We start from the raw sequence: 72,089 nt of genomic DNA, 5'->3' as shown, positions 1-72,089 counted from the left end.
AGACCGACTTAACATTTTGAAGATTTGGCTCTGATTCTGGTCTCTTTCCTGACGTCTTTGGGATTGATGTTGCTATCTACCATTTTTCTAGGCTTTTTTATTCCTTAGTCACCTCATAATGACATCCACGTATGGTAGTCTTATTCCAGTACTACAAGACTAGAAATTACATAATGTGTACCTACCTTTAGAATAGTCGCGATAAGAGACATTGTCATGCAGGTTGTAATTAAATATACAGTAACCGCAGCAATAGTTGGGAAAACGTAATGACACTTTTTACAATGAACTCTCAAAAAATAACTTTAACGGTATTATTTAATTGGAATGCGGTAATACGATGACTAATCGAGTATTAGCCCAAATATAGGTATGATGCTTTTAAAGTTATAGCGATATTTAAGTGATGTTGTAGGTTAATCAGCTGCATAAAAGTCAATTGAGTGTGTTTTTGTATATTATGTGAACGCATATTACAATATTTTATTTCGTTTCACCTGTCCCGATGTTTGCTTGTCCGTTTGTAATCAAATCTTGCATGTTAGATGTCTCTCTGTAATTATAGATTCTCCTACTTCCAGTTGTCGTACAGTATTGAAATTTCCCACGTCCTTTCAGTTTCCATGGCAATGCATTATTATGATAAGCATGACCTGATGGTGCCCAGATCGGCTCCAAATGAGAGAACTACTATTATAACACAGACTATTGTCTGTCAAATAAGAATGGTGAAGAGTGTGTGAAATGAGGAAGAAAAACGGACTCTGGGCTCCGACGCTGCGTAAGTAATTGAGCTTAAAGAGTGCTTAGATGAGATAAACATATACAAAAAATACAAATAGCGCTACATCTCTATGTATTTTTTGTTCGTGTGGAGAAATAAGCCCTATCGATATATCGGCGAGCTGCGTCCAAAAATGTCCATTTTCCGGTCAGCGCTCCTTACGCGCTGGGCTCCCCTTATCGCTTCTAGTAAAAAGTAATGCGTCCGCCTTTATAGCAGCCCCGAGACACGCTCTTTATTACAGAGGGCCGCGCAGGGCGGGGCTGCACTGGGAGATTGTGATAAACATTGTAATTACTTCTTTTCTGTAATTCAACATTCATATAAATTATTTTTAAATTGAATAGTTTTTGACATTTAGATAACAATTAGCTTTAGCCCGCGCCTTCGTCCGCATATATTTTCTAGGATGAAAGGTATCCCATTTTTTTCTCCATATTTCAAACTACATGTATGCCAAATTTCAAGAAGATTGCTTAAGTAGATAGAACGTGAAGAGGTATCAAACAAACAAACTTTATAATATTAGTTTGGAAGTTAGGATTAGGATTTTGACATATTTGGAAAATTTTACTAGAATACTATTTTGTAAATATGGAGCGAGTGCCATTTTGCGCAAACTTAGAATAAGGTTGATGAGTACGGATGACGTTATGATGTCAATGTGTCGTGTAATCGAGTAAGACTGTAATGTCCAAGATGAGAAGGAATCTTTCGTAATTTCATTAACATGAGATAACTCGATTCATAACAGAGTTTACACGTTCATAAACGTTTATTCTACTTTTATAAATATTTTAGATTATATTAGACAATTTTATTGATTTAGGTATGATGCTGGATAGGCATGGACTAACAGTTAATAGGACTAACATTAAAATCAATATATTTTTTTCCTAGTGTGTCCCGACCCGCTGGACATTATATCCCCTCGCATAAAAAATGATTGTACCTTCAAATCTATCCGGGAGGGCCGCTCCCTCAGCCCTCCGAGCCCTCCCTGCCCCCCACACGGATGACTTGAATTTAGTATAAAATGGTGACTGCTTTTACTTAGATGTGTTAAGTAGTGAGAAATAGATGAAGAAACTTCAGAGAAATATATTAACAAGTGTTTACCTATGAGTTTTGAGATTAGTCGATTTTTTACTCAACTACAGTAAAAAGGAAGGAATAAAAAATATTTTATGCCAGAAATATAGTTTTTTTTTTTAAATATAAAAATATTCAAGATAAAAGTCGAATGTCGAATAACTTAATTTAAATTTTATTTTAAAATGTAATCATTATTAAACTTCATTTTATCGTATTTTTTTAATGTTTGATATAAATTATACATTATCGTACGTTTTGTGGTTTCCTATTCTCACTGATAAAACAATCGTGAACTTGTAGATTTCTATTTAGGCTATTTAAAGATAAAAACCACAAAACATTGTAATTTTTTTGTTCAAAAATAATATTTGTGGAAAATCAATTGTAATAATATGACACAGTTCATTTTCAACGTATGAATGTCCGTATGGACAGAATCATGTATCATGCAAAAATGCTATGTGTCTATCTATATAGTTATAAGTTAGTATATCATAAAAAAAAAAACAAAGAACATTAAATAACCGAAATCCAACGCCAATATTATGTTATTAACATTACCCAGCGAGATAATAAGCGGCGCCGCGTCGCGGATGAGTGTATGGATAGCGTTTCAACAGATTTACGAACTATAGTTAGGGAGGAGTTACTAAAACTGATTGCTCCCCTTCAACTCCAACAGTCTGAATCACAGAATTGTACATTACAAGAAATAAAAGAAATTAAAGAGACAAACAAACACATTCAAAATTCTATGGATTTCCTGGTGGAACAAAACAAGGAATATCGGACAAAGATCAATGAGCTTGAAGTCGAATCTAAGAAAAACAGAGATTATATCAACATATTGGAAAGCAAACTCGAAGATGCTCAAATATCTTATCGAAAAACCAATTTTGAACTAAAAAACGTACCGAAATTGAAACTTGAGACTAAACAGGATCTCGTAGAAATTGTCACAGACCTGTCCAAGACTGTTGACTGCGCTATAAGTAAAAATGATATTAAAGATATTTATCGAGTTAGAGGAAATAATCCTGAAAAAAAGAATACTCCAATTGTTGTTGAGACCAACTCTGCTATTTTAAAAGCCGAATTTCTTAAGAAGGTGAAATCCTTTAATACGCAACGTCAAAATAAGTTATGTGCCAAGCACCTAGGCTTTAAAACGCAAGAGGATACACCAATATTTGTATCAGAACACCTCACCGCAAAAGGAACACGCCTCCATTTTCTAGCCCGTGACCTCACCAAATCGAAGGGCTATAAATTCTGTTGGACTGCGTACGGCAGGGTATTCGTCAGAAAGGATGAAAATTCTCCAATAATAAACATCAAGACCGAAGAGCAAATACAACGTTTATTCCAAGATATATGACTATTTTTGCAGCCTATTATTAATATAAAAAAAGGTGAAATATGTATAATTTTATGGGTTATCTTTCAAATATTTTTAATTTTTTTGGTTTTATTAATAAGTTTAATATTAACTTACCAGTCACGAACTTTCTTTAGAACTAGCTCAACTTGTGTCGTTTGTCCGTTTATATTTATTTATCTATACATATATTTATTTAATTTTTGTTTATTGATTACCTTATATAAACAAGTACTTATAAATTTCAAACACGTACTAACAGTAGTCGTACGAGTATATATACACTCAAATGTTTATAATAAAATGAAATCAAAACAATTATGCTATTTATATGAAATATATTCATGTTTACCTTCAAATAATGATGTGATGGACATTTTACCTAATATATTGTTAATCTCAAACATATATGTCATTTGCGACAGACCTGACGGTTTCTTACATATATATAAAACATTGATTAAATACCTAATTAAACGAATAACTTATTTAGCATTGTCTGACCATAATTGTTTATTAATAAATAATTTGAGATTTATTTACTATGTTCACTACACACATCACGGCTTCTGGATTCGACCAACATATATAAAGTTAAGCTATTATTACAATAAAAACAAATTTAATAAATACACAATTTTTAGGTTTTATATTATTTGTGTCATATGTTTATATTCTTTAAATACATGTAGGAGGTTGATTAAACACCAAAGTAAAGTAAAACTGAACAAACGACAAACACAACAATTAATTGACACATTAATATTCATGTTATACGTACATCACACTTTCCATATTTTGACTAGTATTTCCCTTAATTATATTCCCAATGGATAATCGATTAGCAACGTTAAATGACATAGATAATATTGAGATAGCTTCATCCGTTGTCTGTAGCCTTAGTGAATTTAGTTCGACATTAAAGGTAGATAGAAGGGACCTTACTATCATAACACAAAACATAAGAAGTATTGATCACAATTTTGATGACTTTACCCTTACTTTAGCTTCTCTAAAAACTGATATAGACCTTATAATATTAACAGAATGTCGAATAAATGATAATAAAACCATACCACAAATGATAGGCTATAGCATGTATCATAGTACTTGTCATCAAAACCAAAATGATGGTGTCGTTCTGTACATAAAAAACATACTGAAACATGAAGTGAAGGAAATCAAACTCACTCATGCTTCTTGTGTTCAAGTGGATGTACTGGATACAGTCATCTTAGGAATCTATAGGTCTCCATCACAACAGAATGCCGAACTTTTCATTAATTCTTTAGAGTCACATTTAACTACTTTAACTTCTAGGAATAATATAGTTGTTGCGGGTGACATAAATATAAATATTAAACTCAAATCTGAAGAAAAATCGTATGAACGTAAAAATAGAATATTATATCAAAATATGTTGTCTAGTTTTGGAATACTTGCAGGACACACTTTTAAAACTAATGACAAAAACTGCATAGATCACGTAATGCTTAAATTAAATAAAAATAAATACAATGCACATATAGTTATTCTAGAAACTAGTGTAACTGACCACAAAACAGTTTTTCTTTCTATTTCTAAAGTATCGCGTCACCCACAACTAATCAAATATAAAACCAAGATTGACTTTGAAAGTGCTCTAATAGCGTTGGAAAAAAGCCAGATTAATGAACTTATGTTCTGCGATGACCCCACCTTAGTAACCGAGAAATTGACTAAACTAATAAAAGATAGTTTAGACCAACATTCTGCAACTACTAAAATACCTAAGTCTAAAATAATAATTAAACCCTGGATCACTCCGGGAATACTGCGTTGTATAAAAAACCGAAACAAACTACAGAAAGAATATAAAAATGATCCGGGAAATGAAATTACTAAAGTTATATATATTAGATATAGAAACTATTGCAATAATCTGATAAAAAAATTAAAACGGAACTATGAAAAAGAGCTACTAACAAAATCTTTAAAGAATAATAAAGTACTTTGGAAAAATATTAGAAACATTACTTATACCAACAAAAGTAATAGTCAATGTACTGAATTGTTACATATTAAACCCTCAAACAGAGAATCTGTAGATTATATTAATAAAGTATTTGCAAATGTTGGAAAACAATTAGCTACACAGATTCAAAAAAATTCTGACACCGAAGTTAATACCATGATAAATAACATCCCACAACAGTCCAATACACTTGTTTTATTACCAACAGACTGTGATGAAGTAAACAGTGTTCTTATGAGTCTCAAATCGGATAGTGCTGATGGATGGGACAACATATCCACTCATTTCCTAAAACTATCTAAAAACCTAATCATTCCAATTATAACTCACCTAGTAAATTTTTGTTTTTTGAAGGGTAAATTTCCGTTACCTCTAAAAAAGTCCATTATCACACCTATACATAAAAAGGGTAATAGAGACGAAGTCAGCAATTATCGACCGATATCTGTTTTACCTGCCCTATCTAAAATTCTGGAAAAATTGATTAATATCCGACTAATAAAATTCTTAGATAAATATAAAATTCTCTCATCACAACAATTCGGCTTTAGACGAGGAAAATCGGCTGAAGACGCGGTAATTGAACTAAGCACCTTGGTTGCTCAGAATTTGGATAAAGGCGTTAAATGCGCAGCAGTATTCCTTGACCTGAAAAGTGCTTTTGACACCGTTTCTATCCCCATTCTCTTACGCAAATTAGAGCGAATAGTAATCAGAGATGTGGCACTTGCTTTGCTTAAAGATTATTTGAGTGATAGACAGCAAACTGTTAAAATTGAAAATTGTGTGAGTGGAGTTGAGAACGTTACATATGGGGTTCCTCAGGGGAGTGTCCTGGGTCCTACTCTGTTTTTAACGTATATAAATGATCTCTGCGAAATGAGTATCCCAAATGCTAAAATCTTCTCCTATGCGGATGATACCGCCATTGTGTTCAATGGCACTACATGGGATGATACTCGAACACACACTGACGCAGGGTTGGCCCGGGTAGCATGTTGGCTAAAAAGTAACCTACTCACACTAAACACTACAAAAACGAACTACATCTGTTTTGGTATTGATTCACGAAATCAACCTAATCTTGGCTACCAAGTAAAAATTCATTCTTGTAACCAAATTACTGATAGCCCAAACTGCAGTTGTCCAATCATTGATAGGGTAGATAAGGTTAAATACTTGGGTGTATTGGTTGATCAAAGGTTGTCATGGTACCCACATCTAGATCACGTAATAAATAGAGTTAGAAAATTATCCTGGATTTTTAAATCTTTACGTCACGTCGTTCCTGGAGGTCTGGAGGTGCAATGCTCATCCAAAAGCCTATTGAATTGTATATATATATCCCTCGTGCAGTCTGTTCTCATCTATTGTATTTCGGTGTGGGGAAATGCTGCTAAGACCCACTTTCTAGGATTAGAAAGAGCTCAGAGATTCCTTATCAAAATTATGTATTTTAAGAAAAAACAATATTCAACTGAATTATTATACAAAGAGTGTAATTTGCTTACGGTTAGACAACTATATATTTTAAATTGTGTGCTAAATAAGCATAAGGTTACAGTATATGATCCCCAAGCAGAAACTAGGAGAAGAAGAAACATAGTGGCTAAAGTACCACAAACTAAAACAAGATTTGCAAAAAGGCAATTCTATGTAATATCAACCAATTTATATAATAAAATAAACAAAGAAATTAACATATATAGTAAACTATACAAGGAATGTAAAACTATTATTACTAGATGGCTTAAAACGAAAGGATATGAACAGACCGAAGCTTTACTAAGTATAGGATAATTATATGTATTATATATGTATGGTTGTATATGTATGTTTATATCTATTTATATATGTATATATGTGTGTGTATATATGTATGTTTATATCTATTTGTATATGTATATATGTGTGTGTATATATGTATATGTATGTATGTGTATGTATGTGTGTATGTATGTAAATTTAAACTAAAGTTTGATATATCGAACACATTTTTGAAACGCATTTGTACACTTGCTAATTACCCACCTACACTTAAGTACCTACCTAATTATATAAAGCGCTTTTATGAAAGAGCGGAGTCTCCTGGCACAGGCTTGCACGCTTAAAAGGAGATTCCAATCACATTCTAACTGTATCATGTGTTTTGAGTAATAAAGAATTTTTCATTTTCATTTTTTTCATTTTTCATTTTCAATAGAGGTTTGAAGTTATAAGGGGCCTTAAAAACCTTCTTCTTCTTCTTGACCACTTTCCTCCTCATGTGGGATCCATCCATCCATCTCAACATTCGCATCTCTGTCGCATGCAGTTTTCTTTCATCCATCGAAATGTAATATTTTAAAAAATTATCTGCATCACTATGTTTCGGTGTTACGACATTCTTTACAAATACGTGGATTCTATAATTAAACCTGTTATTTGTTCAAATACTACTTAAAGAACAATACGCGGATAGCCATCTGTGTCTACACGTACATTTTGTCAATAGCGCGCACATTATCACGTAAAAAACAAATGGAGTCGTTACGTCACGGAAAAAAGTGTGTGAAACGAACCAAAAATAAGTTTAGACAAAAGGCCTGAAACATCTGAACACACCTTTCCACGAAGCCAGAAGTAGGTACAGTCAAAAACATATTTTACTCAATTTTTTATCGCAAATTCGCCGCCTCATACATGTTCTTTGTCCATGCTGGGTAATGTAAAATAATATGTGATATGGTTGATTGTATTGTTATGTTTTCGTAACTTGAAATATTTTTTTGCATTTTGTTTTAGATACATTTATTTATTTACTAATTTCATTAATATAATCTACTACAGGAAACATATATTGTCTCCTGTAGTACAGAGTGCTATATACAGTGATCAAGTTTACTCCTCGAACGAGTCTTAAGATAGTAAAAATACAGAATTAGAGTGTTTTATTTTTCTTTTAATATTACCTGTGCTCTACTTTCTCAGAAAAATCATGAGATTATTATACTTGTAGGTATCTAGCAATATACTTGTAGGCCTTCGTAGCCTCGTAGCTGTTTGTAGCCGATAAACTAGACAGGCGCATTTTTATACACAGAAAGAACATCACATTTGTTTTTTTATAGCAATACTGGAAAGAAAATTCTTTCATTTTCCTCATATATTGCACCGCAAAAAACCGATTGTTTCTGGTTTGGTTGTAGTGTATGTAGTGCAAAATGAATAGTTAAGAAACATTTTATTGAATAAAAGACTGATTGTGTGTGAGTTGACATTTATATAAATAATGTCTGTGCAAATAACTCATGTATAGAATTACGTTTAAGACTCTGTAACTAATATAATATATAAATGTGATTGTATTGTCTTCAATTCCTTTACATGCATGAAACATCACATTATTTGGCCATATTATAATAAGGAATGTGTTTGGGCTAATCTTGACTTGCCTTACAAAAAATATGCCTTTTATTTCCGCTTACAAATGAAGCGTATAAAACGGCGTCTAAAAAGTTTCAATCAACCGTGGACGTCTAATAACTGCCACGTGTCGTTTTCTTACAAAATCCTGGCCCTTAAAAACTGGCAAAAAAGCGAGAGTGCAATATTGTTTTGTACTGGCATAATTTATTGCGGGCCTACCGATTCGCAATTGTTTTGGCTCCACTGTGGGACGCTCCGGACTATTTTCAGTGTGCAAAACCATTGTCCGAATGGCTACCTATTTTTAATAGATGGTACAGGATGTTTACAGCTAAATCTTGGAAATATGTATGTTTTAATTTTACAAAATCGGGAATAGCATAGTATGAAGTTAGTTAGGTCATAGTGCATCGCGTTTTACGCGTGGGTTTGTTTGAATTGATATTTTTTTTTAATATAAAATATGTGCCAGTAATTAAATAAAATTAAAATATTTTTTAATTTACATTTTATTAGGATTTAATACTGAATTATTTTCAAATCAATTTGAAATAGTGAAATTTTAAAAATATATTTAGTCTATTTTACAATATTATGCATCCTGTATTTAACTCTCGACAGACCTATGAAAACGAAAGTTTTTTTAGACATTTTGACTATGTCCTCAGCTGTCACTTCTCGTAAATCATTCCGTATTCACAAATTGCATGTATTTGTGGCTAACTTTAGTGTAGCTGAGAATTAAATGTTAGATATAATGTTATTGTTAGTACTAACTCAGAAGTTATTATTATTCTGTTATGTATCATATTTGTTCGTTTGTAATAACTTTATCACGACAATTAGTAAGTAGGTACATCAATTAAAATTAATACAAGAAAGATACATGTACAACGACGGACTTATCCCATATGGGGATCTCTTGCAGTCAACCGACGATAGATTATAATAGGTCGATCTTTTTGTATTTTGAAGGATGCGGTGAAATTTTGGTATTTACAATCCGATGGGGAAGTGATTGGATTTAATTGGTTTCTTAAATCTTTTCTATTGAGATGATTAAGTAATGAAATATAAATGAAATTGAAGAATGAATTTTGTTTTATTTTAGGTAATCAGTGCAGCAGTAAATTTAATTTAAGAGTAACTATAGTCATTAAGCATCTAAGTAGCGCAATATCCTGCTCTGCCATTTTATTGAGACATATGTGTTTATTTCAGAACTTTTTCGATTGTAACGTCTTTTAAACAAAAAGTTTTAGAAAAAAAAAAGCGCCTGTTAGTTGAGCGTGCAAAAACGTCGCAGGCGCACGTCGTCGGCGCGGGCGAGACGCAGCTGCTTCGTTTCCTCTTCCGAAAAGAGAAAAAAAAAAAGAAAATATCGATATCCAACAGAAGCTGTCGCTAACAAAATGTTAAAAAAACCACATTCTGCAAGTTTTAGCGTTCACTAAATAAACATGTTAGTTTGTAACTTTAGGCCGACGAAAAAATCGACTCATCCTAAAACTATGCAGCAACATATTTTGCATAATGAAAAGTAAAAAGCATGAGATTATGTCTTTCATTCAGTTTTTGTTTAAGTCTATTCTAGGACCGGTAACTACAGTAGCGATTATTTTGCGTTCCGAGAAGGACTTTGCACAAGACAATGCAGAAAGTGAATGTCAATGGATTTTTTTTAACTGTATTGTAACGAAACGGAAAGTTTCTAAAATTAGACTAAATTTAAGAAAAGACGTGCAATTAGTAGTCTTTGAAGGTCATCTAAAACATTTGTTAAAAATTAAAAATAGATATTTAATTTAAAAAGTAAACATTTAGTGAGGAGAACATGCGCAGGTAAAGTCAGGTTCATAAAAAAGGTGGCAGGTTTTTTCCAATCTCTTTATGTCGTTAAAACGATTTGCCGCGAGGTGCTCGGGGCGTTTTTTACCTAACACGTTATTTTGGGGGACTTTTTGCCGCGATACTGATCTCTCTCACGTTTTTTAAAAGGTTTTTATCCGTGTGTTGTATTAATTCCACTTGATTAGGGTATGTTTACGCGTGTAAGTTTTTTATTTGGCACCATTTAGCATTTATTTTATTTGTATCTATACAAAGAGGCGATCTTTTTACGTTGAAAGTTAAAATAATTTTGCACGAATGAAATGAAGATTTATGAGATGTGGCGCGTTACAATTGAAAATGGTAATTTATAATTTATGTCATCTCAATAAGTAGTATAATTGGTGCTATTATTTGGGGTCATATGCTCTAAGACGTGACTGCGCTTTGTCCGGACCCTGTCAGGTCAAAATGGTCAGGGGGTCAACGATTTATTGCATTTTGAGAAAAATTGAATCCGTGACATTGTTGTAAAATTGTTATACTGTTGCCCTTGATTCGTGATTTTCTACGCACTTAATCAAATATTTTGTTACATAAACGGATATGCATCTACATACATACGTATATGCCATTAAAATTGTGTTTGTTTTTTACTTATTTGTTATTACTGTAAAACTTATTACAAAAAAAAACTAAAACTACTCAACTCCAAATCAATATATACCTTGATTTGAAGTAGTTTTCTTTTTTTGTCATCGGTTACAAGTTTTACAATAATAAAGTTAACGGTATTTTAATACAAATGAAAATTCCTAACGCACCTAATCACCTTACCCGTATTAACGGGTTAGATAACTCGCCTAATGAGTAATGTCGATATCTTGTAGAATACTTGGACATCATACTTTAAGTACGGCAATTGTTTCAATTGTGTTAATTACAATAACGTTATAATTAATTTGATTACAATTAATTAATGTGTGTGTAAATGTAAAGTTAATAATTGAGTATAAATAATCTACACATTACTTTATCTTGTCATAATGTATGAATACTGAAAAAGTTAATAAGGAGAAATTTCCATAATAAAATATTATTTGAGAGAAAGCAATAAAAACGTAATTCATTTCTTAAGACGACCGTTAACCTATGATCCTGACGTGTGTGACCTTCTGGCTGTCGATTTATAATCTCAACACAATCGAATCTATTGACCCGTAACCTATAAACATCTTCCCATCCCTACGTTCCAATTTCAAATTAAAAATCGCAGTTTCCAACATAAATCAATATTCGAACACAAGAAGTTCCACGTTCGAAAATGCATCAATATCAAAGCAACGGTCTATCGGACAATGGCGTCCGAACGTATTCGGTTACATTTTATTTTATTTTCGACAAAAATGTAACAATGTTCAATTGTTATCATGGAAAAAGGGTAGATTTTAGTAATCTTCTTAATGGCGTGTGTGAAAAGATTATAAATTAAGTTCTGCAACAAATAAAAGTGACCCCTGGCTATTGTCGGAGTGTCAATATGTGTGACCGTTGCATTGTTCGTGACCCCTGCAGGCTTAGCTGCAATTTGCGACCGCTCCGTTTCACAGCCGTGATCGCCCGAGTACTGCAAGGATTTTGGACGATTTACAATCCGATGTCATTACAATAATGGAATGCTAGAAAAATGTTTTTTTTTTTAGTTTATATAACAGATGGCCAGTAACGGTATGTGTTACTCGTGATCGTAAATAATGTAGTTCCATGTTTCCTGTTATACTATGTTTCATATTATCTTTTATATTTGTTCTGAAGTTAAACCAAATGGAATAAGTAAGAGTTTTTACGTCATATTATTCGACGAAGTATTTATCATTTGTGTATTTAGAAGTTAGTCATTTTTTAATTTGAACTTGAAGAAAAACACTTGAACAAACAGATTTTATTAAATAAATTTTGATTTCACTGAACACGTAATAATTTTAGGCATTATATATAAATTTATTTTTATAAAACAAATATATACTTGCTCAATAGCAAGTATATATTATATATAAAAATACATGAAATATGTATAATATCGGTATTACATATAATAGTGTTCGTATATATAACTTCAACATGAATTGCAAAAATAGTCAAGGGGTCATAAAACGCACTCAGTTTTGAAACAGAACAATGCATTGGAAGCATGTGCATGTGACCCCTCGGTTGAAAATAATGGCCGGTGCCAGATAAATTAAAAATGTTTCAAAATACCCCTTGACGGTTGGATTTATAGAGCAATTTCCCGCACTGACCATTTAAACCATAAAAGGGCGGGAAAAGTTTTTGGCTTTTGTTCACAACGAACATGACATCAGACCATAAATATTATGAAATATTTTAATTACTTTTACTGTTATTATAAGGTTTCGACAACAGACTTGTCTGTTTTAAAATTTGTGTTTTTACCTTACCTACCCATTGGCTTAGCTTTGATCTTGTTTTTTGTTTTAATTTTCAAAGAATTTTTTTAAAAGTTTTCACTACCCAAAGGGATTTAGATTGATAAAACGAGTAACGCAAGCAAAGCAGGTAACTTAAATACCTCAGGTACTTGCGCAGCACGTAGGAACGACACTGAATCTTTTTGACAATGACGTAAGATCGATGCGTTTTTTTCTTTAGCGCGCAGATTTTTTAGCTTACAAGTGTTACTCAATTTGCCAACAAAAAGCATGCAATTTTAAACCCAAACCTCAAGTAATACGGATTATGTAAACTGAGTTTTAAAAATGGATATTTGGTTTTGAAATTCGAAGAAATGTATTTTTTTAAATGTCTTTTGTCGCCCGTTAAAAAGGACAAGCGATTAGGGATGTCCATTTTGTGGAGTTTTATCGTGCGTTGTTGAATGCGGTAGTAAATGCCATCTTGATCGATGAGCTTGATTTGCACCTGCACTTTCTTGTATTCGGAATCAAATTGTTCGTAGGTATTTGATGAGTCATTCCATTGTATCAAAATAAGATAGAAACTACGTACCTATGTATGAACTTACTGTACGCATATATATACGCAGATATAATATATATTGTAATAGTGATTACCTACGTAAGTATTCTACAATAAATATACTACATTTATGTTACATAACACAACAAGAAAGCATTATTATGTATTGTGTTTTATTTGCCTTTACCTTTTTAATAAGTCATGTAAAAACTTTTTTGGGAAAATCTGATGACTCTTCTCAACAAATAGGTCGTGTTTGTTTAACAACACATATGGAATGAAAATAAACTAGATCTTATGAATGTAATCAAAACTATGTATAGTAACAAAACTATTGTGGTGAATCAGTCCAAAGTGTGCCTTCGAATTACAATTCGAATATTTTTATTTATGTATTCGAATACACAAAGATATATTTGCAGCTACAAAAAAACTTATAGCAGTTTAACATAGAATGGGAGACTCAAAAAAATTCAATCAAGAATATAAGTTTGATGCGTAGTGAATCTGTCTATACGCGACGTGAATAAAACATGTTTGCTAGGGGACGGGGTGGGCAACCCTTTCTCTAGCCCGCCCCTCAACGTCACCCTGCTTTTTTGCTAGTTGAGTAAAAGGGGTGTAAGTGTTGGTACCTATTGATTTTCTTTTTTTCGTAGTTTAAGTGCCAGTATATAAAGGCTATGTATGATGTCATTTTCTGAAAAAGAAAATTCTGCATAATATTTGCAGTATTAAAAAAAAATGATTGCTTTCAATTTGAAAAAAGGTATAATCTCTCTGTGTAATATTATTCAGTCACTCCTTATGAAATAGCGTAGCATGAATACTAATTACTTTTACTATTAATGGAGACGAATCTCTATTCATCTCAGCAACAGGAAGTCCACTACTAATGATTTCAAGCTGCTTATCATTCAATTGTTTTCAATTTTTCATAGTTATTTACACATTATGTGAAAAATTTAGAATTATTATGTTCTGTTAAGACACAATGATTGTAATATATTTTGGCAAATATACAAATTATGTGAAAGTTATAATAATTTTATAATGAATCAGAAACTTATTATATATAATTCTGATGTATATATATTATATACCTACCGAATAATATGCCATACGATCACTAACTAAGTAAGTAACGATACGACAACTAAATAAATAGAATACATATGTATAATTTTGTTATGAAAAAGGGTACTTAGGTATAGTGCGTTATTCCAGCCACTCCCTTTTTCGTAATAAAATATCGCAGATATTGACAATCGAGCGTGGTGATTTGACAAAAGGGGTGAGTAACAAAAGAATAATATTTTGCAACCCTTCATTGACGTGACACTAGAAGTATCGTGAGAATACAGTAAAGGATCATGTTTTAATCAAATGATAGTTTATCGTATATAGCTGTAAATGAATGAAAATGTAGGGGTTCTAACGTTAAATTTATCATCAGTATTTTGATGCGGTTAGCGTATGCTGGGTTTCTGCGCTTTACGGCTTAGAGAAAGATACCATCATACATACAATATTTATTTATTTGAACTCTATTAAAGAGAAATACTAAAATTTACAGCCAGTTTCCATTTTTGTTGTAATGTCGGCACTATATCGCGCATTTGTCTGAGAACATGCGCAGTTTGTATGAGAGCATTTATTTACCGCGCAATGAAAAACCAGCAATGTATGTGAAATACGCCAAAGTTTGGCAAACTGATCAGTGATAACGTAAAGCCGGCGTAAAATATGATTTTTTAATTAGAAATTTATTTCAAGTTTAGTGCTCTCAAAAAGATTTTTGATTATACAATAGGCAATACAACATGATCCAACAATTACTGAAAATACTAGATTCGTTCATTCGAAATCTAGTATTTTTCCTTCGACGAGTGTCCCGATTTAGATTTCAATAGAATTCATATTTAAAGTTTTTTAACCTGTTCCGTCCCACTTCTGGCCAAAGGTCTCCCCCAAGTCTTTCCAATCCGCTCTATTTGATGTCAAATCCAACCATTCCTTCTTAAAGCATCGTAGATCAATAACTCCAACGCTTCCTTGGTCTGCCACGTTTAAAGTTTATTGAAAACAATTTATTGAATATTATAACGAAGTTTAGTTAAACTATAGTATGTCGGAAGAAGACCTCGCCAATAGAGTCATTCAAGAAATCGAAAATCGTTGTATTTTTTCAGTATCGTTTTACAATTACATACATATTAGATACCTAACTGTTAGTGATTTATTTCACATCCGACTGTTTAAATCATCCACGAGAGCCTCCCCCGATCGCAGTCCAGATTATCAAACAGGAACGAATGGGGAAGTAAGCAATTTTCCAGGGCAAACAATATCATCAGCAAAAGAACATAGTAAGATTTATTGAGCGAAATGACTCCTAGATTCCCTTTTCATATAACGGCCTTGCGCTCATAATTTTAGATTCCCTTGGAGGGAATTTTTTCCCGAACGCTAAAAAGGGACGGGTGACGCTGCGGGAGCGGGACGAGTATAAAATCCATACTTATAATATTTGCAGCCTCCGCACTCCACTCACACAGGCGAAACGCGATTTAGCACTCCACCGAGAGTTTCGGACGCGATACAGGGTGATTGATTTAGATTTGACTTTCAAAAATTTATTAAGTTTTTGTTTAGTTGTTAGGTTTTAAATCATGATATTGATATTAAACTTCCACAAGGGCCATTGAGCAATATCAAATAAAGGGTTGAAGGAAAATGCGCATCCAATAATTTCATCAGTTTATTAACATTTGTTTACAAAAATGTCAGTAATAATTTTACTACGTCAGTTTTTTCCTGAAACAATATGATTTACCGGATATAAGGTTACTAGCCGACTACGTTCATCTTTGTCAATTGAGAAAAATTGTATCATTGTGAGTCCCTACAACCCAACATACCGTATGAGCAACTACGTCGATATATACTGTGTGTTCACTTTATGCTAAACCTCAGTTCCACATATCATTTGGACGAGAAATGTGTTCGAATCGCAGGTAGTGGATCGGTGAATGGGCAATTTTTTTTACTTCCAAGTAGGTTACTTGGAAGTAAAAAAATATTGTCAATACTTGGTTGCATAGTAGCTTGTAGTTGCAGAAAAGTTACATCTAAATCCGAAGCACCCTGTACCTCCTGCACGCACACAGCCACGGCCGACGCCCGGCGTCGCGGCGCGAGGGAAAAAATGTACGATGCCATAAAAAATCACCGTCCATTCGCTCTGGCAATTTTTACCCGTTTTTTCCCCTCGGAGGGTCCCGTCTCCATGGCAACGGGGGTGAACCCCCACCACCACTCGCTAAAAGCTGCATCAATATTTTTATGGCCGTCTTTGAAGGGATTTTGTTTCTAGTAAGATTTACTCGGATTAAGCTTTCCTTTTTGACAACGCTTTGAAGGCTTTGTTTAGCCGGGCCTTTGATTAGGAGGATGTCGCTCGTGATTAACGCAATTTGTCTCCATGCTGTAGATATGTATGATTGCTGATCTTGACTGGAGTATAGTTTCAATTGGTACCTCAACTTGTGTAGGCACGATGTACCTAGGTACGTAGTGGCGTAATGTGATAACATAACTGTTAAGTAGTTTTCTATCCTAAGTTACACTATGCCAGTGTTTTCTGAAGCAAATAAATATTTTTTATGTTTACAGCTCAGTTTACTTGTATTTACAGACATATTTGCCTTCGATTCTTGTTCTTGTTGTTTAGTGTTCGTTTCCTATAAAGCCACAACACAAGTTTAGTGTCGTTAACTACTTTAAAACTTTTTACATTGTGTTGAAGTGTTTGTTGTTAAAAAGTAGTATGTTATGTTAAGGTAGCGGACGATTCAGGTCACGTCTCAAATTTTTACAGGGTCAAGTGTTGGGAGACTTGAAGCAGGCTTAGCTGTGTGTTTAATTATAGCCTTGATCGACTTAAACAATCTGCGAGCGAGAATTAGCTGATATTCTATGTAATTCTTTCATTCTCGCTTTCGCGGTTAATTGGTGGCCATATATTGCTAAATGAGCGAATAAACTCACCTAGGTGGAGTTGTCACTTTATCAAAATGCAGTCAGAATAAATCCTGTCTAAATTCAACTAGGTACTGAGAGAGCTTAGGTAAAATTTACACCGTATTATGATGTTTTCTTTTTCAAAGAAATAAACAAAGATGTTAATTTTTCAATGTAGTAATTTCTAGATTTTCTATTTTTATAATTAAGTAGTTCTCATTCAGAGATACTTTTCTAAATAAAATAATAGAATTATGTAACTCAAACATAGTCCAGTCGTCGGCAGCACAAAATATATTGTTTCGCAAGTATTCAGTACAGTCAGCATATCAAGTACATACATCGACTTCTACGTAGCGGTGATAGAAGTGAATTTGCAATGTATTGAAGCAGATTAATTTGCTGTTGACTGTACATACAGACAAACATCGCCGTAACTTAATATTTGGAAATCAATTATCCATAAGAAGTATTTGGCTGGGAAAATAACGGTATTAGGGAAATAATATACTGTCCTCTTAGTTTTCGTGAGCGTTGTTCCCTAAGTGGCTTTCCTGGCTCTCTTTGTTCTGCGTTTTGTATCTGTAGATAGGTATAAGATTATGCAATAAAATTATGGGTAATTTTACATTTATAAGACCTAAGTTATGCCTAACCTTAAAAGGGCGAATCAATAATACTGTGATTTATCTAATTATTGTACTTGATATTAAATTTATAGATCGTTTAATTTATAAATGTCAAGTACTTAGAGATTAATAATAAAGTGTACACTACATACCTATGTAGTTTTCTACCTACATATGCATTTGTCATGTAAGCCGCTAGTCCACGCCTCTTTATGGTAAAAAACTTATTTACCTTCGCGTGTGTGCGATAAAAAACTCCCCTAGTTTTTTACCAAATATAAAACCCCGCTGATTGGATAACATCGTCCAATAAAAAAGGCCGGAGTCGCGTGCGCGGCGCGTTCCATTCAAATTCAAATACACGCAGGCGTGCTAGCAACATACGGGCGCGGCTGCTTCTTATTATTATAAAACTTCCATTTTAAAAAGACCCACCGCACCCTTCTCTTTCTATAAAACTGTAACCTTTCAGCAGATGTGATATGTTACTCCAAAGCTCAAAATAAAATGGATATGTGCGCGTAAAAATACTTGAAGGAAAAAATATAAAATGAGTAGGGAAGTATTTTAAAAATAGTTCCCCTACCGAATTAGGGGAGTGACGGGATTGATATATCGTTCGAGTTACTTGGGATTTTAATAATACACAGCGTGTGTTGGTTCACTGAGGCCGTAAGATTTGTCAATATGGCATTCTGTGGGTGCTATTTCAGGTCGCGCGCGTGTCGCCCTCGAGATCGGGTTTCTAGATATCTTTGTTTACTTACCTGGGGAGTGCTCGTGTTACGCACTTCCGTTGGAGGAAATATCCAATGAAACATCAGAATCCGTTGCGAAGTCAAAAATACAATGCTAAAGAACGTTATATTGCGTTTTTAACTCGATGGTCTCGAATGCAACCTTTGCCATTTCGATAAGAAATATTTTTTTAATTATTTACTCAGCACACAGCCCCGCAAAGATGAGTTATTAAAATAATAATTACAACACTACCAGTAATTAAAAATAAATTGATTAGATAAATCCTACAGTATTTGTACAGATAAGTACAAATTATGCACGTGCAAGATTATGTTTAGATGTCAATATGTCTGCCTAAAATCTGTCTTTTGGAAAATAAAAATAATAAAACTACATAACATGATGGCCAAATATATAAACACAATCGTCGCATGAGAAAGACAAAAATAAGGATCAATTTAATTATCATTACTCACACGCGTCTAAGCCCGGTTAAAACCGTCAATTTATTATTATGGACCCGTATCCAATTTAAAACAACGCACGGCCGAATGGAGCCATTAGGTACGAGGGGATACATTGTTTTCAAATAGAGAACATAGGGGGAATCCTTGTAGAGTAGAAAAAACAATTTAAAAATAAAATGAAATAATTATAAAAGTGAGGGAGCGCGGCGCGTGTCATGCTGGCCTTATTTATTTCTGTTCTCAGCTGCTATTTGAATTTGGAACGCCTTACGCCCTTAACACTGGCAGTGTAGAGGTAGGTGACATATGGTCGATCGAAAAAAGAAAACTGGAAATAAGAATATGTTTTTATATGCTGAATGAGGTTGCAACTTACACCTGTGTATAGTTACTTTTAGTTGGTTTTGTCTATTTATTTGCACCTGGTTTAACAATGTATAGTACCTACTAAATATTATAAAAAATGTTAATGTTTAAATGTATATTTGTTACTCTTTCACACAAAAAACTAGTCAAGTAGGAACCGATTTCGATGTAAAAAACTATGTGATTGGGTAGATTAAAACCTAAAATAATGCAAAGAGTATTTTTTATCCCAAAATTCCGACAAGACCGGTGCTCCAACTAGCTGCGTTAGATCAAATATAACCTCTTCACAAAATATTTCCTATGATTACATATTTCATGAAAAAGGATTTGTTCAATCATTGTACACGTTGCGTCCGTTCTCGAATTGATTAAACCTTAATCGGTACCAACAAAATGACATTAATTCTATAAAATATCACCTATATGGATGATAATTAAAAGAACATTTGGTAGTCGGGCCCGCCTCCGGGGCGGAGCTACACATGTGTTTAATTTTTTTAGCAAGTTAAAACATAAGTCGGAGATAATGACCTTTTAACATTTTTTTGTATTGTATAGACGCAACTTTGACGTCAGAGTTTCTATGGCTATTGTATATTTTTTAATTATAATATTGTTTTTAGTAGGTAAGAATGTTGGCATTGACTCAGCTCGTTTGTTACATTTGTTATATGAACCTCTTATAAATAATTCTTTTATTCTGTTTTTCAGTAGGTAGGTATTCGTTGTTATAACGACAACAGAAATACTATCATCTGTGAAAATTATATGAGACAGCCTGGTGACAGAGTATAGGCGTGAATGTATTTTCACACAAAATCTATATACAGAGCAGTTATTATGAATATAATGATTCTACATATAAAACCTTCAATAGTGCTTCGGTATTTTGCGACAACAAGTTTAAGCTTATTACCCCAAAAGTTCATAAAGATAGTGACTAAGTATATCTCTCACCTCACCTAAGCGTTTTCTCAGTTCCTTCCTCAGCCGTTGAGCCGTAACTCAGTCGTCGGTATTCCTACTTTTTCGTCTCCACTTCGCACGGTCGTCGGCATCCCTAGTTGTCAGACCATTGGCACGCATATCATCCTTGACGACATCAAGTCAGCACTTAAAAACTATTTCCTTTAACTTTTTCTCATCTGAGCGATTTCCCAGCCGAGGAGTGTCGCAGCTCAGGTTCAGTATAAGATGGAGACTATCTTCACGCCTTAATAGAGCAGACTTTGATACGGGATTTGATATTTGTGGATACGGGAATATCCACATAGCCTAAAACCAAGCGCATATTTAAGATCATAGACAACAAAGACAATAAAATTTCGGAACATTTTTAGGTACAAGTGTAATGTAAACATGCGGGTTTCAATCAATCCGAACGCGGGTGACCATAGAGTCACAAATAGAGTGCATAATATTTTAACAATGGCGGCGATGTGACTGATAACAAATTAGAAACACATCATACTTTGCAGGGGAAGCTGTGATTAGAGATCTTTACGATACAAATCCAATTAAATTGTTTGTTGCGACGTGTTTGTTTACTATTTCATTTTAGAAATATATGTATTATCTACGTTCTTAAATGTGAGAATTTTAATACAGTCCTCTACTTCATTACTACTTAAAAGAAATACTAGTTATACTTCGGAGTACGTACTGAAATTGTTGATTTTTAACTATTTATTACGAACTTTACATATTCAAAGTTTCAATAAAGTACGTAAGATATGTATATATACATATCTAAAGTAGAAAGATTGACACTGTCTGTCTATCCCGCTTCCACCTGGTCCTAGCAGAACGGCCTAACTGATCTCATCAGAGATGATAATATGCGTGCTATATCTACTAACGATGTCGTATATCGTACCATTGCGAGGCAACTGATTAAGAAAAAGTTGGGTCCTGGGCTCCAACGCCGCTGCCAGGAAGAAACCAGGCAACGGCCAGATGATGGAGAGAGAAAGATTGAAAATATATGGCTCATTTGGTAAAAAAATGGATCAGTGTGTCTTCATTTGTCACAATAGATTGATTTTCAAAGATAAAGTACTTTGTTAGTTTTATAAAAAAAAGTAGAGTGATCTTATCTATGGTCTTGCCACCTTGGAGTCACGGTAGACCTGTTAACCTTGTTTATGGTAGTTAATTTACTGACCGCACGGACCACCCTCAATTAAGCGTGGATTTTTTTTTGTGAAATTCTGAAATGAAAAAAAAAAATATTGTGATTTACATTAAGTATCACAACAAGAATATAGTAAACGAGAAAAATATTGCAATGAAGTAAAGATTGTTTTTAGTCATGAGCACTGTGCTTATGTAAAATACCTATTACTGGAATCTAAGTATGTACTAAGTATTACTACTTCATTCAGGTAAGTTCTAACGAGGTCCGCCTCGGGGCTTCGCTCCCGTGGGAATTTCGGGATAAAATGTGTTATTCCAGGTTATATTCTACCTACCCGTGTACCAAATTTCATAACAATCGCTCCAGTAGATTTTGCGTGAAAAAGTAACAAACGTATATATCCTCATAAACTTTCGCATGTTTAATATTAGTAGGATAATTAGTAACAGCAACGGAAGCAAAATAATGTTACAATTTTAAACAAAAAAATGGATAGTTTTTAGATTGATTACGCTTTTAGGACTTTTCAGTATAAACGAATAAAATGTAATTCACTTCACGAATGTCAAGAATTACCAAAAGACTGCGGACAAAAACGTTAAATGGCCGTTTTTGGCTGTAATCTACACTTTCTACAAACACATGACAGTAAAATAACAAAAACGGGACTCAGCTGCCAACCGGGACATTTGGGGACACAGACTCCTACAATGGCCCGAAATGACCAGAAAAAATCAGCTCTTTTTACTAACAAAGCGTCATGATGCGAGGGTGGACTATCGATTATCGAAAAAATGGACATTTAAAATAATTGTAAATTCTGCGGAAGGTAGGTAATTTATTACCATTGTGGACGTCCACTGGGAGTCCAGTTGCAGATGTGATGAAAAAAAGACATTTTTCGGCGCCGCAATTTGAGATTTCTCGGGTTACACCGCTTTTTAAGAATTCGAAATTCGGTCGGCTCCTGTTGTGTTTTACAAAGGAGTTTTTTAACTTTTCAAAATCGCATCGCTTTGGACTAGACACATAGTTTTTGAGATGTGTTCTAAAAAATTATGGGTTTGCTAAATAAGGAATATAAAATAATTAATTTTCAATCACTAGCTGTTTATTAATATGATTTAGAATTAACAACTCCCGCTCCTTTTTGGTCGAAAAGTTTGCCATCGCGGTCCAACGTGACAAAGCCGCCATTGCACATAATTCTTAATTTAGTTAGGTTGTAATTGTCGATTATAAAAAACTAGATGTTGCCCGGGATTGTGGGGATTTTGTGATAAAATATAGTCTATAGAAATCTTGGATAATGTACCTTTATAATGGTAAAAGAATTTTTGAAATCGGTTCGTTAGTTTCGGAGATTACCCGCCTCAAACATACAAACTCACAAACGTCTTTATTATAATAGTATAGATATAACAGGACAATATATTTCGATCGTAATTTGATCGTAATTAAAATTTTTGTTTTATAATAACGAGACGAATTAGAGCCAAACGATGTGGAGAAGTTATTTAGCAGATATGCAAAATATTCGTCAAGTTTAGTCTCCTGTATCCATGTCGAGTCATGACGAGGGTCCACGTTGACAGAGCGCGTCCACGACCTCATACCTTCTAAACATGTGCCGACTGTAACCTGAACTGTTTTCAATGTTTTAAAATATCTTATTGATGGAACATTTTTTGAGGATTTCTGAATGTACTGTAAGGGGTACTTCCCACCACAAAAAATAAATCAATACATATAATATAATTGAGTAAAGGCCAAATTTGTACATTGGATATTTTATTTTTAAATTCTTCATGGAATATACTTAGTTACTGATATAGATGACGAAAATATAGTTTTGGAAATTTTTGTTTGTCTGTCATGTACACGCAGCGGGAAACAGGAAATTGAACTAAAGATGAAAAAAATGCGAATTTGAATCATATATGTTTACCAGTCTTACAGAGTACGCGATAAAAAAAATACTGAGATTTTGCTATGAAATTCACGCGGGTGAAGCCGCGGGCAAAAGCTAGTATTATATAAAAGTATTTTAATAACAAAACACGACAATTTAGTGTAAATTTACCATTTAATATATTAACATTTTTCCAATTACGTGTTATATTATTTTTTAGTTAGGAATGCTTTTTGTCTTTGAAATAGTAACGTTGCATGAAAATTGAATTTTGTGTTTACTATAGTGAATATTACATGTTTATATTGATTGTATTTTTCACTACATTTATCAGTTTTATCCAGAAGTGGGTAGATGTAATTTAAAAATAGATTTCGTGTTAAACTATACACATTTCACACAACAACAGTAAAAATGAAATACTGTGCCTTTTAAAATTCTCGAAGTAGTTTAATGAGGCATCGCTTTAGTTCGGTGATCATATGAACTATCCGTCACAGCAATGAAGACGAATGAGCCGGCTAATGAAGTCGTTTTACAAAGATCATAAGTCAAATAAAGCGAAGAAGGCTCGCTCAACAACATTTACTCATGAACTTTGACGACCTGACCGACTGTCATGCCTGACTGCTATACTGAAGGTCCTAGGTTCGATCCCCGGTCCGGTCAAGATTAAAATGATATTTTTCAAATTGACCTGGGTCTTGGATGTTCATCTATATATGTATATTATGAGATATGGTATCGTTGAGATAGTATCCTATAACACAAGTTTCGAAACCCATAACCCATAATAATAATAATACTAAAATAGCAAGTTATTATTAAGTACGTTTTCGTACAACACACAATTTTTTTTCCTAAAAATATGTTTTATAACTAATGTTATTCCTTGGCTTCTTTGCTTTTAACTGTGCAAATTTCAACTGAAGTTTAGTTAAGTAATAGTTTACGTGCCAATTTCAAACGCTACGATACGATGCTGCTCGCGCGCTATGATGTGTCTCCTCTGCAAAGATAATCTATGCCACGGATTATAAGCCGCGCGGTCGCCGCACTTGTTCCCTTGTAGCCGACTTTTTATCGCCCTTTTTGCTTTTTTTTGGAAAACATAAAAAAGGCGTAACACGAGCCGAACGGCATGCGGATGTCGGTGTGTGTGCCTTTGCGATTAATAAATCAATCGGTTTTGGAGAAAATGCGCACATCTAGGAAGTATAAATTAGACTATTTTGTTTTGTAACGACTTTTAATTTTTTTACTTAAAATTTTTATTCAAAAATAATTCATTAACTAAAGAATTGTACTGCAAATATTCTATGCTTTGTATTAAATAACGTCGACGTGTTTTTATATAAGTACGAAAATCGAGGCAATTTTTATTCAGTGTCTTTACTTTGTAGCAAGTTTGTAGCACAACAGACAGATCGTAGCATCTCGTAGCACGCCGTACCATCACCAAGAGGTTAAAGTATTTCTTCCGATTTGATCTCAATGTATTTATCTAGGTATTCAAATATGTCAAGGAATATACTTCTTTCTATATACCACTATTGATTTTATCAGAACGGCCTTCAACCAATCAAATCGTTGGTAGCGTCAGCGTCAATGATATATTTTTTATTTAGCGAATTTGTTTGTGTTGGGTAAAACTGGGGGAGGAAAGGTCACTTTCAGTTTCCATAATAAAAAAATAATTTAAATTTCGAAATCATTTTTTTTTCATTGCTCGTACATTAATCATGGCCACATATAAACCACTTCCACATCGTATTCGCAGAATGTAGTCATCACAAACTATATAGACTAAGAGCATTCATCAAGAAAAATATTTCGTTTCTGTGCGTCAATTACAAACAAATGCACGATTCTGCTGCCGTGTCATTTGGCATTTTTGCCCGGGTTTTTATGGAATTCCATCGGCTACGTCGCGTCTTCGTTCTAGCAGGAAATGATGTTCAGGAATGAGGATATCTACTCGTTAATATTGGCCATAAATCATCAAAAATGCTGTGTTTTTGGCGGGTCGGCCCGGCTAGCTTTTTGCCACGTTACGGTGTTGGGTTTCAAAGGTTTTTATATCGGTTTTCAGGGGATTAATGGCTTCAGTATGAAACGATGGATAGCTGATACGGCGATGTGAACGGTCAATCTTGGTAATTACATTATAAGAAATATCGCTACATTGGTATCAGCATTTCGAAACAGAATATAGTATCGAACTATATTCGGTTAGATTTTAAAAAGGTAATGACGAAAAAAGAAAAATATACAAATTGAAATATTTATCTTACTGATTTTATTGCAGGCCAGTGGCTTCCGACGAACATATTCCTAGTTCTAGTTCTCAAACGGAAAATCTTAGTTATAATGAGGCTGATCATGCTTATTTCCATGGCATAAACGTAAATAAAAATTTGAACGAAAGAAACCATAATTAATCCGACAAGTTTAAAAAAAAAAAAACTTTGAACATTTATACAAATAATCGACCCGTAATAATAATAATAAAGGCCAAGACGATTGTCTTGGCCTGGACGACCAGAGTTCGTTTTTTGAGTACATCCATCAGCGCATCAACATACCAAAATTCACTACAAATTACCTTTATGCAGGTAACTTGACTTGTGGTTGACAGTACTATTAAAAAAATATATATTTTATGTCCTCTTCCTACAACCGTTGGTATTCGGAAACCAATCCAGTCTGTGAGTAGTGTTGCGAATAATATTATGATTGTTTTGGGAATAAGCCAAGGACCCGATGCCTGACTTATCTGACCCGGGGGAAGCGATCGAAGGCCTACACTTGATATATTGCTCTGGTGGTATGAAAAAATAGGATACAAAGTTGAGTTCCCGTGGAACTTGCTGAAACCGTTTTATTAGTTTCCTGTCCTGTCTGGTGAAGTATATTAGTCTTCCTTTCTTCGAATTGATCTTGATGCGAAGTTTATAGTATCATTTTGTAGAAGATTTATTATTATTTAATTTAGTCTTGGAATCAAAGTTTACTTAAGATGATAATATCAATTATATTATACTTCAACCACTACTTAGAGCGAGTTATTGAGCACAGATAATTTATAATTAGCCTAAAAACATTAGATAAATATCTAATGTTTTTAGGCTAATTATAAATTATCTAATATTTCGTGATGAAACAAATGTTTCATCACGAATAAATATTTAAACTCAGAGATTTTATTTAGAAACTAGAACTTCGCAGGCACTTTTTCACGTTGAATTTTAAATTATATAATCTCTTAAAGTTAGAAACTACTGTTCCATTTGTGCATTATATATCAGCTAATAAAACAGCAGTAGCGCCAAAATAGCCGGATTTCACACGGTGTCATATATCACACGAAAAATTGCAATATTTCTTTCAATCCATCACTCCATGAATTCCCTCCTGATCATTAGCCCGTACCCTCCTAATTAGAGTCCAGGAAACTGGTTCAGAGTTCGCGTCCCACGGAACCCCGTCACCTGTCGCACGTGGACTACCAACTTTTTTTTACACCATTTCACACTCTCCAGAACACGCAACTGCCTTGTTCGCACTCGAGTCCTCCAATTCTAGTTAATTCGGAAACATTTTACTCGATTTTAAACTTTGTTACTTGGATTTAAAGTTGAGCTTTGCTGTCCTTTTGGTAAACTGCCTCTTAACCGAAATGTTGTATGGAAGATGATGAATAGGTAACACTTGAGGTTATTATGGGTGTGCAGTGCATGTGCAATGATTTTTTTTACAAACGAATGTATGAAAATTATGATTATATTTAATAAAACTACTGTTATATATTTTCAGTATAAAACAAAGTATTTACAAGTAGCCACTATTTTTTGACAAAGTAAGATTGAATAAACTTATGTCCAAATTTAAATGATGAGAAGAAAAAAATCAGGACTCGATTATACATCAAAACTATCCGAAAACACCTTGAGTGACTTGGGAAATGTTCGCAATTTTTGTACAATACATCAATCCTTTTGCCTATTATTGTCTAACACAACACTTGCATATTATTCGGAGAAATCTTTCTCTCTGAGATATTTTCTTACCTGTCCCTACGAAAGGTGTCCCGTATTTGGTTTAGTAGGGTAAAGGGGCAATTAGATGGCACGCTGATGAAATCAAATTTAGAAAGCCTAAAACTTTACTTTGACTTTGTTAAAAACGCACGCTGCATCAGAAAATGCAGGGTGTGTCACAAAATACTTACCTATCGTAAGATGCGGTACCTTGGCTAAATCCATTATGCGAAGTTTTAAGTTAATATTAAAACACTTCAAAAAATAGTAATCAGTCGCGTCCACTGTAACGAACACGAAAAGGTTTTCGTGTTCACGATATACGATCACTCTTTTTAGATCTACCAAGGTAATCCCAATCTCTTTTTCTACCTTACCACTACGTACGTACATAATTATTGTGTAACATTATGTATTATATGTATCGCGAATCGGTAAAAATAATATTACTTGATAGGTTGGTGAAAAATATCTATTATAGAAAAATAGTTATTGACAGTGGACATTATTGTGTAGTTTACCTTATCCCAGCTGAAAGGTGTATTTGGACGGGTTGAGCATTATATAGATAGTACCTTCGAATCAAAATAGAATTGTTAATAAGTGTTTATTTGTTAAAACATCTGCATCTCGACATATGCGTTTGACAAATGCATTTCAGTGCAAAAAATCTGTCTTTTTGCATTGTGTAACATCGTTACAATTTTTGGGAAAGGGTGAGTGTACTGTAGCGTGAAGTACATTAATAATGTATGTAGTTTGTATTTATTATATAGTATTGGTTAATTCAATTTAATACATAGAAGAGCCACTTAAAATGTTTATTATATTTATGTTCTCTATCTTCGTTAAAGTAAGTTTATGTTTTTGGAATGAATATATGAAATAAAAAAGGAGATTTTAAACATGAACATATAAAAAGTTTTAAAATTATAACTACTTACCATCTACAACACGATTCCCTTTCGTGCGATGGAAATACTTGGTATATAACGTGGTTATTTTCATTCACCCTTCTAGTTTTACGTTATCAACTACAATAAACAGCAAAACCCTTTGTCGGGAGACTGTTAAAATAACGGGTTAAAAATAAAAGACACTGAACCTCTGACCCTGACTTTAACTGTTTCATTTGAAAAATTCTAATAAACAAAAGATTTTAAGGAAAGTGCTGTTGTATACACGGTAGGGCACGCCATAAACTACCTCCACATAAAACTATATGGCTGGCCATTTACGAAGAAAAAAAAGTTGTCCTCTTTGCTCCAGTTATTCCCACAAACTCTTTCAGGTAGAAATTTTTTCGCAATCAAAAAAATTGTATTTCAAAGGACTCCCCGGTGAAAGTTTTGTACAAAAATCTGGCCTTGGACAAACAGACAAATGCTTTTTATACGGAATGATGTCGCAAAAAGTTTTAAGGGCCTTTCTTCGAAATGGACGCACAAAAGGGTTTTGAGTTTCACAGATGCGTTCCTTTCATTTAAATTGGCATAAGTTATAGTTTAATATTGCTTTGATGCGGAAGTGCATTTTTGTAAGTTAGTAGTTGTACCTATGTATTGTATCTAAAAATGTTGAATGTTAATTCGATTCATAAAGTTATTGATTTATTGTAATCTTGTTTCTATTGTGGCTTATTATTTAGTCGAAATCACGCGTTGGTTAAGTTTTGTACTTCGAAAGCCAAAGTACACTCGAATACAAATATCATGATCAAAAATACAAGGAATATTTTTTTCATAAAACAATTACACATGGCCGCGTTCGAATAGACGTGCACACGATATCTGCCGATTGACAGGCGCCTTTATTGACCTTTACAGAAACACGCGCGACCTTTGTTCCGATGTAATATTCATACAATAATTCCCTGCAAAATGGATTTTAACTGCCTTTTTAGGTGATATGAAGTTTTGACGGTGCATTGACAGTTGCAGGTCTCGCGTGCTGCGAGTGGCCAGTCTACCCGATGTCAAGCTGTCAAAAACTGATTGGTAATTTTATATGGACAAAAATATTTTTGAAAAAATATTTTTGAAAGATTTGGTACAGGAATTTGTTTTATTAATTTAAATTGATTCATTAGCGGACAATGAAAACAAAGTTTTTAATTTTATCTTTATTTATCTAAACTAAAACTACTTATCCCAAAATAAATGCATTCCGACATAGGTCAAACTATAATTACCAAGTACCTATACAATAACATTATATTACTTAGCATAAAATTATCATCGTGAAAGCTTCTGAGAAGCTAACAGGACAAGAACATTTGTGTTTGCTGCATAATCATATAAACACACAGTTTGTTCTCAGAAACTAATTGGTAGAAAAAAAAAACGAAGTACTCTATACAGAGATAAAACAATATATATGTATGTATACAAAAGACTTGTGTAAATATGTAGTCGACAAAGAAAAGTCTTGCATTTTGTGTTTACTATGTACTTTTCAATTTAAAAATAACTCAATTAGTATACGATAAATTACATTACTCGTCATAATTTTTTGTTATCGCATTATAATGGATAATTTTGAACAAAGTTTATTTAGATGTCTTCAGTAATTTAGATGTAGCCTTGTGTATTTTGACATTGTAAATTAGTTATTATTCTCATGACTTCACAAATTTTGTATTCAATGTTTTGTAACCGTCAAACGAAAATTTGAATACAGAAAAAATATGACTACTGTTTTTTTTGACAAAGACAAACGCAAAGACAGGAAAAAATATGCCACCGATTGACAGATGACGCATGGAAATAAAAATTTTGACAGTGGTACGAGGCGTACAGTTAACGAGAAAAGTTTGTGAAAATGCAAATAAACATCAAGCAATTTCAAACGTTATTCATCCTGCGTCTCTTTAATATAGAAAATACATAACTTTAGTATTGGGCTGTACATTTTGTACGAGGGCTGCTATTTATGTATCCGGAACTGGCCAATAATTATAGAATATTTAAAAAGTAATTACAACATTTGAAAATAGAACTCTTCGGCTAGAGAATAAATATTTTTCATGTCCCTGTCATTTGTTTTTTTCAATTGGCGCCAATTTTGAAAATTGCTTGTCTTCATTGCCATGGATTTAACTCGTGAACATTTTCGCGCGATGATTTATTATGATTTTCGGCGTGGATTAACTCAAAAACAGTGCATCGAACAACTGATTTTAACTTTTGGAGATGAAGCACCATGGAAAACCACTGTGTATTATTGGTTTAAGGAATTTCAACGTGGACGGTCTATGCTCACGGATGAAATTAAGGAGGGTCGTCCTAAATCGGTAGTGGTACAACAAAATATTGATGCTGTGCGACAATTAGTAATGCAAGATCGTCATGTTACATACCGCGAGATAGAGGCGTCTCTGGGCATTAGTATGACGAGTATACACGCGATATTACACGAACATTTAATTGTTAAAAAAATTTGTTCGCGTTGGATTCCGCACAACTTGAGCGTAGATCAAAAACAGGCTCGTGTCGACTGGTGTAAGAAAATGATAAAAAAATACAACCGTGGCACGTCAAAAGCTGTTTATAATATCTACACAGGTGACGAAACCTGGATCTATGCTTATGACCCTGAAACTAAACAGCAGTCAACGGTGTGGGTCTTTCAAGATGAACCGAATCCAACAAAAGTTGTTCGTGCGAGAAGCACTTTAAAGCAAATGGTCGCTTGTTTTTTTGGTATCAACGGACATGTAGCTACAGTGCCACTAGAGAATAGTAGGACGGTTAATTCTGAATGGTACACCACCATTTGTTTGCCAGAAGTCTTTGAAAAAATACGAAAGAACAACCCACAACGCAGAATCATACTTCATCACGACAATGCTAGCTGCCACAAGTCGGCTGAAACAAATAATTTTTTGGAGGGTCAAAAGATTGAATTGTCGGGTCATCCGACGTACAGCCCCGACCTGGCACCCAATGATTTTTATTTATTTCCAAACATTAAAAATAAATTACGTGGTCAACGTTTTTCGAGCCGCGAAGAGGCCGTTGATGCGTTCAAAACACACGTTTTGGACATACCTCAATCAGAATGGAAAAAGTGCTTTGAAAATTGGTTTCATCGTATGCAGAAGTGCATAGATCATCGCGGAGAATACTTCGAGAAACAATAAAACCATATGTAATAATATATGTTTGTTTAATTTTGATATTCCGGATACATAAATAGCAGCCTATGTAAATTAAATATTTCGTTGACTATTGTGTAGAGATTCTATTTCAACTATTACACATTAATGATGAATTAATTATACAAAATTGAGAAACTTTTAGAAGTTCGTTCTTGAATGTTCATTAATGTCATCTAAGAAAATTGAGATCCTACCCGAGCCTTGTTTTTGCACATTTTCATCAGTTTCATGATAGCAGCAAACACGCCCAAGTACCAATATCCAAGGAAATAATATTTTAAGGACTACATTAGTATCCTTAAAATTGTCTTAATTTTGTCAATCTGCCATATAATATGCCACCAACAACAGGGTAATTTTTTCCATGCACATTTTTTTACAATATGCTCAGTACATGCAACAACTTTCAAAAGAAATTTGAATTGACAGAAAAACATAATATTTCGGATTTCCATACCTAGTCACTTAGTAGACATTGGGAGAAAAAAAGAAATATTTTTCACGTAAATTTCTTTTGAAACCAACTCAGCCTCACTATCTGAAGGTGAAAAAAACTACCCTGTATAATATGTTTATTAAGCTTCGTAGACTAGGCTAAGTTAATTACCTAGGTACGATTATTCGCTACACATTTATCGAAGTTGGCTGTACATCAAATGAAAATACTTAAAATAACTCAATTTAAAAATAAACTTATAGACTACAATATCGAGTATGTTATCTGAGCCATTGTTTGATTTTTTTTTACCAAAAAAGAAATCTATTATTTCGTCCTTGCAAACAGAATTAAGACTATTGTTTTGAATTTCAAAAAAATATCATATTGTATGTAAATTCGTACCAAAAAATTGTTTAAATGGAAACTTGGTTAATGAATATTGTGAAAAGTAAAAATAAAATTTTTGTCATTTTTGTGTGTGTGTATGGCATAAGACAAATATGGACAATAGTCCGATAATAAGAGGACTTTAAAATGTCCTGAACGTTCCTTGCCCTAACTGTATCTAGCGTAATAATTTATTTAGACAAATGAGAATAAAATAATAATATACTATAAAGTTTAATCTCTACTTAAACGACCAGTTCCTTAATCTAACTATTAAATGCGATTTTAATGGCAGAGTTAATGTAAATTCGTTTAATAAAAGTAAAACAACCACGAATAAAGAACAAAATGTGCGAGTATTTTAGAATTAATTTCCCAATCAACATTCCCTCGATGTCGGAAAATTAAAACATCTTGGCAAGAATGAGTTTTTTTTTGTTTGACCCCTTAGTTAACCATTTTAAGGAAACATACCTACATACATAAAGTATTCATTATTTTAAATGTACCTAATAATGTTGTTGAATGAATGAAAATTGAAAGATTTCTTTCAAATCCAAAATGTACAAAAAATCTATGAAATTATTTATACGTAATTAATTATTTACGCTTATCCTAAGATCTTAAATAATTAGCATAATATGAAAATGATTGAAAAATCAATGAGAATGTTTAAATACAAATTCCACATAAACAAAAGCCTTTTATCATTGTTACACAATTCGAATGATTTACTTTGGGGTCAACTTCATATTTTGATCAAGTAATAAAATTAACCAACTTAAAACTTCGCTAATCAATAACAAAATCTGATAATTTGAATAAAATATCAAAAAGTCATAGATTAGTTACATTATTTAAACTTAATAAGCTACATTTTCCATCAGTCTTCTACATGTAGAGGTCGAAGTCGAAACCGCTCCCCCCACTCAGGTAGTCGTAGAGGTATACTGCCATCTCGTCCAGGGCCTCGAACCTTGGATCGTTCAGGTCCTCACGGATTGACCGGGCTGATCTGGACAGCGACCTGGAACAAAATACATAGGTTTTTACACAAGTAGTTAGTGTAGTCACTAGTAGTCAGTGCAATCAGTGAAGTATAGTTATTTCGACGAATAAATTCGGCATGAAAGGATGTATATATTTATGTATTTTTGTTATCTTTCACGCAGAATCTACTGGACGTATTGTTATGAAATTTGGTACACGGGTAGAATATAGCCTGGAGTAACACATAGGGTACTTTTATGCCGAAATTCCCACGGGAGCGAAGCTCTGAGCGCAGCTAGTTAATCAATAAGTTCTCGTTGTGAAATGCCTTCGATACGCGAAGAAAAGCAGTACGCGAAGAAAAAAAAAGTTTTACCTACTTTTCTAGAAAAAAATTACATACATATATTTATTGGGTTATAAATATTCATCGGTATTAACATTCAACAAGTAAAGGTTTGCTTGAAAGGCCAAATTAGCGATGTCATTTCTTAACATTTTTTTTAACTGTTGGTTGAGGCAGTCATGTTATATGCATAATTTTATGTTACTAAGCTCACCACTTGTAGGCAGCGTCAATCATTCAACAAATGTATAGAATACGTAAACAATTTACTTGGTAATCGTTATAGGGTACAAAAAATAAGCTATTTTGGTTTGATAGGGATCAATCACGTATCATATATACAGAAGTTTCTTCCGGCATTTCTTCTAGTGGTAGTTCCGAAATGTTTGTAATTTTGATAATTATCCGATGATATTTTATTTGTATGAAAATTGTGTCTGTTCCGCTTTCGCAGAGCAATTCACGTGGGCGAAGCCGCGGGAAAAAGCTAGTAAAAAGTTTCTTTTACAAAAATATAATTTTTTCCACAAGCTTTTGTCGTCAGCGAGATCTTGTGGCATTTAACGCCCGACAAAAAACCCGCATGTCCGTGTTGTAAACGATTGAGGAGTTCCCTCGTTTGGAGCCGATCCGGGCTGCGACATCAGGCCATGCTTATCACAATAATGCATTATCATGGGAACGGATGGGACGTGGGAAATTTCAATTTTGCAGGTCAACTGGGAGAAATCTAACTTGCAAGAGTTGATTACAGACAGGCAACGGGACAGGTTAAACTAAATTGAGAGATTGTAATATAAATGTGTACCTGAAGTCAGTGTCGGTGTCGAGTTCATCTTCGCTGGTGAAACGTTCGCGGATGTCCTTCATGATGCACGCCTCCAGTTTCTTGTGCTGCAATAGGTGGCACTTGTGTAAGACTATATTTCCTTCTTCCTTACACTACTCATGGCTGAGGGTCGCGGTCGTTAAGTGGAATGAAATACACCCAACAAGTATCTTGGCAATGTTAATAAAGTGGTGACATAATCAACTTTTATTTTTTTCCTTCACCGGAAGCCAGAGGTGGTCGATGAAAATTACTATAAATGATGTCAGATTGTACAGTCAATAGGCAAAAAAATAAAACTAAAATAAAAAAAAGTTTCATTTATAATGATTCGTATCTAATTACCTTATAGCACCTGAAGAAGAACATTGGCTTGATCAGCTCTTGAGAGAGTGGGGCCACGTCCCGTTTCACGTCCGGCACGCATTGCTGTGTCAACAAAAGTGATATTATTCTTAGACAATTTTTTGAAATCTGTATTTTTACTTGTCTCGTTTAATATTAAAGAACGCTTATATTTAATTGCTAAAAGATGTCTCTGATTTGACAATACTTCGAGTTCCAGCTCTTCAACATCACATTAACGTACACAAGTTCATTGTAAATTCGCCGCTATTACCGCGCATAGAAGTTCATGCAGGGTAATATTATGTGCTGTAGACTGTACCACACGGGTGCTACGAGTATCAAACTTACCGAGAATTTCTGGCAGAACTGCAAGCCATCTTGGATGTCTCCCTTCAGTTCCACTGAGACAGGAAGGTTGGCAATCCTTTGAGTTATCTGCTCGTAGTTGGGCTCCAAGTTGTGGTCGATGTAGCCCAGCTCCTGCATCACGCAGGTGATGTTGCGGACGCGGCCGGCGGCTGGACCGCGGGAGATCACCTCCAGGCGGTCGCGGAGGTCCATGTCGCGCTGGATGTAGGAAAAGTTATGTTTTGTATAAAAGTAACGCCGAAAAGGAGGCCTGAGACAGCGATGAGGAAGATCATTTTAGAGAGCTGAAAGTGCACTTCAAAATTTATCAAAGTAAGCAGTGGCTTACTAAGAAACTTTGAAATATTTCTTTTACGTCTAAATAAAGAATGTTACCTTTTGTAAATCTATCTAAGTACCAAACCAATTTTATATTTTTCATTATAGATGGACATTCGGTAAAAAAATTTTGAATCATTACTTGGCTTCAATTAAAAAAAAAATATTTGTAGATAAAAATCACTCTATGAATGTTACATTTAAACGTGCGCAATACCTTCAAGTTAATGCTTTAATTGGGAGAAACTAAATCTGTGTGATTTGTCCCTATATTATTATTATATAGTATAAATACCTATTTATTTAATAATAACATCAGACTTACCGACATCCTATTACTGGCTCCAAAATATTGCGGCATGGGTTGCTGGTAGAACTGCTGCTGCTGGTACGCGTAAGGGTTGTACTGCGGGGTGGGGGGGTAGAACAGGCCGGGGGCATTGTAAGGAAACTGGTAGAAGGGGGTCGGCGCGCTGAACGGCCGGAACTGCGGACTGGTTGGCATCATGTAGGGGGGGATTGGTTGTTGTTGCTGCTGGGGGAAGCCCTGACAATGACAAGAAAAAAAATACTATTACAATTTCACAAAAAATAAGTTTGATATAACATTGTCACAGTATCGTCTATGCTGATAAAGTTATTTCAAAGTTTCAATCTTATCAATGTAAGATATGTATACGCATTATAATGCTGTGTAATAAAAATAGATATTTCGACATAAATGCTATCGCCTCTTTAGCTCAGTGGTAGAGCACTGGTCTCGTAAACCAGGGGTCGTGAGTTCAATCCTCACAGGAGGCATCGTAAAAATTGTTTTTAACAGTATTTTTCTGAATTTTTTTTATACCTATATATTTTTTGTTTTTTATTAATTTTATAGATAAATCAAAAATCGCAGCTGAAAGCGATATAAATGTTTTTATGAAATCACTGTGACTTACAGCGCCATCTGTATGTATGACCTAGATAGAATACACAATTTACAAATATATTTTTACGTGATTTATTTTTAATTTTCCTATGTATAAATAAGAATAAAATTACCGAGTGAGGTCGGAAAGCGAAAATATTTCCGGGTGGAGATTTTTGTGGATGTGATCCTTGGTCTTGTAAATTATTGTCTTGCTCCGGATGTTGAACGCCATCTGTCGGTTTGGTTATGGTTTGCGTATTTGGGTCCATAGAGAAACCGGGCGGCAGCTTGCCGAGGAAGATAGGCGGTATTTGCGAATTCGGTTGTTCTTCAAAAGATGGCGGTGCTGAACATTTCGTGTACGCGTCTTTCATCTCTTTGCGAATTTGTTTCACAACTTCGGCACCGAAACAGCTTTCATATATCTGGAAAAATTATTTAAATTACTATCATTTTTATTATTATTTTCATATTTATTAAATATTTAAATTCATACCTTTTTAAAAATACCTACATATAAAGAAAGAAGCAAACTTTTTAATTTAGTTATTTTTAGGCTTAAGATTTCAAAAATATTTTCCATGTTATTGAGTTGGAAATTGGGATTTATATTTATTTAATAACAAAATATAAATAAATAAATTATAATTAAATGTTTCATCGTGCAGTGTATAGTTGTTATATGAACTATATTTTCAAACAAGTGTCAAAGAGCAGTCGTGGCCGAGCGGTTAAGGCGTCTGACTAGAAATCAGATTCCCTCTGGGAGCGTAGGTTCGAATCCTACCGACTGCGGATTCTGTTTTGTTTTTTTTTTAAAACGCAGCATTAGCTGATCATTTTGTTTTGGAAACTAACCATTAGAAGGGTATTCAGGGAAACACAAAATTTTGATTTTTAGCAGAATCATTACAGCCTTGACATCAACTTTGTGGTGACAGTCGCCGTGCGATGGGTGATGCAAAAAAAATTGATCCAATATGGAAATCAGCGCACTGATTTCCTAGGGCGATTTGGTTATAGAAGGAGTTAGAATCCTAAAATACTGGTAATCACTATTTTGACACTATAATTATTTATAATAAGCAAGTGCGCTGGTCTTACCTTCATCATGGCGTATTTCTTGATAAACCGGTCATCGCTGCTCGCCAGGGCTTGCACGACGCATAGCACACACAGGAAGATAAGTTTTTGCATCATTTTCGCTGTGGACAAAGATTTTAATCTCGAGTCATTCATCACAATTAAAAACATTAAACAGAACATTACAAAAAAAAAAACACAAGTCATAATTTGCTGAAGAAAAATATTTGTTCAATTCGCTCTATGAGAATTTTTAATTGATTTGATAACAAAATGCATTGCATGTCTGTTATTTATTGTAATTAACGTATTTGTAACCAACACACCTATAAATATATTCGTAAGTAACATTAATAATAAAATATATTTTTTTACTTGGTCTCAAATAAGGTCGACAGACGTTTAAGTTAATCAAGAAGTGATTATAAAGATCTGATGTTCCTGGTGTTTCATTAACTGTTAAAGTTATATTAATAATTAATATTAGTATTTATAATAAGAAAATATAGACAATAGACACTGAATATCTATATAGTCTTCGAGTAATGAATAAAATTGCAATGAAAAGTGTCGGCATTGAGCCCAGCTTTTAAGTCTCGTCTGAGTAAACAATGTAAAGTTTTAAATGCTGAGAAATTACGATCTCTCACGATGTAAGTATCAGGCAAAAAAATTCAAAATTAAAGCTCTTAGAATTCTCAGGAAGTAATTAAGTATTACGCTTGGTTGTGCTTCGTTTGGGCATTGAACTGTATGAGAGACAAGTCGCAATAAATTATATGATAGCTACGAAAAATACAAAATTGTTGAATTAATTAAAAATGGCAGCCAACTGGACTATAGCTTGTTGTAAGTCAGTCTTAATACTGACCATAACAGAACAAGAGAAGAAAAACATGATGGCAAGAGTGTGACCAGTAGGTAGAATGAGATTCATCAAATAGCAAGTACCTACCTAAGCAACTATGCTGATGCAGCCAGCCGATACGGTAAAAGTTTTCCAGTAGATATAGCGTGAAAGGGTAACAAATAGCTCTTTGTTCAATAAATAAAATTAAAAGACAACATTCATTTCGTTCGTACAAATACGTTTATAAAGTATCTGTGTAAAACTCGTAGTAATTTATTATTCAGACAGTTTATCACGTCTTCATCTCTTACGGGATAGACAGAACCAAGAGTGGCTAAACTCGAAGGCCACTTAACTAGCTTTATGGTGGGCTTGTAATCGAGTGTTAGTAAGCGTTGCTAGTAGACACATTTCTAGGTTATGCCCCTTATCCCTTTATTGACTTTTTATTTTTACAATCTGAGCGGGAGAAGAAGAAGCAGATCCGTATGTTTTTCTATCACTCCCAGACCAAGTTGCTTAAAATTAATCATTTTTATATTTAAAAAAAACATACAAAACAGGTAAACAGGTGCGGCCTACCTGATGGTAAGTGGTCACCACAGCCTATCAACGCCTGCAACACCAGGAATGTCACACGCGCGTTACTTACTCTGTGGCCTAGGATCTTTAGCCACAATTAACTCAATGTTTGCTAAACTATAGTTTATATGGTACCTAACGTCTGCATATATTAATCCAATTTATTCAGCCAAGAGGAATGGATTTAACTGGATGAAGGCTTTTTATAATTTTATGTTCATTTGGTTTTATCACTGGAACTGTTGAAATATTACTTGAGTTCTAATAGCTCTTCCGTCCTCTTTAGCTTATTGGCAGAGCGCTGGTCTTGTAAATCAAATTCGTGAGTTCAGGCGCCTGCCCCAGCAGTGAGAAAATTTAAACGACTGTTGATGATATCCCAGTATGGGGCAAAGGCCCCTCTCCCATTCCCATTACCCTAAGCAGTTTAATATAATTAGTTGGACTCACGACACTTCGACTGATATTGCTCTCATCTTAATAGCAATGATACACGTATATTATTGAATATCAACGTGGACTAAGGAGTCATAAAACTTAGAAACTAGTTACAAAAACATAAGATAACTCCAGGCTATTTTAATTAGCCTACGTGTAATTGAATGAGATCTGTGGGCGGGTATCAAAGGCAGTCTTGATGGCCGTCAGTGGACTGCGATTGGACACAGTTCATTAACACTGTACATCGTTAATAGTTGTTATTATTATGAAATTGCGCTTTATATTGCTATACTCTATGGTGTATTACTTCGATACGGGAAAAATTCGACAACTGTTTACCGATAGTGTATGCCGGCATTATATTGCCATAGTCTATTTATCCAATGGTTATACGTATACTATCGGCGACAGATGCTGACGCGGCTGAATGTAAATTTCGTAGTTTGTTCGGGAGCTTTTAGTTACCGTAAGGAAAAACCAGAAATGTACGTCAAAACCGTCAAAATTTGGCGAATAGTTTGATGAATCTATCTCCAAATTTTAAAGGTTAGTTAAACATTGCAACTGAATGCAAATGTCAATTCCACAAAGATATACAGTCACTAGTATATCAAGCTACTACAAAGCCTTTGCAAATTAGCCGGCATTACCGAGGCATCGAGTCTATAGTCTAGTCATAGTAACCTATATTGCGGAATTTTGTTTTGTCAAGTATTCATATAAAAATCAAACAGAATAACAAGTATAATTGTATAGAGTTGCTGATAAACTTCGAAAATCTATCGATTGAGGAATCGATAGATTTATTCATATCATTATTGGTACATATTAAAGATACATATTGAAAGCCAGTGCAGATTGATATAACCGATTACATAATGTATGAAAACCATAGTATTCAATTCATAGTAACAAAATATACCCTTTATTTTTTAATTTTCATTCATAAAAGAGAAACTGATTAGATTTATTAATTTATTGGCGGAAAGAGACGTTTATCCTAATAAACAGTAGCTTAAAAACAAAGTTTAGACCTTCATAAGACATAAGCAGATAAAATCTTATTATCATACATCTGTGTTCTGGCAACCCTGTTACCACCGTTATAACATTATAACCTGGCAACACCGGTTGTCTTGTCGGTTTGTTTGACACGGTTATTAATTTTAAATGGCTGAAATAAACTCAACTTCTCAACTAATATTATAAATGTGAAAATAAGTTTGTTCGTTTGTTACCTCTCCCCACTTTATCAACTCTTCTTCATCTTTCTCTACTCTCAATACAGAGAAGGACATAGGCTATCTTTCATCCCAGAAAAAATAAACTATTCCCGTATTCAACGCGGGCGAAGACTCGGCTAAATATTGTTCTACTTTTAAATAAGTTAAGTTTAGTATTTTTCACAAAATGTATTTTTTTTTTAAATGTCTATTTGATTTTCTGGCTAGTCTTCGATAAAATCCCGCAGATTCAGCGCATTCGTCATCGTTTATCGACGATCAAACACTGGCGCTCTTCCAACATGTTCATCTAAGCACCGTTACCTCAAGTTACCTCACATTTTCTGACCTTACGTTTACATTTCAATAGCCTTGGGAAAATTCAAAGGAATTTAATTTCTTGTGTTGGCGGAAGAAAAAAAATATCTTATAACCAACCATTCAGATTAGAATCAGATTGGGCAGAATTCGGTTTTTTGACCGAGTGGGCTTTAAAAGGGCTCTTTATGGTGGAAATATTTTTCTTTACTTAAGAATATATAGCTATATTGGCACGCTATGGTATATACATGTTGAGTTTGTTTAACATATTACGGAACAGTTTTTTCAAATAAAATATCTCATATCTTTATTTCATTTAAATAAATTTCTAAATAATCTAAATGACATTTGGGATGATCGGATAAAAGACTATTTTCAGTTCTGGCCACAAACCTACAATTAGTTAGGCTCACGTACCGCTGTTAACGATCTGAGTATATGATGGTCGTGGCAAAAAGCTTGTTTCACCACTGTATAATCAGAATACGATTTAATTCAACCACAATGTTCTTTGTACATCGGTGATTGGTTCATGTTTCCGCTTCAACGACTTAAAAACCACTGATCGCTTGGTTTATGCCGACATTACGAAGATTTGACGAAATTAAAATATATATATATTTCAAATATAAATATATTTCAAAACAACTTTCGGACTTCACTAATTACACCCTAAATCGTTATATTTTTAACTATCTATAATTTATTTAGGAGAGTCATAGTGAGACGAGCTGTTTGTTCATTAAAACGACATATACATGTAATATGTATATGCCGTTTTACCATACGGTAATGGCAGTAGTACGTATGTGAATTGAGATGATCATTATAAGAGATAAGGATGAGGTGTGTACGTTAGCAGTTTATCGATAATATCTTTTTTCCAAATAAATTAATAAATTAATTTATATAATAACAACAGTGGTGGTCGTAAGTTGCGATTTTGTCAGTAGTAGTATAAGAAATAGTAATTTTAATTATGTGTGGGAAAAATAATATCTTCATAGCTAGCTACATACACCCTAGACATACTAAATACATATATAATTGAATGCCGAACAATGTTTTTTTTTTCTAAGAATATCACTTGAGTTTAGACTGATAATACGCGATAGGTACATAAATAATAATAAAAATATTATTTTTATTTCTTAATAGTCCCGCGCTGTCTTAATATGTGTGCTTCACAACAACAATACCATTTTAGAAGATAAATCTCACACATTGGACCCATGTCCCATGTAAGCCTCAAAAGACCGCACCACTGCAACCCGTAAATTTCTCAGATAGACAACATAATAAAACTATAATATTTGCAAAATTAAGTAAATATTCCTGATTGATACGAGTACACTTATATTTTAACTCAAGGAATTAAGTGCTATGCGATAAAAAAGATACAATTATTCATCGAGTCGCTAATTCGCGTAAAGAGAAAAAAGAATTGGATGTATCTTTATCGTTTTAATAGACTTGCAGCTGGTTCTAGTGACAGCGTAATTGCCACCTAATCGGATCTTATTAAATGTGAAACCAACCTTGATTGAACCCAATAAAAAGTAAGTTATCGTGAAATCTAATACAAAATCCGACAAACCGATCATCTGAAAAACACACTTTGATGAGTTTCTATAGACGCGACGTTACTTAGAACTGAGCTATATTTCTATAGGTGCACATCGAAATAGTACCTAATGAGTAAAAATTGACTGTTACAAAAATGACGTATATATGAATTAACTTAAAAATATTATAGATTTTTTTTATTACATACAAAATCAAAAACCCAGTCTTCGGTTTTTAATATTGTATGTAATAAAAAATAGTCAAATAATTTTATATATGTATATTACTAAGCCTATTTGCTGCGCAGGAAGTCACAAAACTATTATTAGTACGAGTCAGTTCGTATACCTAATACACTATGCATGTGGTTACAATAAAACTACACATAATGGCTCTTTTTATCTTGTACAAACTAGCAAAGTGCGAAATAACATTGAAAAAAGGACAAGTATCGATATCGATGAATATGCACTCGATAAGGGCACAACACTAATTACATTACGCAAGGCAGAGGCAGATGCACGGAGGCTGCGCATACCGGGAGCAAGGCCGGCGGGATCAGTGACCTGGCGCCCTGCCCGGGGGAATGTAATTGTTTTGGATAGATTTTATTTGTATGTACTGGTCTTTGTCCGCGACATCGTCCGCGTGAAAATGACTTGTTGATATCACATGTTCTAATAATTGCAGATTTAGATCCCGATTTTAATTAAGACCAAATCTGCATAACATTTGTTTGCGACAAATTAAAGTTAACAAAGAAGGTAGGTATAATAACAATAATAACATCGCCTATATACCACATTGATTATTTTCGATATATCCCATCGCTTTAAGCACATAAAACTGCAGTACAAATAGAGACTAGACACAGTTTTATTATAAGTAGAGATGATGAGCAAACCTGATCGTGTATGACTAAAAATAAGGAAATGAATCATTATGTTCACGGATACGTAAATTAATAAAATAATTACTATATTGAAATTGACAGTTTAATGTGTAGAACTGCAATACATTACAATATTTAACAGTTATATTTTGTCTGACCATATTTACAAGAGTGTAACGATCAACCCAAAGCTCTGTCTAAACCGTTATGTATATTTAAATTTGAAATGTGTAAAGCATCGCAGAAAATCTTTGTATTTGTCTCATTGCAAAAGATATCAACGCGTGTGAACTGAGCGTCAATTCTGCTAACGTTAAGTTACACTCGTATTACAGTTGGTTTTCAATCTTCTTATTTAAGAGCTACGTAATTGTTAGTGGATTAATAGCCACACCTTTCTAATCTTTGCTTTGTATATTATGTATGCTTGCCTTCTCTTTCAGTCGGTAGTTGGTTGGTGGTAATTCGCATAATATTTTCAAATCACATATTCAGAAATTAGACCTTCACAGGAACTTTCTTACTTTCAGGTTTCATTAAGATTTTTATTCTAGCTATTTAAGACCCATTGCTCATCAGTTGTTAAGGCATGTCGCCTTGTACGACATCCACGGGAGGTTTTAGAGTGGTCCTATTCTAGGGCGGGACCACACGCCACGAAGAGATCCCTTCTAGTCCGCGGTTTGGATTAATCTTCCCGTTTGTGAAATATTTTTTTATTAGCTAGTCTCATTTCTGGGCAAAAGCATATTATATTAGTAGGAAGTAGGAATCAGTTATTTTATACAATTTTCACCATTTGCAAAAGTCACGTCCTATGTTAATGGATGTCGGAAAATTATCTTGCTAGATTACACAGCAAGAGTCAGCTTTTAAAATTATAATGAAGCAATTAAACAACGCTATGTCTACTCATCTATTTCTGTGTGTAATGGCTTCGAGATGTAATCTGAGCGAGATGCCACGATCATTCCATACAATAGAGATAAGGACAAAAGACATTCAATTTGATGCCACATAGACGTCAATGCTGATAAAGTACTGGCTGTAAATGGCAGAGAATTACGTCGGCTTTACTAACTGCAGTTACAAAATTACAAATACGATAAACAGTTATTTAACTCGGGAGCTCAAAACACGTTTGACTAACTTTGATAATGCGTATTTGGTTGTATTGTTGTGCGTAGTGTACAAGAAAGCTAGCAACCCGGCCCAGCTTCGCACGGTCTAAGACACTGTTTTATATGTATAAACCTTCGTTAATTGTCTAAATAACAGTGAAAACTGCATTAAGATCTGTTGCGTGGTTTTAAAAGAAAGCTTATAAACAAACGTACGCGGCGGATATGGGGTCAGGTTATACAAATGTTTATTAAACAAAAAACGAAACAAGAAACAAAAAAATAATAAATCAAAGTAAATAAACATACCTGCATACAAATATAATGTTTATTCATTATTTTCTATTAAGAGTCATTAATAGAAATTGATGAATTACAAATTAAATCTGCAACACGCAAAGTAAACTTCAAGAAAAATGTTATACTTATGAATGAATTATTAACTGGATATTTGAAAAATGTCAAGGAATAGACTTTTGTAATGTGTCGACTATTTTATCAATCAAAGTAGCCAACTTATGTATTTGTGATATATATTATTATACAAATTAATTAATTTAATAGATTTAATAGATATTTTACAAATTAATTCGAAAGCTCATAAACCAGACTCTCATAATGTTAATTCTTGCCAAGACTTAAATGATTGCTGTTTTAAACATTAATTTAACCAATTATTGTTTATGTTTACTTTAATGTTTTAACACGTTATTTCCTCCTTCACATGTACTTATTTTTATATATCTAATTTCACGATGATCGTTGTTTGTAATCAAAAGTAATCACTACAAACAATTATCGTGAGATGAGTAGGTAGGTAGATATTCGTGGTGTTGATAATCATGATAATAAAGATGGTACTGCATGCACCTTCAGACGTGTACGAGGAATATTATATTATTATTTATCGCATGGCGCAAGCTTGATGTTGAACAGTGATCAAATAGAGAGGTATTGCCCAAAGCATTATTATTTGTTATCGTTTTATTATATTACTAGATGTTACCCGGGGCTTCGCTCCCGTGGGAATTTTGAGATAAAATAGCAATCTTGGATAATGTACCTTTCTAGATTTTTTTAAATCGGTATGGTAGTTTCGGAGATTACCCGCCTCAAACATACAAACTCACAAACGCTTACCTTTTTATAATAATAGTATAGATGTTCAGTGGTGCTACGTTGCAAGCGCACCACTTTGTAGCTTCGTTGTTTTTCCATAGGTTTTGACACTTACGTGCGTTTATGTACATCAAAATTACATAAAATCCCTGCGTTCTCTGTCGACGGACATCAAAATGACAGAGCACGACGGAACAATGAGGCGTGGCTCTTAAAGACAAAAAAACAGCGCGTCGATATCAGCTGAATGATACACTGTTATGAGCAATGGGACATGGCCCTTAGAGAAAAAAAAAACAGCGCGTCGATGTCGGCCGAATAACACACTATTTTAAATGTCATTTTCAACATGATATCAAGTCTTGGCTGTCCTAACTTGTTTGCTAACAAAAGAGAACTGGACCAAATTGAAAATTTGCCAGTAAAATATAATCTAAACGTACATATATAAACGTTATGGTAACGTACAATAACGGTAAAGCAATTTGAGAGCTTCTCACGTGTTAACCTTATCAAGCAATGTAAATTCATATAACAGTATAATAATTGATAAATTTTTGTTCGGTTATATGGAACGGATATGGCAATGTAAATATTGGTACAATTATTATATTTATCGCCTATGTTCTGCTGTTATTATGGCAGATTGTTTTGCGAGTCACGCTGGGTTAGAGTATAACGGGTATGAAAGTATTACAAGACTATTACATTGCAAGGCTTGCAGCAAAAAAGTTTAAGATGGTATTATGAACACACAACTTAAGATTAATATTACTAGCGGCTACTTATTGTGGTCCAATCATGCACGATTAACTATTGTGATTAGACCATGTGTGACCTGATAGTGTTTTCAGGATCGGTGCACGGGTCCCGTGGGATATATAATATCTTTTACTAAGTAACAATAGCAATTTCGGGGATTATGGTGGATCCAAGAAAAGGTAAAGGAAGGAGAGGGAAGAAGAGACCGAGAAAGAGTTATGTGAGTCAACTGAAAGAGAAGGCAAGCGTCGTGTCGTATCGGATGTGTGGCGAATGTATTCCACCGACGAGAGCATAACTTAAGAATATATTGAATGGCGGAAATGCCTTTTCTTTTAATAGTTGATTATGGCAGACCAGTCGGTTGTTATAAAGATGTTCCATGATTACACATCAGTCATGCTGCAATATAAGGTATGTGGATAAGTTAGTAAACATATGAGATATGGAGCTATGACAGGAATAATCACACGAACCACTAACGCTAAAATGGAAATTGAAAAAGTTTTTATTAAACATTTTGCTAGCTTGTGCTCGCAACTTCAAACGCATGTAAAATTATTTTTTACCTGTTCCTATGAACATTTTGGGAAATCTTCTAGGACTCCTATGCTCTCCCCTAGCAACTACCCTCCTTGGGGAGGGTACAGACCCGTAGTTTAATTATCTATGCCTTGTAATTTATGGTGTGCATTGTATGCCAGTTTCATATAGGGGCTTTAATAATTGGCTATTTAAAAAATAATATGCAAAAAATATTGGAATAATAAAATACGATAATAATATTTTTATTTAATTATCAGTTTTATTAATTACTATATTTTCGTTCTGAATAAAGTAAAATCCGAAATTGTGTCCAGGATAACAAACTATTATAATTTTTTGGAAAAAGTTACTAGTCAAATCACATACTCGTCTAAAGTCAAAAACAAAAAATCTATTTTCCAACTGTTGAAAAAATGGTCAATTTGGTAATATGAGTGCTATTTCCTTGATCACTCTACTGTTGTATGAAATGCTGTATGTAAAATAAAAAGTCACTGAGTAGAGCATCCTCTATGCGGTAACTAGTTTCATAAAAATGGAATGACATTTTTTATATCCACCGTGGGTTCGCCTATGGAAACTGGAAAATTTCCATTATTACAGTATAAAATTGTTGAGACGACATTTTTCTGCGAATACGAATGTGCTTGAATAATAAAATAAAACCATACGGTATTACAAGTACATCACCTACATAAGCTACATTATCAAAGCTATAAAAAACTTTGCTTTCTAACAGTAAATCCTATTACATGGAGTGGACGTTGTGATCAGAAAAACGTGGCGACATCAATTGTAGTCTTGCGGATTTCTATCCCGAGTCAATCTAACATAAACATTAAGCATACAGAAACTCTTTCGAATCATCGAAGCTACAACTTGTCAAACAAGTTGGCAAACTTATCTGATTGGTCAGTACGTTCTTTTTAATTTTACACAAACTTTTAATGTACATAGAAATACCAAAAGATCCTCGTAGATCTGTAATATTTATTCTTCGCGTGGAGCCTTTTGATGTTCTTTGGGCCCGAAAGAAATGAGCGAGTAATTACAGAATGATGTGCATAATATATTTGGTAATCTTTGGTTAAATCAAATATGACACGGTTGCTCGGTCTCAATTTACGCATTTTCATTTGGTTTCACAAAATCTCTTCCATGAATTGCAGAAAAGCCAGACAAAACTTTTAAAATACAAGATTTACCGTCACACGTCTCTCTCGTCTCTTCTTCTCTCTTTTAAGCGAGTTCCCGGTTTTATTCTATTTTCATTTTAATGAAGAAAACAGAGAGAGAGAGACCGAGTTGTGTACATTACCCATATTATCCAAACGGAACGTGTCAATTAAATACAATTTAAGCTTGGCTGATACTCATAACTAAGAGATTGCGATTATTATGCAGAAATAATTGCAAATTGCACGGCTTTCTGCCATAAAGAAGCTACCAGCGACTTTTCTTGCTTCTGATACCGTAACTGAACTAGTATACGCAATAAACATGCATTTTATTTACATATACGGTCGTTATGTGGACATTTTTTCAAAATGGTATAACGACTGCTGAGGGCCGTTTTTCAAGGAAAATCGATTCTCCAATTTCCCTTTTTTAATGAGGGCTACATAATGTCTTTCTTCCTCGCGTGTTCCCGGTTGTTTACGTGGCTGTGACCGCGTAAAAAATAAACCTTGAAAAAACCGACCATCCGCCTGCTTTCCGTCAACCCTTTTTGGGAATGCTGATGTTGGCTATTATTACATCGTTTATTCCTTACGTCGTACGACGTAACGGGAGGTTCTCAAGCTGTCCCTAGATGATATAAGCGATTAAAATGATGACAAAAAAATAGAGAAATGCTTTAGAAAATTAAATGGCGTTTGTGGTTTTATGAATAAAGGCCTCTCATCAGTTTGGTCGTTAAGTAATCATATAGGTACCTAAGTATTTCGTAGTGTACATTATTATTATTCTTACTAAACTCATTAATGCTTTACCACAGATAATATAGGTACAGTGACATGCATGGTTATTGCTTAAATATATGCTTTTAGTAATGTAAATAACATGCAGACAAATAGTTGATCCTGCTTTTAGCAAGCCTTCAAACGCAACTTGCGATTGAAGGCTGTAAAATTATACTAATAATTTGTAACAGAACTCAAGATCCCATAGCCTAACACAAATTGTGGGGAATACAAGAAAAAAAACCATCCTAACTAATTTTATGTAAAATGCGAGAATGAGTTTATGTTTGTTTTGTTAACTAAATCCGACAAACCGATCATCTGAAAAACACACTTTGATGATGAGTTTCTATGTTTAAACCAATCTTCTTGATATCATTCTTGAATTAACAAATAGGTACTTTATGAGTATAGAGAAGGACATATAACTTTCCATATCGAGAAAAGCTTACCAACCGTGAGAAAAACATGTTTTGAAAAAAAAATCTGAAGTAAGTATGCGAAACAAGCATTTCTGCTCTCTAATTGTGATAGTTAAGTAACTACTTATTAAATACATAACTAACAAAAATGTCTACAAAAAACTTGCATACTGAAAGCAACCTTTTTATCTTTAATTGAGATGTTTATAAAAACTTACAAAAACATGATAAAAAATCAAGTAACTAACATAAGTGATTCGCATGTACCCACTTGTTTTGATTCAAATTATGTTTTTGCTGAGTCGTACGTTTCGTAACGGGGCTTGGTCGAAACACGAGAATTAGCGGTTTAATTAGTAACAGTAAAAATAACCTCATGAGTTAACCAGTGGCGTAACTATAGGGTGGGTTGCCACGAGCCCCCAGAGAAAAAGGGCCCCAGGGGTCTGCTACTATGTACTTTTTGATTTTACCCTGTACCAAACGAAGATGTATAATCATGTGTAAATTAGCATAAGGCTTTGAGCAACGATAAAATATTAATGTGTAATATTATATCAAAAATCTCTGTTCGGCCTATCTAATTGGATGATTTGTAGATTTTGCGTATTTTTTGGAATCCCTTGCAACAAAGTTTTAAATAAATATATGACTTTTCCATAATAAATAATACAGCACTGTAAGGTGGACATGTAACTTAATTTCACCTTAAAAATAATAATCTACTGCAACTTAAAGTATGTAAATATGTCAAGATTATTAATTTTTGAAGTGGGTAACATCTATTCCGTGTGAGTATTCAATTTATTGTTTGATTGGCTTTGAGTAAGGCTCATTTCCCTAAATTCTATGCGGTTAAATAGCTGTTCCAAATAGCCAAGTCATTGTTTTTTATTGACTTACGGTACCTGATGTGGTACAGTTTCGGATTTTTTTTCTTTTATTCAAATTACCTTGAAATGAAAAGTTTCTCAGCTGGGTGCTATATATAGTATTTTTTATCTAACCCACACTATGTATTTTTAGGTTAGTTGTGGTGGTTGTTATCACAAAATCAAATTAATTATTAATTTTCATTTCAGTTTCAGAGTCTTCAGTTTTAAAAGTTTTATGGCACAGTAAACTGTGTGAGTTTTAAAAAGTCATAACTTTTTGAGACTCACACAGTTTACTGTGTAATTGACTAATTAATATAGAAGAGGAAAGTTAATAAATGGAAATGGGCAGAGTTTAGACTTTGAATGAAGATTGTGTAGTCACAATCAGTCGTTAATTTTCCTCGTTGCGTTCTTTTTATGGTTGATAAGAAACGAAAAATAAACAAGTATATCTATCTAAAATAAATATACAAAAGAAATACTTAGGTGAGAACCGCTATCAAAATCCACAATAATTGGCGAACACACACAGGATGACAACAAAGGTACAGAAACAGACATATTTACCCAAAACATTATAGTGATTATCAGACTATATATAAGCCTATTTCTATTTGCAAATGGCAAATGAAAAAAGCTGATTATGTACATAAAAAGTTTTGTAAAGAGATCATGTTCTAAGTGAACAGCAATCGAGTATTTGTCGAATGCGAGCACGCACGTGATTGGCTAACTCAGAAAAATGAAAAGTTAAATCACGATGGGCGACCGATGGCAGATTCAGAATAAAGATGTTACCTTTAACAGTTACGGGCGTAAAAAAATGGAGCAACTGGAAATGAAGAAATGACATGTTAGAATTACTGAAGGTACCAATGCATAGAGCATATTGTAATGCGATCTCCTAAAAGGCGTTATCGGTGTGACCCGGGCATCTCAATAATTTACCACCAGAAGCTTGGATGAATATATACTCGTAGGTTAAATCTAAATTTATATAATAATAAGATGGTATATCTAAATAAACGCCATACGATTAAATAAATGAAGGTATATTAACAACCTTCTTATGGACTAAGACTGTGTGGAAGAAAGCGGTTTCAGGTAATGGGCGAAACCTTATGGAAAATTTCAATAGGCGATGCGACTATTTATACTATTATTTTCACACTATTTATTTTCCGTTTTTCACCTACACGCCCATCAACACGCTAAATGTGAGCCCTGTAAGGAAAACAGATATCGTAATTGTATGTTACATACACATAATTACGACATTTGTGTGGTCCTGAGAAAAAATTGAAGTAGTCCTTCAAGGATCTCTATACGTTGTAATAGCCGCGAATTTGCTATGAACTTGGATAGGTTTGTGTGCTGTTGACTATACTTGAATTTATAGAACATATTGTTGGTTCTTCCATTTATTAAATATACTGATATAAAATATAATAATACTCCCATTATTGCCTCTCCCTTTTTTTATTTCATTCTAACATGTCATCACATTAACGAAACTTGAAGAGTTTCGTTTTTTTTCGTCTTTAGAATATCTTTTTATCCTTTTATCACCCAGAAACAGAGCCAAAGTAAAAAATAAATATAACTACACTAGAATTGTACGCAGTAATACGTTTTAAAAGAATAACAGGGCACTACTTACCTACTATTATTATTTTTTATATAATACACCAGCCAATTACAAATACTTAACCGATGTTAACATCGAGTTCGCCTGGTAAGAATGGTCATCTCAACATTTTCTCACCTATCATCCTGTCAGACTATCACGGACCCGAGTCCGCATTTCATGTAATTGACACATAAAATAGTACTTTATATTTAGATGAGCTGTAATTTACTGTTGTTCACTCGTATGTAAAAAAGGAACTTTGAAATCAACCTAGTAACTGTGTAATTAACGTGGATATTTCAAAAAGGTAAAAGTGACACTTATAACGAATAGATAGGTTCCATTCTGTGCCAGCAGCTTCTCCCGCGAAGATTGTAAAAGTCGATCAAGGAAAAGGGCTATGAAATTGAGATTCCTCTTATAGACGATCACTATATACTTATAGAATTTCATGCACCTTGCTCACTATCCAGCTAAAAGTGTCCTTCAGATGTTGCAATCTTAGGCTCTGTCTACCACATGAGGCATAAACAGCGACACGTGACTCTGTATACCCCGTGAGGGACAAACTCGTGTGATATCAATAAATATCAAATCAATATTCTAAAATTAACTGCGAGAGTGAATACGAGCTGCATGAATGACTATAAGATTTTGTTCATATAATTGGAATTGCATACTTCAATTGACTTCAATCTGAAATTACATGATAATTAGCAGTACTTTTATGAACTATTTCAACTCGACTGCTTTTTACGACTACATAATTCTCTTTCATGAATAAAAAAATCTCTAACATTCATAAATATACTACATCTACTCACTTTTATGATAAGTAATATGTACATGATGACGTCAATAAAATTTAAGTGCCACAGGTTACAAGGAGCGTATGTATATTGAAACTAGCGACTCGCCCTGCTATGCATGGGTGGGTGTCTGTGTGTGTTACACATATGAACCGTAAATAATACTATCGAAAAACGATAGGTATATTCTATTCATTGCGTTAGCAGATTTTGTTTTATACAGCGTTCTCTCTCTCATCTCTGCATGTTCCTTGCGTTCGGGGTTGTGAAGCCGCAAAGCCCGGGGTAAGGGTAAAAATAATACCTTAAAATTTTGAAGATACGGCTATGATATTAGAAACGGTCGTCTGTGTCACGTCAATCCTCCTTGGGAATGCTATTGTTGTATTATCTGTCTATGCTGTGGGTCCCTTAGTCGCTTCGTACGACATCCACGGTAGGATATGGAGTCCTATTCTAGGGTGAAACCACACACCACACGCCGTTGTTTTATACTATGTTCATTTAGGTACATTCATTTTCATTCATTCAGATTTCATAAATGGAAATAAAGACAAGAAGAGGGAAATTATTTTTAAAATAAAATTGATGACGAAAATAAAAATGCTACTTTATACGAAACTAGATGTTGCCCGGGGCTTTGCTCTCGTGGGAATTTTGAGATAAAATATAGTTTATAGCAATCTTGGTTAATGTACGTTTCTAATGCTGAAAGAATTTTTGAAATCCGTTCTGTAGTTTCGGAGATTACCCGCCTCAAACATATAAACTCACAAGTCACAAACGCTTACCTCTTTATAATAATTAGTAAGATGACAACATTATGTAATATTTGCAACGAGAAGAAATCGATCAGAGAAAAGATTGCCAAGAAGACTATTTTCTAGATGAAAAAAAATATTAAGAAGAGATATGTAGTGAATTTCTACACAGTGTAACTACTTGGAAGTATAACTACGTATAAATGTTGAAAAATTAAAATCCCGACACTAAGATTTAAATTAGTTATTGAAAATAGTATTAGGTCTACTTTTAACGTTTTATTTCAGTCGGTATTTGAAATGCGCTGTCTTTTAACTAAAAGTTGACTGACTGTTTTCGGTTCATAATAGCTGAAAGAAGTTTTTACTTACTTTACGAGTTTAGGATAAATACTTAAGAAATCCATTATGTCTAAATGGTCTCAACTGAAGTCCAGAAAAAGTTATTGATCTTAAACAGCATTTCATTGCAGATTTTAATGTATAATTATGGTATAAAACTTTTTATACTTATTTTCTTATTTTGACTGAAAAGCTAGCCTCGAACTACTTATATTGAGAGCTACCTATTGAGGATTCTTAAGTGCACTATTAGTGGATGCAAGGATGCAACATAGGCACCCTAAACTTCATTCCTTTTTTATTGTACTCACACCGGTTTATGTAATTTCTTTAGCTTTTTTTATGAATTAAAATTATAACGTGTCATTAGAATATGTAATGATGATGAACTCACCTGATGATGGATAATAAACACGGTCACTGTAACCCGAGGTTGCGCAGGCGCAAGTATGCGATGCGCACGCGAGGAGCAATGACTCTGACGCTCGCACTTGACCTTGTGGCGGCGAGTAGACGCGAAACGGCCGCAGTACTCGTTTTATACTTAGCTTATTCTTGAGACATACGAGCATCAATAGCGTGCAACAAGACTCATCATGTCAGGTCAGCCACAAGGAGTTCACAGCTTGACTACTATTTAGGTGAAGAAGAATAAAAATATTGTCTACTTTTTCTCAACGGTGATTTGAGTACCTAGTCCTGATCAGTTACCCAAGTTCAGCAATATATGGGTCTACTATAAGCGTATATTGGTAACCTTGTGTGGTGAGTGCTCTGGTTATTTTTTTACGGCGTGGGATCTGTCCGTACGGTGGCGCTCGAGGATCGGTCAGGCTTGCTCGAGGTCATCTTACCAGTCATCACACTTAAGGTAGCTTTATAGGCAGATAAGCTAATGACGATAAACAAACCTGATTGGTTTTGTCTGTTGTCCGTTGTTTTCTGACTCTTCATGTTGAGACAGTCAACCAGAAAAATTCTCCAGCCATGATTGGGTGACTGAGGCGCTCTATGTGCGGTAAATTGCTCACATACTGTCGTATTTATGCTAATTATCAGTTAAAATCTCAACGAAGCCAAAGACAAAGCGATTTGCGTGCTCACATAAGTTATGGATAGATGCATCGCACTTTTTGGAAATACCAGAGACACGCCTTGGTTGACAAAAGTCGTCTCACTTTTTTCTGTTACTTTTTTCATGCTTGGTAGTCGGTAGTTTAAAAGTAAAGAATAAACGGAGCAGAACTACAGGGCGGGAGATTGGTCTCTCGTAAAATCGTCGACGAGGTTCGTCAATATCTGTAACCGTATGTCAGGTGGAGCTTTTACCTATCCAGCGTACTCTGAGCCTCCTCGTCCCGCGTCCGCTAAACAAGATAGAAAAAATAGAGTAACTGGAGGTATCCGACATAACTGGTTGCTTCTTATGGCTTCGGCTCCCCACATAATGAAGTCTTGGGAAGGAGGAGTAGGTAATTAAATTTGCAACTAAGGATAAGGTTTGCATCTTGTTTCACTATCTCTTCCTGGTTTATTGGGATTCGAATTTTAATCGAATAATTAGGACTTACAACTAGGTATCGAATTTATTACTAACAGTTACGGACTAACAGCAAAGGAAGATCATTAAGTCGATAAATTTATAGCTTTCATAAATGCAAGTCGAAGATGAAGATGTGTTTAATGTTTATTTCTACATTAAATACATTTAATGCACATATAATAGGCATTCTGTGAAAATAACTCACACAAAGAAAGGTAGGTTGTATCTTCGTAGAAATAATGATGTAAATACAATGTGTATTTTCCAACTTTACCTTTTTAACGGTACTCGCATGCAAACCTACTTATATAAAGCTGTTTGGATTATTTCATTCCACCAAACAGTATGCCAGTCATTAAACTATGAAAGACGTTACTTTATACATCCGCGCGATTATGGAATGACAATATATGCAGTGTAAATCTTGAATGAATGAATAAATCTCCTGAAGAATATTATTACGGAATAACTTACAAAAACACATATGTCTAATGTTGTTGATTACACATTTGTATGAGACGAAATTAGGTTTTCACGTGATGTTCACAAATACCTAGTTATATACTCACCTAACTGCGGCTTATCCTGACTTCACACGTGTTTGCATTAGGTAAAAGCCTTCCCAAAGTTTACCAACAATGAAATCCGATAGCCATATTGTTATTTTTAGAAAAATAACTAATTTCTATTAGGTTGGGTTGCACCGTCAACTTTGGCGTTAATTTTAACGTGCGCAGAAAAAGGCGAAGTACCTACTTAGGTACTTCGCCTTTTTCTGCGCACGTTATATAGAATAAAATAGCGTAGGTAGGTACTTACCTACCTACGCTATTTTGTCTAAACGTCTCGCGCGCCGGTTGAAATAAAAATAAATTGACGGTGCAACTCACCCTAAATGTTTATACGTGGATCACGCAAATTTTAATAGAACAAAATTTGATGCGGTATTCACAATCGTATAGATAAAGACTATTTGCGTACGTACGTATACATACTGATGTACGTAGGTCACATCAACAATACTTTTACTAATTTATTCCACGCGGCTGGAATTGCGGGCAAAAGTAACAAATTATTGGCAAACCAAACATACCTCTTCCTCTCATCTTCGCATGTTCCCAGTTGCATTCGGGGCTGTGACGCCGCGATGAACTCGGGGTCAGCGTAAAACATAAACCCAAATGCCGGCTCCACATTGTCGTCGAATAGTTTGCCAAACTATTGGGGGGCGAAGCCGTCCAAATGCTGGTATTTCATTGTGATTATTAAAAGCACTCATATTAACTACGCAATGTTCATGCTTTCGCGTCGGCGTGTGTCTGAGTTCGGTGACAATGCGGAGATAGCATGAAATATATAAATAATGACATATAAAAATGCAAATAAAATATTTCGATTGAATGAACATTATTAAGCACCTAGTTGAAGAAATGGATACCTGCATATTTTATAGTTTTCATACAGAAGTTGAAATAATTTTATTCCCCATTTATTTTGTTTACTGATTGATGTTTTTACAATAGGCCTCTTCGATCTTTCCCGTGGGAGCCATGCTTATTTTCAGGATCATTGCATTAACAAATAATTACTTAGACATTAATGTCAAAAATAGTACTAAGCAATAAATTAAATTATAATTATCCTTTTTTTCCAATTATAATAACCAAGGCGGATTCTGACATTAATTTATTCAATGTTATGGATTAAATATTATTTATCTTTTACAAAAGAAAAAGAGAAAATTTAGCTTTCTCTGCATACATTTGCCGATTTATGAACTAGTTTTTGTATGTGATTCACTGACGTATTATTTAAAATATATAACAGATAAATATATACAGATGTAACATAATATTTAATACATACGGAGATGTAGGATACTACGGATGAACTATATGGATATATTTTTCTTCTGATTTTTCTGTTTGCGTCATTCAGTTTACAAAATGGAAAACTTGAAATATCGCGTTATTTACGAGTACGAGTTCCACCACCGAGTGGCACCAGTGCTGCGGAAACGACTCGAAGGATTAATGATGTGTATGGCGGTCGTGTCGCAAAAGAAAACACAGTGTGTTTTTGGTTCCAACGTTTTCGTTCTGGAAATTTCGACGTGCAGAACAAGCCCCGTGGACGGCCAGAGACCCTAGTTGATAACGAAGAATTGAAGGCTTTTTGTGGAAGCGGATCAATCGCAAACCACGTCCGAGTTAGCTTCAGGCTTCGGTGTTAGTGATAAAACTATTTTAATCCACTTGAAGCAAATTGGGAAGATTAAGAAACTTGAAAGGTGGATTCCCCACGAATTGAGTGAAGCACTGCTGCGTTACATTACTTAACGGTTTAAGGGTACTTAAGGGTTTTTAAATCAAATCATTACCTGTGATGAAAAGTGAATTCTCTACGATAATCGGAAACGCTCATCGCAATGGCTGGACCCTGGCCAGCCAGTCAAATCCTGCCCCAAGCGAAAATTGACCCAAAAAAAGTTACTTCTAAGCGTTTGGTGGACTAGTCCCGGTGTCGTTCATTACAGTTTTCTTAAATCTGGCCAGACGACGGCAGACGTCTATTATCAGCAATTGCAAACTATGATGGAAAAGCTAGCTGCTAAACAACCGAGGCTGGTCAATCGCTCCACGCCACCGCTGCTTCACGACAACGCTAGACCACACACTGCACAACAAACGGCTACCAAATTAGAGGAGCTTCAATTGGAATGTCTAGACACAAACAAAAATTGACTTAAGTACTAATCTACTTGATTTCGAAAGGATGTTTCTGCGCACGTGATAGGTAGGTACTAACCATGGAATTAGTAGGTACTCCATACGAAGTACTTATTAAATCCATGGGTGCTACAGAGTTAGGTACCTACATGTAAGTAGAATCTAAGATGATATTAGCTACTTCGATAAATATTTTTTTGCTTCTTCAAGACTTAAACAAATTGAGAGCAATTAAATTGAGTGAACATAACTAATAGTGACGATTCAATTCATAACTGCATGAGACTTTGATTCTAAGGATGTTATATGTAGTTACAAAATTTCGGATCTGGATCTAGATGCATTAGTAAAAGTAGGCATAAATGATTTTTCTTAGTAATAGGTTTCCAAGAAAGACTATACTCATATATATAAAAAATCAAAAATATCGTCACTGGAAGCGTTGTAACTGTAAGAGCCATGCCCCATTGGTCAGTCGTGCTCCGTTGCAACGACACAGCAAGTTGTAGTTGTAGTTCCATTGTTTTCTATAGTTATTGATAACGTGCGTTAACGTACATCGAAACTTCATACAATCTCTGCTTTGTTCTGCGTTGTCTTACAACTTCCTGGATATAGATATTATTTCGGATAGGTACTGACCATACGATTCCCTGATCGGATATATTTGTATCGGATATCCGGTAAATTCGAACACAGTAACATCCCTATTGGTCACTTTACCTCTAGGCAAAGGCTCGTCTTGTTATAGCCATAATCGATACTCGTAATAGGTCGTTGGTTGGCATTATAATGCGACACGATTATCAGGCACGTTTAGCTAGATTAGAATCCAGTACTGGATTGGCAAATGTTCTGCGAAACTATTTTTTGTTCGATTACTGCCATTTTAATGGTCCATATCATGTGCGAGGTAATTTTATGCTCAGTAGCTGCATTAAAAGAATAAATTGATGCAAAACATGACAGAAATGTACCAGACTATAGATTTGAATTGTGCACGTTATGTATATATTTATCTAACATATTTACGTATCTACCCACCTATCTACCTAAGTACCTATTTGGTTTAGGTATTGATTAGGTATATTATATTATTCTTGATATTCTTATATATTATTCTTGACTTGACATGAATAGAATTGATTATTCTTATAAGTAGATAGGGAAATAAAACATCACACAAATCCAATGTACCTAGCGAAATATTACTTATGTACTTCGATAATAGTATTAAAGTAAATTCCGCAATTAGTACTTACAGACAGTTGCGCGAATCGTTTTGCCCAAAAGACACATGCGCGAAAGTCAATTGCGCGAATCCTTTTGTGCGATAAGACACTTGCGTCAAATGCCACGTTTAACTGGATAGCAGGCTTATTGGTGGACGACGGTGGTAGATTTTGAGATAGTGAAAGGTTATGCTAACCCATTTAGGTATCTAACTAAATCTAGGCGGGCTTGGAATGCATTTTTACCTACTGTTACATTGGATAGTTGGATTGAACTGGCTTGGAGCAAAGATGAATTTGTCCTTTTCGCAATACCTATGTAGAGAGAGAAATCGATAATCATACAAGGAAAATAAGTGCGTAAGTATATTAGAAATACACGATAAGAAACGGGACTTTGCTTAATATAAGTATTTTGTCACTCGCCGTGTGCCCGGGTTAATTTGTCACTTTGTACCTATGAGATTAGCCGGATTTGGCCGGGAAGTTGTATGGAAATCTTCTATCTCATTTAAGTTCGCTAGTCTTTAGTTTTCTTACATACCACTCAATGTTCTGAAATCTCACAAATGCAATCAAGAAGGTGGTAATACACATATTTTTTACGTAATCTACAAAGGTATTCAAGCTCTCATACATTTTGTATTTTCATTTAATCCATTCGTTAACTGTTTGCCGCCATCGCTGTTAGTTGTCTTTGGCGTTAATTCTATGTAAATCGATCGTCTATGATTATATAACTGAATTTTGCCAGTCCATAAAATTTACCAGAATTTTGAGCTGTGGGCTTTGCTTGATTGAGTGGATTTAGTACCGTACCGAAACACCGAAATTATTAAAAGGTAAATTTTTTGGAAACCGTAAATATTATATTGGTTAGTTGTTGTTTCATGCTCAGTTATACTACACATTAATTCGGGTTAAAATATTTTTGGTTACTGTTCTTATCCAAAGTATGTTTAATGCTTACTGCAGTTCCTTTATAGCTTCACTTTTTATTATTTATCATAATAAATATGAACTTGAGCTCATAAAAAAATTCATAGGGAAAAATAATAAAATGTATCCCTGTTAATCATTATGAAAATTTATGTTGTTTGTGCGCGCAAGTTCATATATATTAAGATAATACAAAATAAAAAGTGAAGCTATAAAGGAACTACAGTAAGCAGTAAAGCAGTACATGCTGGTTAATAATAATAATGGTATCTATAAATACGAGCCCCAAGCATTTCGATTGTTACAAAGCTGACAACACTTAATTACCTACTGTCAATGTCACCACTGTGACATCACATGTCATGTCATGACAGTCAGTCAGTGTCAGGGTTTATTTGTTGTGGTTTGGTTTGTATATTTTTCTGTGGAGTTTTGTAGGTTATCCGGTTTAAAGATTATTACAACAAAAGTTATTAAATAGATGTTAAAAGATGACTAGCAAACCAAATTCCAAACGTACAATATACGTTGGTGGTCTTGCAGAAGAAGTTGATGAGAAAGTTTTAAATGCTGCTTTCGTTCCCTTTGGCGATTTGGTGGATGTCCAGATACCCTTAGATTATGAGACTGAGAAACATAGGGGTTTTGCTTTTATTGAGTTTGAAAATGCTGAGGACGCAGCGGCAGCGATTGATAACATGGTGAGTTGGGACATATCTTTGATTGCTTTAAACAAATCTAGTCTTACTGACAATCTAGTCTCATAAAGCTAAGTCTGTCATACCATAATATTTCATCATCAAAGTATGTAAATTTTCATATCGATTTCACTGTTAAATCCATGTTTTAATGGTGCTCTATGATTTCCTAGTGTATACTAATTTGTTATTTAAATGATTAGTCGTAAATAATTTAATACCTATATACATGTAGACAAAGCAAACCTACATATGAAATATTTCTTACTTGCTACTTCTATAAGAAATATAAGTAAGTACTAAGTGATTTCATCTATATATATTATGTAGTAAACATATTGTTTTTATGTTTATAAGTTTAATTAATAGATTTTAAAATAAAATCTTGTAAATATTTCAGAATGACTCGGAACTGTTCGGCAGAACAATCCGGGTTAACATAGCAGCCCCTCAGCGTATCAAGGAAGGATCCACCCGGCCGGTCTGGTCGGATGACAACTGGTTGCAGAAGCACGCAGGGGAGACACTAGCGTTAAATAAAGAGAAGGATGGCGATGAGAGTGAACCTAAACAGAAGATGGATGTTGACAATGTATGTATGGCAACACAGTCACAAACAATCAAATACAACAAGAGTTCTTTCTTAGACTTTCACTGTTACAAAAAATATTTAAGCGTCTTATCAATCATTTTGATTTTGAAGAGTTTAACAAGCCTATTATCAGACAAAAGAAATGAAAATATTATTAAAAATTTAGTGACAATAAAGATGACTGAATATCTATATTTTTCACTGTCATCATCATAATCAGCCATTTTAAAATGGCCCCCATCTTTGGGACATAAACTGGCCTTCCCTTTATGGTTGGACATAGAGTCTAAAATGGTTGATGATAAGATAATTTTAAATGAAGGAAATAATGAAATACTAAAAAAATTATATTTGTAAAAGTAAAAAGTACAATTAATAGAAAACAAAAATCTTTTTCAAACATTCCAGCCAGTGCCAGCAAAGCCAGCCGAAAAGCGGAATCCTCAAGTTTATTTCGACATCTGCGTCGGCAAACAAGAGATTGGCAGGATAATCATCATGCTGAGAGCTGACATTGTTCCGAGGACAGCCGAAAACTTTAGAGCACTGTGTACACATGAAAAAGGGTTCGGTTACCAGGGCAGCAGCTTTCACAGAATCATTCCAGATTTTGTATCCTTTTCGTTCTTCAGTTTTAATTATTTGCATGTTTTAATTTTATAAACTAAACCAAGATTGTTACACAAATTGAATAGAATTTTTCCCTGAAAAAAATAAAAAATGTGTTTGTGTGTTTGTTCTTCACGTCAAAATGGTCAAAATTCGATTGAGATGATTTTTGAAAAATTGGGAGAAATTGACAGGGACAGTGTGGGCAAAAGCTAATATGGAACTAAATCGAGAAATCTTTTATTGAGATATTGTGTTATTTAAATAGCAACAACCTTAGCCTTGCAACTCAGATGTGCCAAGGCGGCGACTTCACAAACCATAACGGGACAGGCGGCAAATCCATCTATGGAAGGAAATTCGATGATGAGAATTTCACATTAAAACACACAGGGCCCGGGATACTCAGTATGGCGAACTCGGGACCTAACACTAATGGGTCACAGTTCTTCTTGTGTACAGCGAAGTGAGTAAAAAAAATCTTAATTCTTTCAACTTAGGTTCTTTCTCTCTCTCACATACATACAGAACAAACGCTTAGTTTAGTCCTTTGGATAGGTATCCAAAGGACGCTACGCGACTGTCTAAATCTATACTATTATTATAAAGAGGTAAGCGTTTGTGAGTTTGTGGCTTTGTGAGTTTGTATGTTTGAGGCGGGTAATCTCCGAAACTACTGAACCGATTTCAAAAAATCTTTCACCATTAGAAAGGTACATTATCCAAGATTGCTATATTTTGTCTCAAAATTCTTACGGGAGCGAAGCACCGGGCAACATCTAGTCTATAATCAAATCTTATATTACTTCCAGGACGGATTGGCTAGACAACAAGCACGTGGTATTCGGTCACGTGATATCAGGTCTGGACGTGCTCAAGAAGATGGAGCGTTATGGAAGCAAAAGTGGGAAGACCTCTGCCAAACTTATTATAAGTAATTGTGGTGAATTACAATGATTTAAAACATCACGTTATTTTATTTTATTTGATACGGTCTCGAATCTCCAAACCCGATGACGAAATATTTAGGTATTTTTAATCTTCTATCTAGTCTGTCTGACTATGTCCTGAGCTATATAGGCTAGAAGACTGTCCGATAGCTAGTTACTGCGGCGAGAATGATGGATTTGTGGCAGATAAGCGAGTGGTGAGACCCACAATCTCGATGTTGTACGAAAGGAAATAAAACCTTGAATTAACAAAAATATACGAAAGTCTGTGAGGACGTATGTTTTTGCCTATGTTTCTATTTATCCTGAAATTCCCATTGGAGCGAAGCCCCGGAGCGCAGCTAATGAATTAACTCGGGGGTTAAGATAAGGCAGGCGGGCGCTGCGGCGCCGAATCTTTAAAATATAAAGGTATTTGTTATATGTATAGACCCGGAGGGGCTTAGATAGAATAAAAGGGTGTCACAGGCGAAACTGCAACAGGAATATGATGTTGAATGTCAGTTAAATGGCCGACTATAGTGGCTGGTAGTCAAACGGCTGTCCGACGTAGGTACATACATATCCTGTGGCCCGACCTATAACTAATCCGATATAAATGACCACGTGATCACTTTACTCAAAAGCCTGTTACACGCTTCCGATCCTTTTCATAAATTAATTCCAGAAACACCTTTTATTTCACAAAAAACATTGTTATTTCTTTTGTAGACTCGATAAGAAAATGAGAACAAGCGGATAAAAAGTTTTATCCTAAAAGTTCCAAAAGAAAAAGACCTCGTTTAACTTTAATTATGAGATTGTACATCCGTTTTAGCAGCTTTAAGCTTTTTATTAAAAAAAAAAATATTAAATTAGCAGGAACTCTCAAAACACACCGTGATAAATTTTGAGATAAATCCCTTTAATTTTTTTAACTATTTCTGAATTTTTAGGATTATATGACTTATAGGATTAGTCGTGCGTCCGTTTGTCTGTCCGGCCGTCTGTCACAGCCTATTTGCTCCGAGTATTTGGTAAGACTGTGTAATCCTATGACCCAAACACGATGTGCAGAATAAATAAATAGGCTTACTTACTATGTTATCAGCATATTCTCCTCATTATTTATTTTTTCATTTAGATTCATAGCATCATTAATTCACGCGGGCGAAGCATCGGGAAAAATCCAGTTAGCATCTATTTCAGCACACAAAATGAACTCGAGACATAGGAATAGTAGGTACCTACAATTTGCAAGTAAATAGCAAATAAATCTAAGTTGAAATGCATGTTGTCGGAGTTGCAGTAAATCTTGCGGTTTTAACTTTGCCGATGGAGTTCCTAATTTACTTCGGACAACCCTTTCCAAATGTAAGGTAGGTAAATAATATACACTAGCCGTTGCAATTTACTGTTCTGTGAGGGTTTTATGTCTATATTTATACTATTATTATAAAAAGGTAAGCGTTTGTGTGGTACTTATGTTTGAGGCGGAAATCTTCGAAACTACCGAACCGATTTCAAAAATTCTTTCACCATTGGACGGGTAGGTACCTACCTACATTATCCAGATTGCTAGCAATATTATCTCAAAACTCCCACGGGAGCGAAGCGCCGGGCAACATCTAGTACCTAGTTAATTTTATGAAGACAAAGGACAAGAGTCTACTAAAAATACTAAAGACAGTATTTTTCCTACATAAGTAGGCACTTACAGATGGACGAACCTTGACAGAAGTTTACTCGTCCATTTAATATATGACGAATTATATTCTATTTGCAGTCTTCAGTATCCTTAGTTGTCAGACCAGTGGCCACGCATTTATATTTTACATTAAGTCGGCACTTTCTGGGTTAATCTTATCCTATCTCCTCGCAATAAATGGCTCATTATAGGTACCTACATGTACTCGATGGCTTACACGATGGAAGCTTCTGATGAAGCCAAATCGAAATGTTCAGTCTGGAATGAAATGATTCATTAGCCAGTGTGTAGCGTTTTCCGGATTTGCCATCGACACGGCGACACGATCTTATCCTACAGCATTACTAGCATAATTGCTAGGTTGTTCGCTTTACACGACACGTGTACTATCAGGCTTCAACGTAGCACGATTTAAATATAAGATTTATTCTATTTATTTATTTATTCTACTTCTGCAGAAACAACAACTCGTAGCTGACCTTGTCTGTTTAAAAACAGGCAAAATGCCAACTGATCTGAAACGTTTGTTGACGAAACTGTTGTTTAGAAACTTTATTGATAAGTATCTATCTGGTATTATTTTGATATTTACTCAGATAGAAAACTCCGCCTTTAAAAAATAAAATATGTACGATACCTACTAAACTAAGTACTTAGATTGTTACTAAAAGTTTAATAAATAAACAATTAGGGTAGAATACGAGATAATTTAATAGTCAATCAATCATTTATTTATTTTGTCAGACATAGAAGTCATTGTCGTTAAGTTAATGAAATAAGTACAAGTATAATAGTATAAATCAATAATTAGCTAATCTTACACTTTACAATAAATCTTTTTTAGCTTGCCTTCATTAAATAATAGGCTAATTTGAAATCAAATAATTTCTCATTTCATTCAAATTATAGCATAGTTGCGAAGCCTAAAGTGTCTTACCAAGATTAGAGATGCTTGTGGCTTTTATACAGTCGATTTCTACTGGAAGTGGATAATTACACATAGGTTATACTTCTTACACGAACATTTCATATTTATCGAAAATTAGATATACAACCTAAATTCTCAGGACAAGTGACTAATATAGAGGTCTACTTAGTTAAAAGCTGTGTTACGGTACGCGGGATTTGGGGCAGACGAGTGCGGTAAGCGGGTCTGATATGGCTCCATTACTTTCCGAACGAAAAACGAAAACTGCCGTGTATCCAGGCCCCGCATCACTTGATGTCTGTCTACCTTTCATTGCATGGCTTGGCTTATCTAATCGCCGAACTCGGACATATGCCGATGCGAATGCAACAACATTGCGTAGTTTGTATGAGTGCTTTTATTTATAGCAATAAAAATCCAGCAAAGTATGCCGAATCCGCCAGGTTCGGTGAACTGCCGTGATAGTGTGATATATTTTCTGTCAAGTCTCGTATTTTTTTTATACAATATCAAGATTCCTTGACAGAGAAAAAAATGCTATTGAGTTTCTTTATCGCAGCTTTTATACCTTCTAGTAGATCTAAAATGTATCTTCGTTCGTTCTTCGCCTTTGTACCACAACTTCAAAGGGGTTAAGTTTCGCGAGCGAATTGCCCAACCTTGTCTTATCAATTCATTTCTGTTATTACGCTCGTCTGTACTTTGTTGGAGCTGTCCAGTCCAACCAGACACGGAAATAAAGATGCAAATGTTTTCACTTACGGCGCTATATAGCCGCACACTTACGCATTTTTATCAATTTATTTTGTTTCTTCAGTAAAAAATTAAAAATATCTTGACAAATGTAAGTATAAAGAATTTTACCACATTGTATATTGCTTCATGACAATTGAAGCACATTTCCGCATGGATTCCCTTGGAATAACGTCTACTAGGTGTCAGAAAAGAACAAAAGGGCAACAGAGCCATCATCAACAGCCCTATAACATGGAAGGACGGGCATTACGAAGTCGGGCTCACATGGAAAAAAGACGATCCGAAGATGCCTCCAAGCTACGAGAACGCACGATATAGAATTTTATTAGAAAGTTTTTCATTACAGTATTGTAGCCATCAAAATCAGTTTAGTCTACCAAACTGTATTATACTTAGAAAACTATTACTTTCTGCTAAAATTGTTCAACTAGTGTGGCATAATCTGTTAAGATATTATATATTATTAGGAAATTGATAAAAATGTGAGAATGGGGCTAGTGTACGGCCAATAGCGCCTTTATAGTTAAGTCACTTTGACTTGTAAGTTTTCTTCAACATTATTCAAAGAACCACAGTTGTTATAAGTTATTCTTCGGAAACTCGACTCTCACGTTCTCGCGTTTTCCCGGTTACATCACGGCTGTGCTTCAACTAAAGGAAAAAGTAAACACCGATCATGTTATTATGTAAAACTACATAGTTTTACATAGGATTAGTTAACACTAGACTAAGCTAAGCTAACCGTAACAAGGGCCGGTCAATATCCAACACGGCTTGTGTCAACAGAGACCTATGATAACAACCTTTCATTTACTATCAGAATAAAGCCCCTTAGCGTAACAAATTAAGCGCAAAAGTAAAGTCTGTGTGCCGAGGGATGGAAAGGAAAGATTTAGTATAATTGCAGCTGTTTATATTTGAAACGATATAATTAAATATGCATAATAGGTACAAGCATCGTAAATATAAGTCACACGAAGTTACTATATGTATATAGGCACTAGACTGGATGTAGCCCGCGGCTTCTAGCCTACTCTCTAGATCTCAAACAGTCTTCCTTCATACTAAAAAATCACCTCAATTCAAATCTCCGTTTTGTCTTGAAAGAAGAACAAACATACAAATTTTCACACTATTTCAAATATTTACGATTTTAGTTGTATTAAAACGAGTTCGTATGTAACCAAAATCCCCAATACCTGAAAAAAGTAATACTTATAAAGTAAATACTACTAAAAAAGCTCTAGTTATTTTGTTATTAATTTTTTGTTTCGATTGTAATTCAAGTTTTGTTCGTAACCAAATAAACGATTTTTCTTTCTTTATTTCTTCTTTCACAATATGTGTTTATAAAAAAATATCACTCGAACATAAAAACTCCTCCTTTTCGGAAGCCGGTTAAAAAGAGGTATTACGAAACATTTGATAGTTTTGCTTGAAGAAAAATAAACAATATCAATTTATCATGATGTATGGGACAAGGAAATCTTTGGCAAACCACTTTCTCTCATATGAAAAATAAGAATTAAACTGTAAATATTAAAACAAACTCTCACACATAATTTATACTCATTGATTATACTTGCCGTGATCATCATTTCTTTGGTAATGTAAAAAAATTCGAAGCCACTCAGAGCGATTTTTGAATGATATACTTGCTCCATGAAGCGATGCGCCTGCGAATGGGAATAAATAATATAGTCTGTCCCATCCTTGATGCGTTTTTTTTGTTGCGTTGGTAGTGTAAAAAATATTAAAAAATTTAAGATTCACATTTGATTTCACAACCAGTCTGGATGAAGTCAACCCTTCTTGGGAATGATATTGTTGCTTGTCACGTGCCAAGGCTATGTTTTTTGGTCGCCTCGTATATTATCCACATGGAGTAGACCTATCATAGAGCCGTGTATCCATTCACTAGTTTGAAGGTGGCGATAGCTTTCAAAATTTTAAAGACATGAGCACCGACGACGTCCCTAACCCACGGCTCCTTTGAGTACCTACGGGCCAAAAATCTGACAAAATGTTGCTCGGCTTGCGGCGACGAAATTGTCTCGTGTAGCGGAGGGCCACAGGTTGAGGTAGCGACTTCAATTGCGCGGCCTCGAGCGAGGCAGACGCTCGACTTTAGCTTAGGATGGAACCACATGCCACAAAGGGTAATTAACAAATAAAGATAAGGATAGACACGGTCTTTCTACTCATCCTCCGGTTATTTATATATCTGACTGGCAGAGATTTTTCCTTTCATGCTGATGAATGAAAGTATTGTGAAGTCTGTGAACGGTGAACTAAAAATAGAGCCGGTCCTCTTTACAAGTTTTCATTTAACTTACGATGTTTGTCAGTTTGTTTAGGACGAATCTTAACGACTGAATGACGCGTTTAATCCTACGGATAGGAGTTTAGAGTTTACTTGAATCTGTTCTGATGAGGATGTATGTAAAAACACCTATTTACTCAGAATGTATCTATTAAAGAACTATCTGAGTCGGCGTTAAACATTATCATAATTGCAGCCCTTACTTCATCCATTTCGGACATCTTCGCAATATCTCTGGTGCCTAGCCTTCCTCATCCAGTTATGACCGATATGCACCCTGATCAGATATCTACTGGATGACCTCTTCTTTTGGTGGTCTCCTTCGGTCAGCGTTAGTAATATTATTATTATTTTATGGTTGGGGACGCGAGCGCAAGCACCAGATGGGTAATCGGTCCTCCCATTCTGGGACTATTTCACCTAAACCCCATTTTGGAGTGCGGGTAACCCTATGTTGACGGCGACCCTTTAAATATGCCTGTACCTTTGCAGAACCGAAGTAACTGCCCCACAGTTTGAGATCATAGGTCAGCGTTAATAAACTTTCAAATTCATTGTAAAAGTATTACGTATACTTTTAAGGAAGTAGCAGGTCATTCCCATCACGAGTATCATTAGATTACTCACTGGGAAGTCCTAGCCTTATAATGTAATCAAGATTACTGGAATAAATTACTATTTTATTTTTATTATTATTATTTCATTTATTATTTCCTCTGGATTGAACACCAATTTGCTGCCGTCTTTATGCGTACTTTCACTTCGACAGCAAATGTAAAATTGGTGACACGAGTTATTAATAAGTCTCATGTATTTGATTGATTACTCCCTGGACGTTTGTACTAGTGAAATTTTAATGAAACTTTTCACAGAGAAAGCGCTGAACGAGTTTCTCCGTAATAAGTTTCAGATATTGTACCTTCGTGTTTTACTTGTGGATTCTGTCTACTTACATCATTATTGTAGGCTGCCTTCGGGACAGTGTGCAAACAGCTAAGAGGTCGTCGACTGGACGTGTACAGACGAGCACATAGTATTGAGACGGATATCATTTTGATAAAGGTAAACACGGCGGCAAATGGCTTATAAAACCTCGTTTGAAGTAGGCCACTAGAAATAAAAAGGAACTTTAAATAAAGATTAGAAAAGAGCGATCTTTGAAAATTATACCTACATAATAAAAGTGACGCCGTAGTGTATCTACCTATTTCATGGGAATTTGACAATAAAAAATATACTAGTTGCAACTTTCTTACTAACTTTAACCTGCGCAGAAAAACGAAAAACACGACATTTTGTTTTAACGTCATTTGTTTAAATTTTTTAATAATAGGCACATTGTTTATATATTGCACATTAGTTACAATATGTATGCGAAATTTTATGAAAATGGAACCTAGTAACTATAATAATATAATATAAGTATATTTAAGGTAATAAGTATAGAATATTCTAGTAACAAATTCAATTCCAAAATACATATTATATACTTACCTCTGTTCTTGGATGCAGTCTGAGTAGTTCACCAAGTAGTAATAATTCCGCCTGCTAAAAAGCAAAAGTATATAAAAAGTTATCATAAAAGAACATTTCACAAAAGTGTTGGATTTGTTTTTGTAAAAGGCTTTATTTATTCTATTTGATATACATAATACTTGCTTACTCGTATTCCTAAAAATATCACTTTACGACAATTTACGATTAGATATTTAGTCTCTAAACACAAAATGTTCTACCGTTATTTAAAAAAAGAAAGAAGAATAGAATAATTTTTGCATATAAACAGCTGAGACCTTGCTTGAATGACATAAAGTTTCACATTTTCGACGACGCAAAAAGAAATATATTATTATGTTAAAAATATCATAACTTTTTTATTTTGAACCTTCATCGAGAGTTCTGGCTGAAAATTAATCTTTGGTTTGAAAATCATTCGATAGAAATACGTAATCATTTCCCGCCCGATTCAATAATTTTTTCATCTCATTCTATTTTCAAAATTAATGTACCTATAGTTTTTTTTTAAATTCACTAGATAAAATAAAAAAAACTTGGCTTGGAATATTGCCAAAGAAAATCACCTTACGACATAGTAACACTGTAGACATAAGTTGTATAGATCTGAAAAGAAGGACAGGAAAACTATTGGGTTAATTCTTTTGTCTATGATTTTCACTAGTTTTGTTAGTTGTCCGTAGTGATCCCTTATTTTATGCCAGTCCATAGATGTAGTTGTATTGTCCTGTAAACAAGAAATGTTATTCTAAACAAACTTTAAACTAATAGACTATTACTTGTATTATTATAGTAGTAAGTGCTTTTTGTTACAATGTGGTAGTGGTAGGAAAGGATGATTTCGTAAAATTATAGTGTAATTTTTCTTTCAATACGATTGATTACCTCTTGATCTTTTGCTATGATAGTGTTCAAATGATTGAACCTATTTTCGAGGTACGCACTGCAAGCTATTATGAGTACGTTGTTCAGTGTTGCCAGCATTGAAAATTGAATTTTGACAATCTGAAATGAGATTTTCCAATAAAATAGTAAACAGAGTAAATTAAATAGCTATAATATTATGGTTTAATAAGTTGAATGACAACAATTAAATATTGTTGAAACATTTGTATTCTATAAAGAAACTAGCGACACGCTCCGACTTCGCTGTGCAATATTACGAATGTTATAAACATTTAAACCTTCCTCTTTGCTCACTCTATCTATTAAAAAAAAAACCCTCATCAAAATCATCCTCATCAATTTCAAGATTTAAGCATATAGGGATACACAGACAGCGGAAGCTGACTTTGTTTTATACTATGTAATGATATAAAAATAGTTGCACAAGAATTACCTGAAAAATGCCAGC

At 34.3% G+C, this 72,089-nt stretch overlaps 3 protein-coding genes and 2 non-coding genes across 6 annotated transcripts in view; 3 read left to right on the top strand and 2 right to left on the bottom strand.

The window, feature by feature from the left end:
- Positions 1-32,029: 32,029 nt before the first annotated feature.
- Positions 32,030-54,742, bottom strand: LOC128670124 (uncharacterized). 2 transcript variants are annotated; one of them, XM_064435975.1, is made up of 9 exons: positions 54,629-54,736; positions 51,491-51,524; positions 38,027-38,127; positions 37,054-37,347; positions 36,335-36,556; positions 35,671-35,889; positions 35,320-35,403; positions 34,954-35,039; positions 32,030-33,836 (listed from the first exon to the last, which is right to left on the bottom strand). In XM_064435975.1, the coding sequence occupies exons 3-9, from the start codon at positions 38,120-38,122 to the stop codon at positions 33,701-33,703; spliced, it is 1,137 nt and encodes a 378-aa protein (XP_064292045.1). In that variant the 5' UTR covers positions 38,123-38,127; positions 51,491-51,524; positions 54,629-54,736; the 3' UTR covers positions 32,030-33,700. The 2 variants fall into 2 exon arrangements, with proteins under 2 accessions (XP_064292045.1, XP_053601511.1); XM_053745536.2 differs by lacking the exon at positions 51,491-51,524 and having other exon boundaries at positions 54,629-54,742.
- On the top strand, positions 36,739-36,810 carry TRNAT-CGU (transfer RNA threonine (anticodon CGU)). Its single transcript has one exon. It is a non-coding gene; the product is annotated as a tRNA-Thr (tRNA).
- On the top strand, positions 37,636-37,717 carry TRNAS-AGA (transfer RNA serine (anticodon AGA)). The gene has a single exon. It is a non-coding gene; the product is annotated as a tRNA-Ser (tRNA).
- Positions 54,743-61,058: 6,316 nt separating the features above from the next.
- cyp33 (cyclophilin-33) lies at positions 61,059-63,545 on the top strand. The gene is made up of 5 exons (XM_053745746.2): positions 61,059-61,378; positions 61,776-61,967; positions 62,376-62,579; positions 62,870-63,042; positions 63,389-63,545. Exons 1-5 carry the CDS (start codon positions 61,169-61,171, stop codon positions 63,531-63,533), a joined length of 924 nt encoding a protein of 307 aa, XP_053601721.1. The 5' UTR covers positions 61,059-61,168; the 3' UTR covers positions 63,534-63,545.
- Positions 63,546-67,806: 4,261 nt separating this feature from the next.
- LOC128669709 (gustatory receptor for sugar taste 64e-like) overlaps positions 67,807-72,089 on the bottom strand; it is a 4,388-nt gene continuing 105 nt past the window's right edge. The window contains exons 1-7 of the mRNA XM_053744762.1: positions 72,075-72,089; positions 71,621-71,740; positions 71,302-71,462; positions 70,715-70,768; positions 70,174-70,330; positions 68,484-68,573; positions 67,807-68,096 (exon numbers count right to left, since the gene is read on the bottom strand). The exon at positions 72,075-72,089 is cut by the window's right edge and continues 105 nt beyond it. Of these exons, the coding sequence (XP_053600737.1) occupies positions 68,043-68,096; positions 68,484-68,573; positions 70,174-70,330; positions 70,715-70,768; positions 71,302-71,462; positions 71,621-71,740; positions 72,075-72,089 (651 nt within the window). The 3' untranslated portion in view covers positions 67,807-68,042. The remainder of the gene's footprint in view (positions 68,097-68,483; positions 68,574-70,173; positions 70,331-70,714; positions 70,769-71,301; positions 71,463-71,620; positions 71,741-72,074) is intronic.

This window comes from Plodia interpunctella, chromosome 5 (assembly GCF_027563975.2).
Source record: "Plodia interpunctella isolate USDA-ARS_2022_Savannah chromosome 5, ilPloInte3.2, whole genome shotgun sequence".
Taxonomy (NCBI): Eukaryota; Metazoa; Arthropoda; class Insecta; order Lepidoptera; family Pyralidae; genus Plodia; species Plodia interpunctella.
Note: the sequence above shows the minus strand (reverse complement) of the source record. Positions and strands in the feature narration are given on the sequence as shown.

Bases quoted from the DNA above. Each gene is read 5' to 3' on its own strand.
- LOC128670124 (XM_053745536.2), bottom strand. From the start codon at position 38,122: ATGATGCAAAAACTTATCTTCCTGTGTGTGCTATGCGTCGTGCAAGCC. The intron at 36,557-37,053 runs GTAATTTTATTC...TGTCATTGTCAG, and splicing joins TCGCTTTCCGACCTCACTCG to GGCTTCCCCCAGCAGCAACA. The intron at 35,404-35,670 runs GTAAGTTTGATA...TTGTTGACACAG, and splicing joins AGTTCTGCCAGAAATTCTCG to CAATGCGTGCCGGACGTGAA.
- cyp33 (XM_053745746.2), top strand. From the start codon at position 61,169: ATGACTAGCAAACCAAATTCCAAACGTACAATATACGTTGGTGGTCTT. The intron at 61,379-61,775 runs GTGAGTTGGGAC...TAAATATTTCAG, and splicing joins CGGCAGCGATTGATAACATG to AATGACTCGGAACTGTTCGG. The intron at 62,580-62,869 runs GTATCCTTTTCG...CTTGCAACTCAG, and splicing joins ACAGAATCATTCCAGATTTT to ATGTGCCAAGGCGGCGACTT.